At 38.3% G+C, this 67911-nt stretch overlaps 4 protein-coding genes across 6 annotated transcripts; all 4 read left to right on the plus strand.

Annotated features, from left to right (window-relative positions):
- The first annotated feature begins 6394 nt into the window (after positions 1-6394).
- LOC108674399 lies at positions 6395-16006 on the plus strand. 3 transcript variants are annotated; one of them, XM_047880951.1, is made up of 5 exons: positions 6395-6780; positions 7477-7553; positions 8740-8787; positions 11498-12514; positions 15459-16006. In XM_047880951.1, the coding sequence occupies exons 1-5, from the start codon at positions 6428-6430 to the stop codon at positions 15548-15550; spliced, it is 1587 nt and encodes a 528-aa protein (XP_047736907.1). In that variant the 5' UTR covers positions 6395-6427; the 3' UTR covers positions 15551-16006. The 3 variants fall into 3 exon arrangements, with proteins under 3 accessions (XP_047736907.1, XP_018017826.1, XP_018017827.1); XM_018162337.2 differs by lacking the exon at positions 15459-16006 and having other exon boundaries at positions 11498-15194; XM_018162338.2 differs by lacking the exons at positions 8740-8787; positions 15459-16006 and having other exon boundaries at positions 11498-15194.
- Positions 15752-21724, plus strand: LOC108674392. Its single transcript, XM_047880953.1, has 6 exons — positions 15752-15792; positions 16083-16219; positions 16347-18062; positions 18804-19036; positions 20002-20116; positions 21449-21724. The coding sequence occupies exons 1-6, from the start codon at positions 15752-15754 to the stop codon at positions 21715-21717; spliced, it is 2511 nt and encodes an 836-aa protein (XP_047736909.1). The 3' UTR covers positions 21718-21724.
- Positions 21725-23746: 2022 nt separating this feature from the next.
- LOC108674397 lies at positions 23747-39523 on the plus strand. The gene is made up of 13 exons (XM_018162336.2): positions 23747-24049; positions 25725-25877; positions 28186-28283; positions 29407-29569; positions 31901-32028; positions 32855-33005; positions 33730-33917; positions 34953-35127; positions 35689-35849; positions 36182-36355; positions 37191-37439; positions 37822-38025; positions 38497-39523. Exons 2-13 carry the CDS (start codon positions 25736-25738, stop codon positions 38713-38715), a joined length of 2052 nt encoding a protein of 683 aa, XP_018017825.1. The 5' UTR covers positions 23747-24049; positions 25725-25735; the 3' UTR covers positions 38716-39523.
- Positions 39524-47646: 8123 nt separating this feature from the next.
- On the plus strand, positions 47647-60456 carry LOC108674407 (geranylgeranyl transferase type-2 subunit alpha). The gene is made up of 12 exons (XM_018162349.2): positions 47647-47784; positions 48841-48951; positions 49304-49419; positions 50083-50334; positions 51260-51372; positions 51892-52091; positions 52890-52990; positions 54006-54171; positions 55649-55841; positions 57507-57635; positions 57943-58158; positions 58905-60456. Exons 1-12 carry the CDS (start codon positions 47782-47784, stop codon positions 59117-59119), a joined length of 1815 nt encoding a protein of 604 aa, XP_018017838.1. The 5' UTR covers positions 47647-47781; the 3' UTR covers positions 59120-60456.
- The last annotated feature ends 7455 nt before the right edge of the window (positions 60457-67911 follow it).

Raw genomic sequence — 67911 nt, forward strand, 5'->3', positions numbered from 1 at the left:
GTTGCTGTTTGTACCCCTGAAGTGTCAATGCTTTTTCTGTGAACTTTTTGGACTAAGACGAATAACAATTTGTGCGCCCTTGTATGAAGAATCTTGTAATTTGCCTGAAGATCACAAGTATTCTACGAAAAGTTCATTGTGTTCATTCCTCCTCCCTCCAACACAATGAAATTTAGAGCCGGGCCAAAGAGCGACTCTTCAGCCCTTGTGTTTAGAATCGATACGAAAGTCTCCACCAGCTGGTCGGCACGCTACCCGTAATTATTTTAACTTCGCAGTGGTGTTACACTGATAAAAGGTACCGTATAGTGCAGCTGCACATATGTCCAACGGTTCACTCACACGCTTATGTATGCCTGCTACTTTATCAGATCGACATTTCTACGGATACAAGTGCAATAGAGAATCGTTGCAAATACTTTAGAATTATGTTAGATTCTATTCAATTTCATGTTAACGTAATTTCTGTGTCATAGACGATAGATAAGTGTAAAATTTACGTATAAAAAATTATACGATATACTTATGTAATCGTGAACATTAAATATAAGATGCCATGAAATTTGTTGTTTGACTTTCAAGATCTTTTGGCCTGAAATTATTTACTACCACATTATGTCATTTAAATCATAATATCGCACCATTAGAGGACTGTTTTCCACAGTTTCATGCTGCTGCGAATTTCATGCTGCTGTGAAGCTTTCAATATTCTTCGCGGCTTTATTGACAACTGCGGTAAAGTTGGTAGCAATTATTTAGTTGGGCACAACTTTGTGAGACACCAGTCACTAACGCTTGGTAGTGTTAGATTATATATGTGTCACGTCGGTAATAACTGAATCTTGAATGGAACAAATTTACGTAGTCAGATTATTTAAAGAGTTTAATCTAGATTGATTCCTTGGAAAGGAGCTGGTTCTTTGTGTTCGAACTCGTTTACGTACAGCTTTGATTTCGATTGCCGTAGAAAGGCGAAGCTAGATAAATTAGTGACAGCATTTAATTTTTTTGCCTTGTTTACAATATTTTCCCTGTAACCTCGGGATGTACATATGTTGTAAAGTTTCTCTACCGTCAGTGTCAATCACTCGACTCAAATCAGTAATTGGTAGTCACTAGTCACTGACACTCGGCCGATACCTACCTATCGCTATCAGGTAGCCTAGTGCATTTAGGATTTAGGTAATTAGCTACCTACTACCTAGTCGTACTCGTAGCAGACTCGCAGCAACGTCGGTCGTCAAGATTCACTGAATCACTAAAGTAAACTGGAATTTGATTACCACATGAAAATGACAAAAAGTACACATCTGTTTCAAATCTTCCTGCCCTACAATGTTTAGGTTTAGACTTTAGTTCATTAGTTGTGTGTAATTAGGTAATTAGATTTTTTTTGAAAGCTCATTATACGCTCATAGACATAACAATAACATGCTAACTTAGATGGCTCAGAGCCTCTGCGGCTCTGCCATCTGGTACTGTGGACTTGCCTTATGCCTATTGAAGTTGCCTATGGACTGTGGAGCTGAGTGGAGGAATAAATAAATAAGCATACTTTTGACTTTTTATCATGAATAGAAGAGTAGGTAAATTTAAAATGTGCATTATAAAAAACTTTTTAAAGACAAAACTTCCTTAAGAGGCTAATGTCTCCTCTGTTTCTGAGAGACTGAGACAGGCATGGAATATATCTACTTGGCGAGCCGCGACTGAATTTTTTGAGCCGTGGTTCTATGGATTTGCCAGCCGTGATTCCATTTCTATGAGCCGTGATTCCATTTCACCGAGCCGTGAGTTCCATATCTCGACCATGAAAAGCCATTTTCAAGCCCGATTGGAAATTTAAGGCAATGATCAGGAGTACTGCTTTTCAAAATTCTCACGGAATTACACCGAACCGCCATTGCACGGATTTTGTAAGAGATCTTGAACATTCTATTGAAAATTTTATGAAATGACATGTTTGCAAAGTGCAAACCGCGATTTTTTAATCAAACAAAAATTTATGACATTCGAGCCGCGAGATTTCATACCTACTGAAATTATATGATATTAGAACCGCGATATTTCAGACAAAAATAGGACTTTTCCAGACTAGGACTGAGACTCTGATTCTGCTGTTACACATCAACACATGTCTCATGTACAATGAAAAATTATTTGTAAACTTTTTCTCAATATAGTATGAAGAAAAAATATTGGTAATACTTTAGATTAGGCCTAGGTGTTTTTTTTTTTATATGTTTTTTGGGCTGTAGATAAATAATCTGAAATCCGTTTTTGGCGGTTGCCGGTTGGCATCGGAAAACCAATTTTTTTCCCCGAGGCTCTAATTTGTCAAAAAAAATTGGCAAAATTGGCGGAAAAACCTAACCTAACCTAACCGTGTTTGCAATTTGCAATTTTGTGGTTGCCTGCGCCCTGCAATGTTGTGGTTACTGGTTGCAAGAGTATATAAGTCACCGAGGTCCGAGTCCGAGGCTAAGTTAAAAGCGCTATACCTATAAATACATGGATATTTGGGCCAAGATTTAACTTGCATTTTATCTTAGAAAATATATAAAAATCGGTTTTCCGATGCCGACCGCCAAAAACGGATTTCAGATTCTTTATCTACACCCCAAAAAACATATAATTAAAAAAAACTTTTTTGGGATGCACTTAATCTAAAGTAATACCGAAATATTTTTATGTAAAAATTTTGTTTGAAATGGAATCTTGCAGCCCAATTGCGCACTTTTCTAGTTTTCTTGACAAATAGATTGGAATTTTTTCATCTGGCAGAAATCTCACACTCACGGTTCCAAAAATGATGGGAAAGCTCTAATTGCGGCCCTAAAAGTAAATGTTTTCCACGCTCCAGTCTGTGAAGTAGGGCCTTTCAGCTTGAGATATTGGCCTCTTTTCAAGCTCTCCATCAGCCACCTTGACCTTGAATCGGTGTCCATGGGACCATGGCCAATCATAAACTATGGCTCGGGCAGCCATGACCGATCATAAACTATAGATTGTTCAATCAGCTCCGCTGTCACCACGCGCATCTTCAGCTTCTTTGATTGCTTGTATCTGTCACCCGATCACAATGTGCATACGTTTGGTGCGCCCAATGCTTCTGCTGAAAAAACTTGTCTCCGTTTCCATAATGTATTGTAAGCAAATGATGCCTCAATACATTTAATGCATTCTAGTGTATTCTAATCATCTAATGCAATCTCATTAGTTCTAACACAATCTATTATGTTCTAATGCAATCTAATGTGTTCTAACGCAATCTAATGTGTTCTAACGCGATCTATTGTGTTCTAATGCAATCTAATTTAACCTAATAGGCTAATACCATCTAATGCATTCAAATTCAAACTGACACTTTCTACTGCAATCTAAAGCATTCTAATGCAATCTTATGTAACCTAATGCAATGTAATGTAACCTGATGAAATCTAATGTACCCTTATTCAATTTAATGTTTCTAGTGCATTCTAATGCATTGCAATGAAATCTAGTGCAATCAAATAAAATCTCAATGCATTCTAACACATTCTAATTCAGTCTATTTAATTTTACTGAATTAGGTTGGCCTGAATTGGGCTGGAATGATTTGATTAGGGTTGAAGTTGGTTAGGTTGAATTGAGTTGGGTGTGGTTGAATCAAGTTGGAACAAGTTAAATTAGTTTTGTTTGAATATGGTTTAATTGAGTCGAGTTTAATTGATTTTGGTTGAATTGAGTTAGGTGGGATGGAATTTGAATTGGGTTGGGTTGAATTGGTTTTGGTTGAATTGGATTGGGTTGAATTGGTTTTGGTAGAATTGGATTGGGTTTGGTTAGATTGATCTTTGGGTTGGGTTAAATTTGGTTAGGATGAGTTGGGTTGGGTTGCATTGGGAAGGATTGAGATGATTTGAATTGGGATCAATTGAAATGGGTTGAATTGGCTTGAGCTGTAATGGCTTGGGTTGAATTGGTTAGGTTTACATTGGGTTGGGTTTGGCTGAATTGGATTGGGTTTGGTTGCATTGGGTTGGGTTCAGTTAGATTGAGTTGGGTTCAGTTAGATTTTGGTTGGGTTCAGTTAGATTAGGTTGTTTGACTTTGGTTGGGATGAATTAGGTTAGGTTGAAGTGGGTTGGTTTGGTTCAGGCAACTAGACTAATGATGTACCGTAGTCTGTTTATTTGAAATGATTTATCACAAGCTGCTTTGTCATTGATTTGTCAGTACCGTGAGGCTCTCTCAACGCAAGCACTCAAATATATGCACTTAGAACCACTGGAACTGCGCACTACAGCGCGTAGGTAGTTCATGTGGCTGTTAAGGCGTGTGCTTGGGTGCTCAAATGTTACTCTCACAGGCATCGGAACTGCGCGCTACAGCTACAGTTCCGTAAAGCATATGGAACTGCGCGCTATAGCACAAATTTCAGGTGGCTGTGAGCGTTTATGCTTGGGTGCTCAAATGTAGCTCTCACAGCCATCAGAACTACACGCTACGACACGTAGTTACAATTGTAACATGAAGTAATGTAGATCAATATGGTGCATCGGCCATATCAATCGTAAATTGCGATTTATGGTGAAGCCTAATTGGCAACTGGTGTCCAGTGGCATCCACCTCGGCATCTTTGGTGCATGAAATCGGGGCCCTTGACTTATGTTGTGCCATACTTTACAGTCTGTTCCATGCTTGCTCAGCATACATGTATTGCAGTAATTGAACTTACTGTGCCCATGGCAAGTCTGGGCCACAGTGCCAGATATCTCTAGAAAGCATTACGCTATGTAATATGTATTACCGGTATACTTGATGTCTAAATATCAACAGGATAAAACTCCGATTTGAAATGGTGAGCAGAATTTTTCTAAAACTGCAGGTTAAAATGATTTTTTGCTGGTGATTTGTAAAAATTGCTGCTGAAAATAGGTCATTTTTTTTCACTGAAAAAAATCAGATAAAAGCCATAGGATCAAGCAAAATTGGCCAGATTTATAGGCATTTTTATCTGATTTACTGGTAGTTTTAGACTAAATTTCCAGTTGGGACAACAGTGATACCGGTATGAAGGGTTTGAATAGTAAGGAAAACCTCTACTTCTTGAATTTTAAGCAGCATCACAAGCTTTCTTACGGTATTATTTTAGGAAGCACAAGATTCCTGCTAAACAGGCATGGAATATATTTACTTTGGCTTATGAGGCTGGTGTGGATTGTATCCACCTTTTTGGTCACAACAAGGGCTTCCCTGCCATTTTTGAAGCTGCAAGATTCCCACTAGATGAATTTCTCCTTATCTATTTGTTAACTTGAGTGCATAATTGTGCCCCAAGATTTTAAATGTACAGAAAATAGGCCACTCATGAGCTGTAAGATTTCATTCGTAAGTAAGCAAATCCCAATCCCATTTTGTGCTATAACCAGAGCTTTCACTTTAATTTTTGAAGCTGCAATATTCCTGGTAGATAGATTACCTCTAACTCCTATCATATACTTAATCAAAGTGCAGGATGTGCTGCATGATTCTAACTGTATGAAAAATGTTTCATTTTGAAGCCACAAGATTTTAGTAAAATGTGGAAAATTCCAATTGGGGGATTCAATAACCACATGATGATGACTAGCAAGCTGTTTTGATTGCACTAACTAGAAAGATGTTGTTCAGTTTTCTTTATGAAATAGATCATTTTTGTTGAATGTTGATGACTTACATGATATGATGATAGTATTGGCAGAGAATCCAGATACCAACTTAAGTCACTTGATTCGATATGACATTTAAATTATTTTTTAGAGTAATTTTGGTTCTATGTTTTTAGCTGTATTCACAATACCTAATGTTTGTACTAGCAAATCATACAAAATGTTAATAAACAACTTTGAAATAACTATTAAAAATTGTTAATGATAATTACTCTTTTAAATCAAACCTACATTAAATACAAAATACTCAGAAAATTGTTCAAACAGTAAATTTTTTTCACAAATAAGTAATGAAGTCCAGAGTGCATTGCATCTCTATCTTCTACTATGCCCAACCCATTGTGCATGGCTACTTTTTTAGAAACTCATGAAATTAGATGATTCACAGTTAAAAATTGTTTATTATTTCATAATCAAATTGAGTAACATGGGCACGTCATTTTTAGAAATGAAACATAAATTACCAGAGAATTTCCCTCACTGATTTTTAGTGGATTTATTTAATGCCCAGAGAGTCATGGTAATAAATGTAGGAAATCTTGGTTTACATTTGCTAGCATTAAGTTAAACTAAGCATGAGTTGGTTGAATTCCATTTAAAACAAGCTTATGAAACTATTGATGTTACTAGAAAAAATTAAGTGCTTGATTCTTATATTTATTCAATTTGGAAGAAAAAGCTCAGGATTTTCATCATTGTCTCGTCTAAAACAAATATTATCTTCTAGACCTAAAATGGAGGTGGCTGATGAGCACCTCTCAAAGCCTGATGACAGTAATGTCAATAGTAAGAATTTAGACAACTCACAGAGTATATCATGTAATGAAAAATCTCTCATCACTGATGAAGATGAAAGTAAAAACACCAATGGAAGTGTGATTCTCAATTGCTCAAATGGCAACAAGCTGATTGAAGAACCCTCGGCAAGCAACTCTCTATACAGCGACGGAACTGTGGTGTGGGTGAGACTTGGCCAGTCTTGGTGGCCTGGTACTGTTGTGGCTCTCCATCTCTGTCCTCAAGACTTCCTTGGAGACCTCAAGAGAACTCCACTGGCTGTCGTCAAATTCTTTGATGAAAATGAATTGTGAGTGAGATTATGATCATTTTAACTTATTATGCAATGCTTTTTTGTTCATGAATGGCAAATTTATGCTATTTATTTGCTCTTTTGAACAGAAATTTATTTGACCAGACCTAATGTTTGTATAAATACATTTTTATTTCTCTTACTTAGATGTTAATGGAGTGACATGCAAATGATTAAATATCAAAACTTAATATTAGTTATTTCTAAGTCTTGATGCTTTGTTTTTCAAAAATGTTGGCCTGAACTGAATCAAAGTACATTCCATGAAAATTCTTTGTTACAAAATGAATATACATACATCCATCATTAAAAAGTTTAAGAATTAAAGTTCAACTGTAAAATGTCAACCATGTGCTTTGCTATTACTTTGATGTATATATAATTTATTTGTTTTTACATGTTTTTTATGATAGATTTATAATGTTCAAATTGCTTCTACCTAACATTGATTTGAGTTCAATTATATACTACTACATCAGGCAGAATAGTTTTTTTGGTCCCAATTTCTGAACAATGAATGGTAGGTGGTAGGGATGGTAGGTAGTGTCATAAGATAGCCATATAATTTTTTTAATTCAATTCCAAATTCACTTTCTTGTGATTATATATATATATATTTAGTCGTGTGTGTAAATGTATCAATTGAAGTTTATTGCCCTTCATTTTCCTTGAGACATTAGTTTCTTCTTGCAGTGTGGACATCCACAAGCCCGAGCATGTCTACCCATACAACTGTGACCGCAAGAATGAATTCATCAAAAAGGGCCTCAGTAAGTTGCAGAATTGTTTGTTGTATTTATCAAAATACAACCTGTACTTGATCAATTTCTATTTTAATGAGTCTTGGTGAGGGGTTTTTTCTACTTCCTTAATTATTATATTTATTCGTACTAACGGCAATGTTTTTTATTAAATTAAGTATTAAGTGGTTACCACTTGCAGTTCAAATTCAGAAAATTAATTATTTTTATTTTCAAATTACTCTGAGTAAGTTAACTTGCTGAAAAGCTGCTTGGATTTTACATCTCTCAACACAGAGGCTGTGCTCTACAGGCTGCATGTGTGCTCTCTTGGCTAACAATTAACACAAAAATACCAAGCTTCAATTGGAAAAGTATTTGGATGCAGTAAATATAACAAAAGCTAGCTTAGACTTGTTAAAACATTCTTTTATTTCTCCCATAACAATTTTCAAGTTTTCAAAAGCCTAAATTCTAAAAATTATTATGTTGTAATTGTAGCACTTTTAAAATCCTTCTTGCAGTTCTGACTTTCTATTTGTCAATCTCAAGACATAACTTGTTTGACAAATCATGGCAATTACAATTTAAACGGCAACTCCCATTGTATTGACATGTATTTTCTCCAAGTTAAAATCACTACATTTTCAATAATAAAATAAATAAATCATGAAAAATCTTCACTCACACGTTTTGTTAGGTCATTCATTTCTTGATAAAAGTAAACCTTATTTCAATACTAGAGAGGTGATGTATAATGTTGCATTTTGATGTATCCATGGAAGCCTTTGATGTTCATTTTTCTTGTCATTTGCTTAGACCTAGAGTTGTGTCTAATATTGATGCCTGCTTGCTTATTTATTGACTTTTTCTCCAACTTGTTTATTATGTCAGTTCCTAATGATAGTTGAATCAGCTTAAAGGCTGTTATTTCCTGCATGTTGTTGCCTGATATCTTAATTATGTTCCATGCAAGCTAGTTATTTGTTTGTGAATTACTGTAGACTAGTAAAGCTTCTAGTTTGATCCAGTCCAAGACCTAACAAATTATTCATGTATGTTGACGTCTATCTGGGTTCTAATTAAGCCCTTACTTTTTTTAACAAGGTTTAAATTTGGCATTGATTTTTTGATAAGTTATGTAATAATTGCTTTCCTAATGGTTTTTATTGGGTTTTCTGCCATCTTTGCTTTGAGTTTCTTTATATTGTTACAGGTTTCCATGCCAAGAGAATGTTGCACTCCGACTACGCTGCCAAAAACAGTAATGTTTTCGATTGTTTGTGTTGTCAATCTAGCCTGTTCAGCTATTTAGGTATTGATTTGTTATTTGATATGCCCCTTTGATGCATGATATGAAATTATTCCATAAATGCTTTTATATAGCTGGTTGAACATCCATCTGTTTATGACTTTTTCTGAGCTTATCACCAAACTTCAGCAAGTTTTCTTACTATTGTTTTCCTTATCTGGAAATTCTACTTCTGCCCTTTACCATGCTAGTCTTCTCTCTTTTTGCTGCTCAGCCTAAATGTAATTTGAGAAGCATTTTGAATATTGTGTTCATGCTATTCAATATTGTGTTCAGAAATTGTGTTCTTGCTATGATGCATTCCAGATAAGAAGATCCTAGGCTCCTAGGGGAGTATCCTATTCTATTTGAATTTTTGAGCTATGATGGAGCCTGTCAAGAGATGACTTGCAAAGATGACTTTAATTGGTGAGATGACAAGAGATGACTTTAATTGGTGCTTGATTCCGGAATATTTTCCTGCAGGACCCTCTGAAATGAGTGACCTAACATGAAATTTTTCAGTCATGTTTATATTACTAGAGATATAATTACTTGAATATGGCAGGTGTACTTCTAACTACCATCTCAGCTGCTCTAGTTTCTTTGCTTAGACAGGCTAGGATTCTTGCACTTCCGAGGCATGATTCATTTGATTGTTTTCCATCTCAGCAAGCCATCTTGCTGAAATATCTTGATTAACATTGCTTAGCCAACTCTCTTCTTCAGCAGCTGATGGCTGCCTGGCTGCCATACATAAACATTAGTTCTTTATTTGATTCTGTCTATAAAGCTACTACTAATCTTCCAACTTTCTTCACAGAGAGTTGATTCTCAAAAATATTTGCTACTTTTGTTGTATAATCCTTATACTACTCATATGGACAATGTCAGTACCTATGAGAAATGATGTCTTCTTTGGTCCTTGTGCCTAGCCATCTAGCTCTCTATCCTTCTTCTTGATTCTACTCTTTCCAGACACATTGATCTTAATTTCTTGCCTGCTCAAAACATGAGTGGAAAATTTTAATATATCTTTATAGAAGCTATGCTGGACCCACATGTTTTTTCTTATGTATAAAAATAACTTACTGTTGAATTTTAATATTTTATTTATTCACTATGAAATTGACGCACCCTGTAATTATCTGCTGTTGTTGATCACGTCACATGTTTCATTCTTTGGAAACGGATTCAAATTGTGAGCAAATGTTCAATCCGTGATTTGCTTAGTTTGTGTAATCATGTGCTTTGATTTGTGATTGCACAATTTATGATTAGCTTTTATTTTGCATCTAACAAAAACTTTGTCTAACATAAATGGGTCTAAGTGTAAGTGGTGCTTGTGTTGTGTTGCTCTTAAGCTGGTAGAGTGGCAGATTAAATGAAATTTTGTATAACTGGATAATTATATTAATGCAAAAGAAATTATTGACTGGTTTTACTTTCTCTTTGTTTGATAAAGTTCCTGCCCCTACACTGAGGTTTTTATTGCTGAATAAAAATCATGCTTATAACTAACTCAGCTTTAACTGTAACTCAGTAGTACTTAATTACTGTACTCAGTAACTTACTTACTTACTTAATGCTTTTGATTAACTTTTTCACTGAGTTGTTTTGTATATTGGGTCTTGTTTCTAGACTCACTTGTTCACATTTGGAGTGAATACATTTTTATGCCTTAATAAATAATATATGTTTATTTTAACATCTCTTTAAGAGGATCATTGTAATTTTGATGCATTCATGAACCTGGTTATGGATCTATGTATGTATGGCCGGCATGGATGTATATCGCAAATACAAGTATGCAGTGGCTGGTTGATAGTGTGAGTAGTCTTGCCTGAGCACATATCTACCCATGCATATGGGTATACTTCATATTTATTGAGGTATATAATTCAATAAATACTTCATATACAGTATACTCCATACTTCATATATTCTTCATATATATACTTCAAGGTATACTTCATATTTATTGAGAAATGTGAAATTTGGCTAATATTGCTTATATCCTACTGATTAAGTGTATTTGTGGCGTTGAATATGGAATTATAGTTAAGCATTGGCAATCTGTGGTAGACCAATTGAGTAGCTAAGTTAACTATTTTGCAGTCAAGTAAACCATCTATAGTGACTCAAAATGTCTGCCCAAAAGTCACACCACACCTCCTGATTTGTTATGAGGTCACTATCAATCACCAATCATCTGTTTTTTGTTTTTTTTTTCCAGTGACCAATACACTTTCTTTTGTAACTTTTTTTTCACTGTAAGCCTCTATAAATCTACAGCGAGTGTTCCTCACTGTAGGCTTTGTGTTCTGGAGTATCTCAGTTTATTCTAATATTCTGGTCGTTACGGCCTCACTGTTTCTAATGTACACTCAGTTGCCTATAAAAAGAAATCGGTAGATAGTAATCTAAATTAATTTTACAGAACATAATCTTATTTCCCCATATAACACAATTTACATAATTTTTACCAACCAACCGTGCCGAACTAGCACCTGAAAGGATTACAATCCCTTTGATGAATCTAGGTCTATAAGGAATAATTTTCATTATTAGATGCCTCTACCTCTAGGCGTTAGTGATACAAAAGGTAAGATTTATCGTGTATCCTAATTAATCACATTTACTTGAGTTTGATAACTGTAATTCAGGGTTTATTTTCTTGCAGATTTACGCAGTATGAAGAGCAAGGAGGAACTCTTCAAGAAGTTTGAGCAGGACGTGCTGAAGGCAGAACAGCTCACTGGCGGCGGGGCTGACGTCTTCACGCGCATAGAAGAAGACTCGAACAAACGCAGGATCGACTACAGTAACCTCGGATTTGGTCCTCCTAAACCCAAGAAAAAGAAGGAGGAACGCATAGGAGACTCGGACATAAGCGAGGCTGTGCATTACAAAAAGAACTCTACTGGCGCACTGAGTCAAAGAGTCATGAAACTCGAGCACAAAGTAGTCATAATGGAGCAACCTCATGTCAAAAATATGAAAGAAGATTTGCAGAAGTCTTGCAATCATTTCAAGTGTAACTTGTGTGACTTCACATGCAGCAGGCTCGGTGTTATTATTTGGCATAACAAAGGGCATCTAAAAACTGTCATAGACTATGACAGAGGAATACGGATGCCTGGAAGAAAGAGAAGAAAACCCAAGTCGAAATCTAAAAAGGTAGAAGGCAAAGCAATTGATGGCATTGCAGTAGACCATTCAAAGGTGAACGGCCATGCTGGTGCAGGCGCCGCTGCATCAGTTGATTCCAAGCAGCTGCTGCTTGACTGGGACGACGAGGATGAGGCAGCTGGAGAGTCTGGAGGTGCAGGTGAGGGCAACCACGAGGGTGAGTCAAGTGATGAGGTGTTGGAGAGCGAGGATGAAAGTGGTGCTATGTACCGTCGGCCTCCTGCAGACCTCGCGCAGCGCCGCCCCATGCGCGCAGCAGAAGAGCTCAACTCTGCTTTTGATGCACTTTTGGCTGATTCTCAGAGTTCTGGTTCCATCAGTACCTCTATGCACAATGAGCACAGTTTCGTCAATAACGACTCTGATAGTGACGCAAGTGACTGGGAAAAGTATTATGACAAAGATTCCGACGGCGAGGAGAATGATGAACCCAAGGAAAGTGACATCAAAAGCCTCTGTGAAGCCACTGATGATTCTAACGGAGTTGTTTCGTCGACCATCACCAACGGTAAGTTACCCGACGAAAAATCTGCTGCCAATGAACCTCATATTGCAATTGTTCGTCCAAATTCGCATGTGATTGACTCAGTGTCTTCACATTCGAATTCTGCAAGTCCTGAACAGAGCAATCAAGACGACACAATGGAGGCGGGTGATGAAGATGAAGATGGTGACACACAGGAGACTGGTCGTTCTTCATCTTTGTCATCTTCTCCATCAAACAGTGGCCCAGCGTTCATGTTAGTGGCGGTTGACGCTCAAGGTAACAATGTACCCATGCCGGCACTGACAGATCGCAATCACAGCAGTAACCTAGTGGCTGTTGAAGCCAGTATGGAGGACGGCACTTCCCGAACCTTGTACATTGACCCGGCCTACTTGGAACCTAACGTTGACCTGACCAACCTGATGCTCCACATTGACTACTCAGGTCAGGAGACCGTCATCATTCCCTCCACCTCAGCTGTGGATACAACTGCCAACGCCTCGTTGCCTCAAGACAGCCTCAGCTGCGCTGAGTCATCGGCTTGTGAAGTGTCGTCTGGCCAGCCTGCAGGCAGCATCAGCAGCGCCGAGTCGACGCGTCCCCTGCCCGCAGAACACAAAGAGGAAGTTTCAAGCAGCGGCAGCGCGGCGCACGAGACATCCGCTTACAATAAGCAGCCTTGAAGAAGCAGCAGCATCAGCTGCTCTGATCAGAGGCATACTCGAGCATCCTAGCCCAGCTTTAGACTGCACTCTTTGTGTGATGTTCGAAAAATTTCAAGCTCGGGTAGACATTTTCCATTGTTTTTTTTCTTGGTTTATAAGGGAGTACGTTGAATTCTTCTATTGCCGCAGCCTTACTAGTGCTCTGTCCTAGAACAATACATGGATGACATTTTCCTCCCATTTGTTTTTGAAGGAAGTTATTGGTGACTGCATCTGTTTACTTTTTTAAGAAACGTTACCTAGGCGCTCCTTGACTATCATGTTATGACAAACATCTGTCAATCATTTAGATGATGATCCAGTTTGGTTTGAATTAGAACGTCTTGTTATTTACAAATTTTTAATTTATTAACTTTTTGGTTTAACTCAGAATTTATCAAAACGTTGACTTTGTCATGAAATGACATATTAAAGTTTTAGTTGAAATTGCGTCAAATTTGCGCCATTTGGATGCATTTGGAGTGGATGTTCCCGTCTGGATTAGCAAAAGATAAACGATTCTTGCTGCTGGAATCTTGCTTTGTACTGCGTTCAATTGCTTCTCCATTGCCTCTCCTTCTCCGTGTCCATCACATATATTACTATCAGCTACATGCGAATGTATTCCGCATTTATCTTGCTGAATGCTTGTACATGCAATTTAGTATCTCTTGGCCTATAATCTAATGCTCTGCCATTTACAAAACTTAACTTGCACTTTAAAATGTTTCTCCTGGCTTTTTGAACACTTCACTATTGACCATGTGTGAATTTGTAATGAAAATTAATTTTACTGTTGTATGGAATTTATGAAGGCATGCTGCCGCGAAGTTTATTGGCAAGATTTGTGAGAGAACTTTCTCAAGGTCTAGCGTGGGTCCGTACAAGACTGATGTTGATATGATATACTTTTTTCATTGTGATCGGAGGCGTTGGACGAATTGTTGTTATTTTGCTCAACTTACCACGAGCCTTGCCGCACTAATATGTTGACGGCATTGATTGCATATTCTTTCTATTTTGTGAATTATTATTTCCATTCTATTGATATTTTTGTAGAAATGAGAATCAAGTCTCTGTGTTTCTTAGGTTCCTCCTTTAACGTTCTGTTTGTTGGTGAATTCCATCAGACATTAACATCTCACAAGCTCAGCAGTTTCATCTAGCAATTGAATCATTATTAATAAATCTATCGGTTCAATATATTCATGAAAAATATTATCCAGAACCCTAACAAGCTTATTTTCGCCACCTATATTGTATTTCTTTTTATGAAACAACTGTTTCGAATATAATGGCATAAAATGCGTTTTCTAAGTGACGTAGGAGCCGATCGTTGTATCCGCCGTTCTAATGCCGTATAGAATCTTTATTCTAGTGAAGTGCCTCTCAGTCAACACTCCAATCTTGATACAAACACCTTCTCTAATTTTTGTTCTATGCAGGATAATGTTTTCTGTTAATTTTTTTTGTGATTCGCACTTAAAGTTGGCTACTATGTGCAGGAGGTGTCGTCAAATAAGCGAGGACTTACTTTAAACTACTAGTTTCGTTATTCTATTATTTGACATTTTAACTCTGTAACTTGTGATTTAGCAAAAAACTGTCTTGCAGCCAACAACCTGGGCTAGGGTTTCTAGAGAATTCTTTTCAACTTTTATGGAAGTAACGGAATAGAGTGCATTTTATTTAATTTACGGACATAGAAGCACCGATGGCTCCAGTGTCCCGTGAGCAAAGCTTTTGTTTGCTTATGAATAACCTGAGCATTCCTTAACTTGTTGAGATGCACTCAATAGGTCTGAAGTTATAGAGACTCTCAACATGAATAGAGCTGATGCAACAATGTACTTTTTCCCTGAGAATTTGGTATAGTTTTTTTTAGATCTACATTAATGTAGTTTACGTTTCTAGTGAAAGAATCAATTGTTCACGGATATGCTGTTCTAATATTTGTAATTCTTGCAGTACTTTCATTATTATGTGTTTATTTGAGACATGTGCTGTCGTAATTGTCAGGTAAATATTATTTTACGTTGAAGTACTTGCATTGCCGTTCACTTGGTGACTTGGAATGGGAGATTGTTCGGGTTTTGCTTGTTTAAGTCTGTTTGTGCTCATGCCTGTATTGTGCTCATGCCTGTGTTGTGCTCATGCCTGTATTGTGCTCATGCCTGCATTGTGCTCATGCCTGTATTGTGCTCATGCCTGTATTGTGCTCATGCCTGTATTGTGCTGACGCGTTTGTTCTGGTGCTGCAGTAGAGGTCGGTGCAGAGGAGGCTGGTGCGGGCACTTCTGTAGGAGCTGCGTCTCAGAAATATGCGGCGACCACCTCGGTATTGCCAAGGTAATTCACGCTGAAGCGCAGCGTTACTGTCATTTGATGTCCTTTTCTTCATCTGAATGAAGGAAGATCTTAGCCTCTGTCATTTGAAGTTGGGATTTTTTGTTAGTGTTTACAGGAACATTAATATCACGTGTGTGTTTGTCTCCTAGGAACTTCTAACTTTTATGGATTTCATCTTGGGATGAGCTTTCTTATCGTCGCAATCATGGATAACGTAGTCATTTTTTTCAAAAAAGCAGGATTACTGTTTGTTTTCTTCTACTTTGCTATGTTGTTGGAGGTTATTTTAGTCTAAAGTAAGCATTCAGGTAATTTTAGTTTGAACTATTCATGTAAAAAGTTAAATTACCGAAATTACTTCTGGTTTGAGTTATTTCACTTACTTTAATATAATGCCAGGGACGTTTTAGTTTATTATATCGTTTGTAGAAAATTTGCAGTAAAGCACGTATTTTATGAAGTACTTTTTCATTACCCATACTGACATGGGAGCTGAGTCCTGACGACGGATTCTGACAGTGTTTTCTGCATTTCAGACGGTGTGACGTGGGCGCTGTTAGCGAGACTAGCGGCGTTACGACACAAGTCTGTGATGTTGTCAACACCAGTCGTCTGACTTCTGCTCCCGTCAGTGATTCTTGTTACGCCAGTCGTCTGCCTACCGCTCCTGTTAGTGACTCTTGTTACGCCAGTCGTCTGCCTACCGCTCCTGTTAGTGATACTTATGACACCAGTCATGTGACTTCTGCTCCCGTCAGTGATACTTATGACACCAGTCATGTGACTTCTGCTCCCGTCAGTGATACNCAGTGAGGCCCTCAATACCGCTCACCCGAACGCCTCTCCTAACAGTGAGGCCCTCAATACCGCTCACCCGAACGCCTCTCCTAACAGTGAGGCCCTCAATACCGCTCACCCGAACGCCTCTCCTAACAGTGAGGCCCTCAATACCGCTCACCCGAACGCCTCTCCTAACAGTGAGGCCCTCAATACCGCTCACCCGAACGCCTCTCCTAACAGTGAGGCCCTCAATACCACTCACCCGAACGCCTCTCCTAACAGTGAGGCTCTCAATACCACTCACCCGAACGCCTCTCCTAATACTGAGGCCCTCAATACCACTGCCTTGTATGCTTCACCTTCTCCTCCGGCACCTCTTCATTTTCCACTCCGGGCCGAAGCCGTGACGCTGTTGGACGGTTCGAGCACCGACGCCTTACCGACCTTCGCCCCGCTCGATGCAGCTGATCCTGTACCTCCGTCTTCAGCCCCTCCTCCATTGCTCGCGGGTCCACAACCAGCGAGTGCCCCCATGTCCATTGTCACATCCAGAAATAGCAATTCTTCCAGTGGAAAAATCATAACCGTAACTCGCAATAGTTTTCTTCAATTCGTCAAGGATCAGCCTTTACGCTCATCTGCAAATTCTGCTTCTTCAGCTTCTATCAAAAATCTACAACCGCTCGAGAGCGCTTCTAACGAAGGGCATTTCGCAGTTGAGCGGAACAGTATTAGTTACGATGGGGATCTTGCACAAACTGATATCTTGCCCACGTCCATGAATAACCGCGAGAAAAGTAAAGGAAAAGAGAGTCCCTGTCTGGGTGAGGATGCCAACAACTCTGTTCCAAACAGTGACTCGCCCGATAGTTTTCTCTTACAGTCCAATTTGGGAGCAACTACCAGCGATGCATTCTCTGGTTTAGAACATGAATTTTCTGCTGTAGATATCAATTCTGCCTCAAGTGAGATGCCTGCCTCTTCGTTGTCTAGGGAAAAAGCTGCTCCGATGTCCATACGACCTGCGGTGTCTATTAATTCTGACCGATGTTTGGAACTGCCGCACCCTATACCGGATTCAATTATTTCCGGTCAACTGGATTCTGATGCTCAATCTCATCATAATAGATTGTGCACTTCACCGGCAACACCTGGAATGACTTTACTCCAAGAGGAGTCAGCAAGTGGAGCCCCAGCTTCTATTCCACTTCTTGGGTGCGTTCTGCGTGATGATGTTCTGGGTTCATCTGAACCTCCTCAATACTTCGATGCCAGAAATGTACCTTCACTGGCAGTTTTATCTCAGGACTTATGTGCCAAGTACTCCAATTACCAGACATATTCTGATAGCAGCCAACTAACAGCAACGAGTTCAGAAGATATTTTGCACGGGCAGTGCAGTGACGGTGAAAATCCTTCCAATTGGCCACGTCCTTCACAACCAGAAACTGACTCTGCTTCTCTTGTCGAGTTTGCTACAGAATATCGTGCTGATAAAGACGATCTAGCAGCAAGAAATTCCTCGCTTGATAACAACAAATTATGTACTTTGAGAGAAGCTGATGAGCCTTCAGGTGGATCTTGCGTGTCTCCTATTCGCCTGCTCTCGAGTCCCCCAATGGGTTGTCCAGCTCCTGCGAAGGACGGGGACAAGCTTGGCAACCTCAACAACCTCGACTCCTCTGAAGACGAGACCGAGGACGAAGACCTGCCTGATCTTGAGGAGCTTGCGGCAGGTGAGTGTTTTTGCATACAAACTCGGCCAACCCCCGAGTCCCGTTTGTGAACAAACTGTTGAAAAACTTATTTCAGCGGTAATATGATGGCATTCTGGGTAAAGACATTACATTGAGATTTACTAATTCTACTCAAATCTTATATTTAGGTGCAAGTATTCTTTGTAAATATTACACAATGAAAAGATTACCGCTTTCTGCTTCTATTTTCATTTTGCGTTTCATCCGTAATCGGAGAAGTGACTTGATGCAAAATTGTGACCAGATGTGATTTTTTTCATTTATCGAGGCTCAATAGGGAATATCTAAATAAATAATAGATATTAATAGGGCATCTTTTGTTTGTTTCCACAGCAAACTTTCTGTCAATGCTGTAGTGTAATACACTATGTGTATGAAGATGCAGGCGCTTATTTTTTTGATAACTTTTTAAATCGTATAAAATGGTCAACTGGACTCCGCTTGATTTTTCTATCGGTATTATCTTACTGTTAACATATGTAGATAGCAGCGCCGAAATGATCTATTCTGCTAGTAGGTCTTAAAACTTCTCTGTCTTGTCATATGCAACGTAGGGACAATCCAAAGGCAAGAGAATAGGAAACTCAAACAATTTACAATTTTTCCTCGTACTGTAAGCACCTCGCTAACTTTTCCATTGAATGCAATGTCGCCTGGATACCGTGTAGATCTTTATATTTAATTCAACGTTGTCCTAACTTTCTCATCGTTTGCCCACAGCTTCGAGCACTTGTCGCTACCCAGTGCACCGCCTGGTGTGGGCGGGCTTGTCTCCTGACGCAGGCGACCGTCCTGCCGAGCAGCGGGTGTGGTGGCCCGCGTACGTGACCGCCTCGGACGCCTCCTCCGTCACCGTGCGCCTCGTCCAGCCGCCCCCGGGCCTGCAGCCTCAGGCAGTCCTGCCCCTAGACTGCCTCCAGGACTTCGCTTGTGACAGACTTGACGCCTTCCTCGTGAGCCTATTCTTGCATCGTGTTTCTGGGCCTTAGTGACAATGAGTTTATTGGTATGATAGATGATTCCTTTTTATTTCATCTATAGAATATAGAATTTGGTATTGCAGACAGTTTCCGCTGTTATTTCCAGCCGTGCTATGCTCAGGAATTCCTTTTAATGCTCTCTGAATATAATTTCATTTACTCGTCCACTTCAATACATGGGCCGCGTGTGTGTATTCAGCTTCTGTCAGGGAACTAATATCGCCATTAGATCGTGTCAAGTTATACTGATTGGCAAGCAGAATTTCACAGAAGCAACTCAGATTATCGGTTTCGGTAAATTGGGATTTTGGGAGTAGTACTCAATATTGCTTCCTTAATGAGAAACATTTGCATCCGTGGTGGGTTGATTGGCTAATGGCTGCCGAAAACTGACGCAGCTATTGACCTTAATTTGTAAAGAGTGAGCTGGCAATACTGGAATAAAGTTGACTGAAACTCATAGGCTAGGGAGAGGTTGGAGTACGGTGCGAGGCAAGTTTATTGTTTACAAGTACAGGGCTGGTGATGAACTGACAAGGAGCTAAACGGGTATGACAAGGTTAATACATGAATGAACTGTTTCTTAGGACTTTTTCTGGAAATTAACCTTTAACTCATAACCCACAACACAACAAAATAATAGGTTGTAATGTAAGTGCGCTTTTATAATTGTTGCAATGTAGGTGCGCCAATGTAGGTGCGCCAATGTAGGTGCGCCAATGTAGGTGCGCTTTGTTCGTTATACCCATACGTGGTTTTCGGGATTAATTTTAGAGCTGCGTCTCAATCGATTCTACTCTGGCCCACTGATATATCTAGCTGTTCCTGCATTGATTTTTACTGCGTTCGTACTATGACTGATCTCGTCGATACTCTAACATTATTGCTTTTACTCGTCGTTCTTATGTACCTGACGTGGCATGGCTTGTTGACGACAGGAACAAGAGACGCCTGGCTTGTTCGACGCCTACATCTGCACCAACAAATTCAAGGAACTGCGCACTGTGCTCCACTCCTGCTCCCCTCAGGAGTTTTTTGAGCTCAATAATGCTGGTGAGTGCTAACTGCAATTTCAAGAGTTGTTTAAAATATTGATTCCCATAAGCTTCTTATTTGAGGCAGGTTCATTTTTAAGGAATAGAATTTCATTTCTAGGTCATTCAGTACTCATGGAGTATACTAACAAATGTTTCTCTGTTTTAGCATACTTTTCTCTTGCGTGATTCCTTGACATTAGTCCTGTAAGGTCTCACATTTCCCAAAGCATTATTCCTAAGAGCACCAAAAAGGAATCCTAGCATGTGACTACGGGTCTCACTTTTGGGAAGTTATTCCAAACAAACATATTTTGTCGTTTTATTAGTTGACCGACGCACTCTGTAAGAAACGTTTCATCTGAGTGGTTCTCTGATGACTGCTACAATGCTCTCCTCCCACTTGTAGGTGCTAAAAATATTCGATGTCACAATATTGGGCCATCGAGATCTTTTAAGTTGGTGATAAACTATTCCAGACATATATACAGTACATGCATGTGTACATGATGGACTAAGAGCAAAGCGCTTGCAAAGTTTTGAGCTCGTTTTGCAGTACGTAGTTCTGAAACTACCTAAGCATTAGCACTTGTTCATACCGGCAATTACGGAAAAATTTTGTTCATAAAAAAAATCTCATTGCCTTGTGCCTCACGCTACTGCTACCTGCAACAAATATACTAGTTTCTCTGTATCTACGTACCCGTTATTATCTCACAACTGTTTCTAGTAACATCTATAGGTGCTATTGAAGAGCTTGATACAAGAGTTAATCTACTTGTTCATTTATCTTACTTAATAAGGTCAAATTGCAACGAACGTTGTTTTTTTTTTTGGGGGGGGGGGAGGAATTTGCACGCCGTGCACCAGGGCAGACATAAACATTGGTGCACAGCGCTATGCTATTTGAGGCTGGTGAAGCTGTAACGCGTGCAGAGACCGAGTCGAGTAGTAAAGACGCTCTAACTAAGTCTGAGCCATACTTGGCCACGTCTCATCTACTCGGGGCTCAACCGCCTCTTTATGCATGGACGTGTCCAAGAAATCTCATGCCGCGGTCCGCTTAAAGATGACGAATGCCTACCTCGGACTGTAAAGGACCGCGCAAGATAGCTTAATATTGCTTACGACGCTTAGTATCCAGAACACTAAGGAAAGGCCTTATTTAAAACTAAGAAATTATTATTTACTAATTTTTATGAAACGCAAACTTCGTTCGTGCAGGTTTCTATATGGTGATAGAATAAAGTTTAAGTTTAATAAGCGTACACTCTTTGGTTACAGGTTCTTCTCATTTTCCATTATAATAATTATGATAGGCCTAATGTGAGCATTTGGTTACTGTGTGCAGAACAAGAGCGCTTGTATGCCTTCCACCTAAAGAAGACATCCACCACACACCAGTGTTCTCGCGGTCGTAAGCGCCGTAAAGTGGAGCCAGAGAGCGAGTACAGAGACCCTTTGTTAGACGAAGAGCTGAGGGCGGAGTACCCGGACTTCGAACGCTGGGACACTCCTGAACCCGTCGAGCCATCGTCCCCGCCTCTGCAGGTCAGCCGTTACATTCCCAGTGAAAGTTTACAGACGCGTCTGCTTCTGATTTGGATTACCAGAAGCTGAGGCGACTCTAAATTTTGTTAGGGTTAGCCCCCGCTCGCTCCTGCAGGCTCTGCAGGGCATGATGACTTCACGAAAATAGCAGAGACATGGATGCCTAACGAAAGGTCTTTGCCTGTGCATTGTTATTGATGACAAGCGGGGAAGGTAATAGGCTAGTTTAAACTGTACTAATTTATTCGAATAAACCTAATGTATCCACAAATAAACCATGTTATTTATGACGGTCAGTCGTACCTGAGCTAGTACTATTATATTCTCACACAGTGCAGACTTCTAGAGGGATATTAAATTAACCTTAACACGTAGCATATTGGAAAGACCATCACTCAACCAATCACAGTCTGGAGTGGATGACATCACAATCCTACCAACCAATCACAGTCTGCAGTGGATGACATCACAATCCTACCAACCAATCACAGTCTGTCTCTTATACACATCTAGATGTGTATAAGAGACAGTATAGGACAACTCAGTTGAATGAGTGTGTAGTAAACTAACTCATTTCCATTGGCTTGGCTTTTTATGAGGAGGAAGATTGGTCAGCGAAGGAAGTGCCACGAATTAATCGCTCCCATGAACTATGTTGCATGTTACATGCAGAACGCTTTGTATTCATAGCTGACGCACCCGAGTTTCCTTGTACGCTTTCTTCGACAAAATACGTCGGAAATCCGGGATACGACAGAAATAATTGAACGCAAACAGTAGACTTTTTAACATCAACTGCCGGATCATCGCACCTCAGGTTTCTTTCAATGGAGTTATTCAATTGAAAATTTGCTCACTTTCCAACCGAAATTCAACGTCTTTAAATAAGTCCCGTATAAAAATGGTTGGTGAAGAAACTATCTCGCACAATTTATTCTGAAACTGGAGACTGAGTTTAACTCAAAATTTTTGGATTACCAGGTTGATTTAAAACCACGACTTTAAAATAACGTTTTCATCGGGCTAAGCTAATTGCCCAAGTCGGAACACCACACTTCGATTCTTACAAAATCCATCACAAAATCGATTGAGGTACTGTGTTAAAAATGAATATTTTGTTCGGCATATCATTGATTAGGTTTACAAATAATCATAAACTACAATTGGTAACAAGAGAATCTGTGAACCTAGCAGACGACGCACCAGACGCGAGAGGCAGCGTCTAAATTGCCTCCCCTTCCTAGCGAGCGCCGACGCGGAGGCAGTCGCCTATCGACCGCTTGGGGTGCCGGAGGGCGGGAGCCAGGAACGTTTGACCAGAGCATCCATTCTGCTCCAGTGTTTAGCTGACTCGCGTATGGGAAATGAGTCGTTTGAGCTGTGTATTCCGGCACTCATTAAATGACTCGAGTACATTGAATGAGTCTGTAGTCATTCAATGACTCTTGCATGTGGTGTGAATCTGTCCTAATTCTGTATCGTGTGAGCTGAATGAGTCTCCGCTCATTCGCACCACGATTTGCAAGTAATTTTTGACTCTGGAACAACAAATTCCCTTAGCAGGATTCATCTCGCGCTCATGCTAGGTTCATCACCAAAGTGTCGTAGTGACGCATTGATTTGTATTCGTGATACATCCTTTGTGGTCGGTTGCTTCCTGCAAATGTTGGAAACTTGAAGTGCTCATCAATTTCCTACGAGAAAGCGACAATGACAAGATCATTGTCGTATTCACCTTTTTGTTTCTGTCTGTATAACACGAGCAAGAATTGTACGTACAGGCCGTATTTCGCTCTATCTTCATTTCATTCTATCGTCCTACATTTTAATGCGTCTCATCTTCGAGCTTTTAATTCTTGCGTTCCTGCTTCATTTGGCGACGAAACTAAATACTTTGCCATTTAAAATCGTGATGTGAAAAATTACCTATCTTGAGATATTGCAACTAAATAAACAGCATATTAATTATTCGTGTAATTGGATTGAAGCAATATTTACAGTGCCGAGAATCGAATGCCTTGAAAGTGACGGAATTTACCGATGGCAGCGTAATCAATTGCTTAAAATTTAAGTTTAAAATATCAATAATTGTCTTAATGATATGCAGTTAATGAGTTATTGTTGACCAAAAGAATCAGAGATGCCGTACATGGGCACTTAAGTGTTTAATTAACATCTTCTGAACTTATTATTTAATTATCTAATCTTTGAATCTTTGGCTTAGAGGTTTCTCGCATTTTGCATCGTGCGTTGCTCTTCTCCAAGTTAGTTGGAGGATGAACCTCCAGCAATTCAAGTCATAATAACTTTTCCCACCTGCCTCGCTCTAACTACCACCACGAGGTCGTAATAAGAACCGGACATTTAACTTCGCGAACACGTTCACCGAAGGTATTAGAAGGTTGGTATGACTTCTTATTACTAACTCCATTTTCCGCAGTTTTACGTAAACTTGACCGCTTGTTTCGGAAAATATCATAGAATTATACGTATTGCATTGTAAGTCGCGTAGGTAATTTTTCAGTCCGTTTGGATACGCTGATACGTTCATAGGTCTGAGGATCTCATTATAATTTTAAAACTAAGTGCAGAAAGATAATATTTCGTGGAAATCCACGATGGTGACTAAATTTTGTGCAAACACAAATGTCCTCACCTTTAATTAAAGAAAAATCATATATTCTGTAAGTTTTCATTTTCAGTGATGATTTTCGTGTAAAATCGTAACCATGATACGGAAGTATTCACTCTTTTGGCTAAGAGGAAAATCTTGTCGCAAACTTAATACTAATAATTGTGTCGAAAAACTCCACACTAGATTATTGCGTGCAAATAAAGTGTCTGTTCACTAGTTGACGTGCATGGTAACTTCTAATGAAATTGATAGTCTCATGCTATCATGCATTTGATGAGTGGTTTTAAAATTTTCGTTTGGTCAATATTAGGTATAGCTGCAGCATAATGCATTTTGTTCAGAATGTATTTAACTGCATTTTAGCGTAATTATGCTGCAGTGTTCTGTTTAAATAAGATATTTGATCTTCCTTTAAATTAAGATCTTACTTTCTTACTTTACAATTCTACATTCTAAAAGTTTCAAAAATGTTAACAATAATTTTTGAATGAAGTTTGTAGTTTCTTGGAGAAAGTTTTGGAGTTTGCTGCTTGTTTGTAGTATGATAATTAGCGAGTAAAATGACGTTGAACAACATAGCTAAAACAGTAATTAAAATTACCTTTTGTCATGGGAGGGGAGGTGTTTTCCAGCCAATATAAGATGATAAATACACGCTATAGCGCTAATTATTATTTTTATTTATTATTAATATTATTATTATTATTAATATAAGTATTATTATTATTATCATTATTATTACTTGCGATTATTGATGTACTAATTAAAGAAATTGCGTCTGCAATTTAATATTTATTTATGTTAGCATTGTTATGATTGGTTTTACTTGCACAATGTACATTCAGAAAGCCTATAGAATCTGCAGGCTATATAAGGATAGGGCCTAATTACTGGCCCGAAAACCTCAATAGTGAAGAGTAAACTTCATTCAGTTGACTCTACTTCTACTTCTGGAGGCCAGGATATGAGTTGGGTTCAGAGGACCACAAAGGGTCATAAATGTTCACAACCAAGACAATACTAAAGTTTACACGACCTGGACATTTCGTGTGAATTGACAGTTAGTGTGACCGCTTAGCAGGACATTTTTTAATGATGAAATGAAATTAAGCAATCCCATTGAAGCTCCGACCGCTCGTTGTCTGCGAGACGAATTCGTTTTCAGCGAGACGAGTTCGTTTTCAGCGAGAAGAATTCCTTTTCAGCGAGACGAATTCGTTTTCAGCGAGACGAATTCATTTTCAGCGAGACGAATTCGTTTTCAGCGAGACCAATTCGTTTTCAGTGAGACCAATTCGTTTTCAGCGAGACGAATTCGTTTTCAGTGAGACCAATTCGTTTTCAGTGAGACCAATTCGTTTTCAGCGAGACGAATTCGTTGTCTGCGAGACGAATTCGTTTTCAGCGAGACGAATTGTCGCAGTTTACGTTTTCCTGGCAGGTTTGGATGAGATGGCCTGCCGTGGGAGCTTCTTACAGGCGCTGGTGCTGTGCTGCCTGCTGCTGGAGAGCTGCATGGCGGTGAGGGCTCACGAGTCGCCCTCTCACCCTGCAGGGACATACCCCATCAGACAACCGACCACTCGTCCTGCAGGTCTGTACGCTTCTCAAGCCATCAATGAAGCCCTCAACCGCAGCCCTAAATCTGCACTTAGATTGCCGTTCAAAGGTGTGCATGTGAGATAAAGTTGCTTTTTACTCAGCCGAACAGCTTCGAAATCAGGAACCTCATAACGATACATTTATCTCTACTAGTCTTAGTTGGCGGCACATTGCACATGACCGAAACTAATTAAATTGTACCATATATTCACATGGGAAAGTCAACATGCTTTACGGATTAGTTTCGCAATATTTTTTTAATGATTAGACACTAATTTATGGAAAAATATGATCTACACATTTTATCCAATATAAGATATCCAAGAATGTGCTGTATATTGTCCTGTATTTCAAACTACAATCGTCCTCTGTGGTTTATCGACTCACATTCCACATAGACATGTAAGTGACGGGCTAATTTCATTTATTTAAATAAGCCAAAATTTATTCCTGAGCAGGGAAGTCGTTTCATAGTAGGAAAATGGTATTTTCGGTTGTGTATATTGTTTACGGTTTTTACGTTGACTGTGATTCTTTAAAATTTTTGTCTTTCATTTTTTTTATATTTGACGTTAGAAGATTTCCCAAAAGTATTTTATATTTTGTTTCGAGTAATAACAGTTATTTATTGATTCAGACAAATTCTGTTATAAATAACTTAGCTATATCTAACATCGCTTTCTTTTGAGCGTGTTGCCAAATATATTTTTCTTTATGTTTTTAAGTTGCCAAAGTGCATTAAGTTTTTAGTGTTGCCAAATATATTTTTCTTTGTGATTTATTCTACATATTCTATTGTTCTACTACCTTGATATTTAACCTCTTGCTATTCTTAGAAGGACTATGTCTACCATTACCAATTTTTTGCAGTTCAACTTGCATCACATTATATCGTTCAGTATAATAGTTTTTTAATAATTACCAGCTTTGCAGGTTTTCTATTTAGTGAAATTCAGGACTATTTTCCTTGGTAAATTTTTGAATGACGTTTGAAAAACATTATTATTATCATTTAGTTCGAAACTATTCATATTCTACGAACTTGATCATTTCAGACATTTGACATTTAACTCACATTATAGTTTGTAGAGATATATTTCATTCTCGTATTTAGCTCTACAACATCCAGTACGTTTTGTTCCCTTGATATTCCCGTTAAATGAGGTTTTATTAAATTTTATTTGCTCATATTGTCCCAATCATTTATATGCATATGTTAATGTAATCAATCTTGACCCTGAATAATAAACATGCAGAGACAGCGCTTCATTGAGAAATGCTTACATTGTTCATGCTACTGTCAGTTTTTAAAGAGTACTAATTTCGAATAAATTAATGCATCGCAGTTGAGTCCATCGTTTTATCAATTAGTTCTTTTCTCCACCGCGTTTTGTTGCTTATCAAACCGTCACTCATTTTTTATAAGATTTTTATTATGCAGGATATCGGAAAAACATTGCAAGCACATATTCTGAAATGTCCTAATATTGATCAATTTTTAGCGCATTTATTCATTTATGAAAAAATGCAATATTGTGCTCGCCATGTCCGTCCGTCCGTTCGTCCATCTGTCTGTCTGTCTGTCCGTCCGTCCGTGGCTTCACGTTTTCGTCGACGAGAAAATGCGCTCCCTGTCACTCACTGCAGTGAGTACTGAGTTATATTTTATTCTTATCCATCGCGATTTTGGCGCGTGAATAAATGTGATAGTTATAAACTGAACACAGTTCGAGTGGTTCAGCCGATCTTGGCAGCCCTGCCATGTATGCTCTTTATGAGCCCACCAAAATGGATCACGAACTAAGTAGCTTGTAACACAAATCAAACTATGGTTTTTTCTCATTTCAATTTTATAACAATTTCGCAACAGGAAACGATAATTACGAGATAATCTGGACAATGATGGAGATTTTTCATTTTACTATAGTTTGGTGAAATTTTGACCATAAAAAAGTTCGGCTGTAGATTAGTAGATTAGCATGATTTTAGCCTAAAAAATGGTAAAACAGGTAGTAGATTTAGGTCATCGTGCCCAGTGAAAAGATAATCTTCATAGTAATCATATTTTAATAAAATGTACGCAGAGCTCAGTATATAGTAACAGAGAGATGTGTGGTAAATATTATTTCTGCAGACCATGATAAATGCTATGCCGATTGATCCTTTTCACGTGTTAAAAATTATAATCGTGCCATTTTGAGAGCTGAATCTAATCTTACTACAACATGCTTCTCTTTTTATATGTAAATTCTACAGATGAAGTGAAAAAGTTTTACGTCATTTTGTCCCGCACGCAACAGGCGCGACAGTCTCAGCCATGCCCGGCGTCGCTATGAGGAACACCGCAGCCTTACCCGCTCCGGCCATGCCGAGCGTTGCCCTACCAACACTTCCCCCGGTAGGTTATTGTACAGGCTTTTATGTTATATTAATGCAAGTTATTGTTAAGGTATGGAATAATATAATGCTGTTATATTATTTTAATGCAAGTTATTGTTAACGTATTGAATACTATAATGCTATTATATTATTTTAATGCAAGTTTCATTGAAGATTGTTACCACTGATTCATCATTATTGAACTCTGTCACTATTGATTCATCAATGGATTATTATCGATTGTATCTTGGAAACCGGTAATTGCCCCTTTATAAGGTCGTTGAGCTCGATAACTTATTTTCTAATTCATTAACACATTTTCGAAGTTTACTGATGCACTCATTCAAGTTATTTATTCATCATCCATGCTAGCCGTACTTATAAATGCTATTCTGGATATTCAGAAAATTTCCAAAGAAAACTTTCATTTGTGAATTCGGATATTGCATTTCATTGGAGCATCACCAGCTATATATATATAATTGAGTGACGTGCCCTCAAAGTTCGTTTGAATCGGACGTCACGATAAATGCTTCGTAGAATAATAATAATAATAATAATTTTAATAATAATAATAATAATTCCGTTCAATGGAAGGATATAGCTTTGTTTTTGAATGATCACTCACACTGCCTGATTCATCTTTCATAGTTCATTTTTCCATAATTATATAAGATATAATTTCTGACGTAACTTATTTTATTACTGAAGTCGAACATCAAGTTTCTACTGAAAATAACACATTTGTTTATAGTCTTATCGGTTATCATAATAAAAAAATTATTAATGTTATACAACTCCATTGCCCCAACCAAATTTTTCACGTTTTTGAATAGAAAAATGGCATTTTAGTTGTGAGTTTATTATGGAATTATGGTAAAGTTAGTTTTCGTAATCACGCCTTTTCTAGCTAATTGTCCTATCTAGATACGTATTTCTGAGAAATTTCGCAAACGATTCAAATGATCAACAATTCGTTCTCAATCACATTCAAATAATTTTGCAACATGAATAGATCCACCAGGTGTCCAACATTGAACTAATAAAATCAACCCATAAACAATATTCTTCACCATTAACCAGGAGAGAAAAGTCATATCAATATATATTTCTTATTAAAGTCGTCATTACGTTGATCGCAGAGCTACGAGCTACGGGTGTCGGTGCACAGCGTGTTCGACAAGGAGACCTACGACGTGAGGGAGCGAGAGCGCGACGGACAGGCGCATCACAGCCTCCACAGCGAGACCGCCAGCCTCGCGTGTATCTTTGATACCTTCACCAACGAGGGCTTCACACTCGATGGTGAGAGCGTGAAATTACATAGGTTTGATCCATAGAAATACATAGGTTTGATCCATTGAAGTACGTAGGTTTGATCCATAGAAGTCCATAGGTTTGATCCATAGAAGTACGTAGGTTTGATCCACAGAAGTCTATAGGTTTGAGCCATAGAAGTACATAGGTTTGATCCATAGAAGTCCATAGGTTTGATCCATAGAAATAAATAGGTTTGATCCATTGAAGTACGTAGGTTTGATCCATAGAAGTCCATAGGTTTGAGCCATAGAAGTCCATAAATTTGTTCCATAGAAGTACGTAGGTTTGATCCATAGAAGTCCATAGGTTTGATCCATAGAAATACATAGGTTTGATCCATAGAAGTCCATAGGTTTGATCCATAGAAGTCCATAGGTTTGATCCATAGAAATCCATAGGTTTGTTCCATAAAAATTACATCAAATATGATCAAGCCGTGAATAAAGCGCAATAGAATTTTCAGAGGAGATTCTGACTGGTTTAGTTATGATTGGATACAAATTGCTACAAAGAATGTCACGAATTAAATTGTTGGTTCTACGCAGATTAAGAGGATTGTACAGATTAATATTGTAATCGCCACAAAAAATTGCTTCATTAGATCTCCTAATTTTTTATATAACCTCGATTGGAAAAGCTCATTGATACTTTGAACGCCATTAGAAGGAGGCCGATAGACATGAATAATTGAGAGGTCAAACGCAGGCAAACAAACACATACTCGTGTGTTCAGCAATTCATATTCAGTTTTTAAGTAGGCGAGTGTTTCAACTAACCTAGCACTGAATTTGTTATCGACATAGGCAGTTATACCACCCCCATGGAGATTGCGGTAAATGGTAAACTTGTAAAAACCACAAATATTGAACAATTGATCTGAGTTTGAGCAAAGCCACGTTTCCGTTACTAAAATTATTGAAATTTAAAATCTCAAGCGTTAAGAATACCATAAGTGTGTCAAAGTTTTTCTCGTACTTCTAATATTAATTCACACAAATGAAGCGGACTTCGATTTTCGAACAATTTTACTCATTCAGTCTGAAAAAGTATCACCGTCGCACAGTTTACAGCAAATTTTGGTAATATCCGAGACCAGATCATCTTTCAGAGATACTCTAGCTGATAGATTAATTCAGACATAGTGAAAACAGAAAGATTAGCATAATAGACAGGGCATTATATAGACGCTTGAAATCACCAAGGGCACCTCGAATTTAATTAACCAGGTCAGACTCACAATTGATGAATGAGCCTTGTCACTATGCTTAGTCAGCACAAACCTGACCATGCCATGCATATAACTTCACGTTAGACTCATTACATTCCTTCAGCGTTCTTAGCTTGTAAAGAAGAGCAGCTCAAGCTTTGGTCAGGTATTCGTTCACAAATAAGTAATCAGGCTTTTTCCTTTATCTCTAAAAAACATCTAAATCTTGTTCCTCGCCTCCTTGTATAACATAACATAGTGAACTCGGCGCTGAAGTGTAGGCCTGATGTGGCCTGTCGCCGATTCCTTTCCTTTTCGTGCCTTGTTCACAGAAGATCTAAAATCGTGTCATTTGACCGGGTCTTTTCATGACTGGCGATAGTTTGAAGTAGCTACTAGACTTCCACCGGGTTCGATAAGGAGCTAGGCATTTCAAATCTGAACATATATTTTTCCATAGCTTTATCTGAACATATATTTTTCCATAGCTTTATCTAGTCTGTTCTTGAACGCGTAAATAAGCAAAGGGCACTCAACGATGTTTGATGTGTGTTTGTTTACTTCTCGTTCTGTGAGGACGGGAGTATGTTTGATTGCGACTATTCCAGCGTCTAATATTTTATTGTCATTTGAAGCCTCCAATTATTAATGAAATATGTAAAAACTGCAGATGACATGTGCAATTTGTACACGGAAGATACAATTGTTGCTTCTACTTCGATCGTTGACTTGATAAATTTTGATATACTATAGGACGCATTAAAAAGAAATTTTACATTTTATACTTTCGGCATGTGCTCTGGCAGAATTGGCATGTGCTCTGTTTATTGAAATTCATGAAGCGACGGTTAATTTGGGGTTATTTTTATGTATATACATGTATTTTTTGTAATTATACGTTGTGAAGACTCGAATGGGTCCGACTTACTAGTGCCGTTGATATTGATATATTATACATCATTGGCTCATGGCATCGCCCTACAATTGGAATGGCTGACGTACATTACACATGATAGGCTTATGGTACTGTCGTACGACTGGTATTGCTGAAAATATTACATAATAATATTACATAATATTGACATTACTCTCATGTGTTATTGCTGCAGGTATGAAGTGCGGGCGTCAGAAGGACCTGCCGCAGCGCTGCTTCTCCTCTGACCACAAGCGGCGCCCGTACGTTTCGGTCGCGGCGCTCATGAGCTTCCTGAGCCGCCACAACGCTTCGGTTCATCAGGTATCTCCCGTCAACTAAAGTAACAATTAATGATTGAGTAAATTTTTTATGCTTAATTTCAACACCCTTAACACTCGCACTTGATTATTTATACAACATAAATGCCTTCATTATTGCGCGCAAAACCTCATTCAATAAAGCTTTTTCGGCACCAATACAAAATTAACAAGTCGACTACCGAGGCTTAGGACCAACAGTCAAGACATTTAGTTTTTCATTATCGTCTTTAATGTATGCAAATACTGTAACACTGTCCTATTATTAACCTTGGAAAGGATATTTTCCAGGTTGCTACAGTAATTTTTCATGGCATGCAACGACCTTAAAATAGCACTCTTATATGCTTGTTAGTTTCGTAGAGAGACCATCAAAATAAAAGGCTTAGATTAAGTGTGTTTTTTGTTGAAAATGTTTTGATTGGCCTAAACTGGAGTATAAATGCATACTCAGTGAACTTGGCGTCCAATACTGGAAATTTTTTGGCAGCGTAAATTCCTATTACTGATAGCTCCTATTATTACGATGGTGTGATGAAATTTTGAGACACTGACGCCATAAATTACTCTGCTGTCGATGGAGCCGAAACTTGTGTAGCACCACGCACTAGACATCTTGTGGTCTAATAGAGTCCAATTAAAAGCGAGTGAAAAGAAATGACCTTGTGAAAGCCGCATGTTTCTTGATGCAGCATTGAGTTCCTTTCAAAGATTTCTTGCGAGCAGATAGAAACTCATTTAGGAACTGGGCACGTATTTCTCTGCCTAGCCTCGAATACTCCGATCTAAGATTTTGGTTCACTGTAAAGAAGTCTCTTAATGGATTCCAGGAAAGCTTGGGTGCGGTTGAGGTAAGCGTTTGGAGCGCCGCTCACGCCAACATGAGCGTCGAGGCGGCCTTCTCCAACATCAGCCTCCCTGATGACGCTCCTGGCGCCGAGTCTTGGCTCACGCCTCTCTACTTCTCTCTCGCCGGCGACGGTAAGTTTGAAATAAATAGTTGCAGGAGCTGGAACAAAAAATTTCTATAGAAATTGATAGGAATGGACCTGAATGTTCCCGTAATCTGCAATTTTATTTGTTTGTAATACTTCTTGAGCGAATTGGATTTTATTTTCTTAATTAACTGAAGCTGACGTATTAGCATTATTTCGCGAACGTAGACTTTCATGACGCATCTAAGTCAATTTGAACACATATTAGTTAAAGTAGAATGCGGTTGGACGAGTCATAAAGCTGTGTCGCCGTGTCATAACGTAGTTGTTTTATCGATATGTACTTCAAGATTTTAGAATGTAGAATAGACGAGGATAATAATAGAAAATATATTCATCGTTATAGGAAAATCTAAATGTGCATCGACTTCAGCAGCAATACGCAGTTACACACATTAGTATTTGCACGAGCATAAGTAATTATTATTGGTTTTAGCAAATGCAACAGCAGATTAAGAGGCGAAAGTAAACTCTGACTTTTCTACAACTGCGTGTACGTCACTGGTGTAATGCAGAGCATCATTGATATTCACACGAACCAAACACTCCTCCGTTTGACCTAGAAAAACATTCCGTTCAACATAACCTCCATCCTGTTCAAATTCTCTTCGATTTAGACCAGACATACTATATATGTAAAATACTTAGGTATATTAATCAGTGCACTTAACACTACAACATTTCGAAGTAATACCTGTAGTGCTGTCCAGGTTCCGTGTTCCTCGCCGAGGCGGGCAACATCGAGCTGCAGTACCGCGTGCTGGCCGCTCTGCCTCTGCAAGACTCTGTCGCCGACCTCACAATTACACCACCTGGAGTTCTCTGCCCTATTGATGAGAGAAAATATCTACCTAAGTTGGCAAACCAATTCACTCTTACCATGGAGACCGTCATTGAGGTAAGGACCTAAAGTGTTATATGCTGTCAGAAATTGTATCAGAGCAAATTTTATGTTCATCACTATAAACCTCTTCTGAAATCCCTTCGCAATGCATGAAGTGGATTGTTTATTTAAATTGTCGATTCATAATTATTCCATAGATTGAGAGTGTAAAGCAGATGCTGTCAGTTTTAGGTCAATAATCAGATATCATAGGCCGTTCGTCAGATAATCCCGCACTCCGTTCTATCCGACCATTTCTTCTCTCTTCATGAGGTAAAAAATCTTTGCTGGGAGCGCAGAAGCGTGGTGCTAAACACGTTTCGGCTCCAAGTTTTTCATGAAGTTCGCCTCACGGATGACAGCAATTCTGCCTTTGTATGCTTTAAATCCTATCCTAGCTCCCCAACAACCATCTCCTGCTCGCCATCAACTCCAGTAGTCGCGAGGCTGCATGCATAAAGTATTTGTGAGGCAGTAGTCGCCAGGCAGTAACCAGTCGTGAGACATCAATTGCGAAGCAGTAGTCGCCAGGCAGCAATCGCGAGACAGTAGTGGCGAGGCAGAAGTCTCGAAGCAGTAGTCACACTGCAGGAGGTGAAACCCGCGTAATCCCTGCGTCTTGGAAAGAACCGGTGCCGCACGTGCATTTCGATTAACGCCTAAGATTAATTAAGAGAGTGCGTAATGAAAACATGAACTTGCACTCAGAAATTAATGGAACCTTGTCCAAATAATGTTTGTCTGCCCTTATGTGGGTCATCTCAACATAATTTGGCCCGAAAAATAGACGTATCAGTTCTACCCGCAGCAAATGTTTCACTATCTGCACGATATGAACCACACATTTTCCGAGCGTGTAAACGTAACAGGAACCAAAAGGTTTGATTGCGAAGCGAAAAATCAAATAAAAATTTTATGATTTCGCAATCCATAACTTTAACTGAATGTGTGAATTAAAATACAATTTTTGTTAAATGAGTAGTGATAAGATTTTGTTGAATAGTTCACTCAAGCTATTGAAAATTGGTTTCAACATCTCATTAATAACAGAATTTGGGAACAATTGCGTACGAGCATCAGAGCTACGACTCAGAAGAGAAGTTTGTGTCGTACACGTACCGACCTCACCTCCACGCACAAGATATGATGTTTGTCCACAATGTGCCCCGACGGGAGAACTTCACCGCTGACCGCACCTACAGAGTCGTGCACGACTTCAGGACCGGTGAGATGTGAGCTCCCGATGATAAACTGGGAGCATGAGTAATTGGATCGATCACTAGAACAGCATTCATTCATCAATTATCATGCAGTTTGTTTTTAGTAACACTATGAAATTTATTAATTTTTTTTGCGATGACAGGGCTTCACCGTGGATCGACTTGAATAATAGTAATGTTCACTTAATAAGACGATAGATTTTGCGCAGCATAGACAATCAACGCTTAATTTTAGGCCGTCATATAGGCAATAAATATTTACATTTTCAGTCAATATTTCAATTTGTATTTGAACCAGCTTCAGCAATCACGGCAGAAATTTAATACCTTTGGCAAGGAAATCTGTAATCTTGCTGAATCAAACGCTTAAAGCGGTGTGCGCTTCTCTCATATGTTATTAAAGTATGCGCAACTGAGTAATTTATTACCGAGTACTTGCATTTTAAATTTTTCTTTACTCTGCAATTTCATTATTTTTATTGAATCCTAGAATTTTTTCGAAAATTGCAATGATATCATACAAATATTGATTACTCAGCAATTCCGTTATTGCATCCTCGCGCCAGGTGTGCAGTACATTATCGACGAGACGAGCAGCAACTGCAGCATCGAGTACATCCCTCTGACGGCCCTAGACGCCACCCTCGTCGACAACCAAACCATCCGCCTGCGCCACGCATCCGAGCTCATCTCCCTCGACCCCAACTCTTTTATTTACAAAGGAACGGTGAGTTAGTTGAACGACTTGGCGAACCATTCGACTCCCAGTGTGATAGTGCATTAGAAAAAATAAATTATGCCTTTCGAATTTAATTCATATATAAAAATTGTAAGGACAAATTCAATCGTCAAGTTTAAACCCTCTCAAACCCAACCCTGGACCTATCTCCGTTTTCAATACCTCACGGTTCTCCCGTCAAAAACAAAATTTCATATCCAGGTTATGTATGATACGAAAAAAGTGAAAACACGCTCGAATATCTCTTATATATTTCAGGTAAAAAAATAAGATTCACAAACATATCAGTGATTATGTATTTTCTACCATTTTTGAAACAGAGAAAGATTCGAGGCATCCTCTGTGATGTGTGGATCGCAGACCGCGGCACTCGCAAGGGTCAGTACTCGACAGTGGAGATTTACTTCACGCACGACAGCTGGTCGGTCGAGTTTGAAGTGCTCAACAGCCGCCAGCGAGTGCCTGTTGGCCTGTCTTCGTACGTCGCAGACGTTGTGAGTCTCGTATTACTTTTTATTGTATTATTGTATGAAATGTTTTAGAATAACGGAACGCGATAATTGAATGAAAAATATAACTCAGTACTCACTGGAGTGAGTGACAGAGAGCGCATTTTCTCAAAGTCGACGAAAACGTGAAGTCGTGGATAGACGGACGAACGGACGGACGGACATAAAGGGCGTTTTTTCATAAATGAGAAAAATGCGCTAAAGAGAAGCTTAAATATTGGGGCCTCTAGTCCGAGAAAATTATGTTTATTACTTGGAGGTCATTATGCTATTTCTTGAGGCGAGTAAAATTTTAAAGTCTCTTCAAGCATTCATTCTGCCCACTTTCTTGCTGCTTAAACCTGTTGCGGAACGGTTCTTCTATACTCATCACCACATCTCCACTCATAAATGTTAACTTCAATCATACGTAAAACACTCACCCTCACCGCATTTTTTTGCGATTTTTTGGTTACTTTAGGTTATTTATTTTTATACTTTTTTCTTTACATGAATTCATTATGCTTCAATTATTCATTACGGTCACCTTACTCCACTGTTGTCAAGACAGGGCTTGTGATGACGTCACTGCCAGCACATCATACGCGAACCAAGGATCTGTTCTAATTTTGCAAGCCTTCGTGTTCAATTAATATGCATTTTGAAATACCGTTGTTATTAAATTGCTTATTACCTTCACGTGAGTGTGATGTGGATTTTAAGTAGAGATAGGCTTAGGAATAAACATAGAGCTAAGTTGACATCTTCACACGAAAATAACACCCCATTGTGGTCCAACCTTAAAACAGATATTTGGTTAACACATTTGATTTGTTTGCAGCGCAATATGAAGGAATGGAGCTCAGTGGTGCACACATTCTTCTACGAGTACAGCGACAATCACCCGTCGTGGGACGAGTTCGACGTCTCGCCATGCCTGAAGCGAATCAACAGCCTCTTCCTGCTTCTCACCCTGAACGTTCCCTACAGTGAACTAGCTTACTACAACCTCGAAATTGTTAAGAACTCCATCAGGAACGCCATAGCAAGCATCGCCGGCGTCTCGCCACTTAGAATCACCGATTTATTTGTGAGTAAATTATCTGGTCGCATGAGAGAAGTTAAATATTATGAACAATATTGAAAAGCTCAACCTATGCTTGAAAAGGAAATGATGGGGAAATGACTTTTATAAAGTGGATTACATTTCAACATAGCCGAATATCCGATGATGAACAAAAAATATTCAAATTCATAATGAGTAGCTAAATTTAAAAATCCGCAATATAACTAACGGTAATCTCAATATGGTGGTCGCAATGGGTGCGTGAAGTATAGGCAACACCCGCTGCACTGCATAGTACATGTGTTCAAAAAAAAGAATAATATGCAACGAAGTTAGTCACCTAAATTTATTCAGTGACACAAATGAAATAATACTCCAGCACTCACTCTGTGTTATATAAATGCAGTTGAGTAGTCGTCCCGGCGCCGCGGAGCTTGACGTAGTCTTCGTGCTGCTGGAGAAGCCCAACGTGGTGGACGAAGCTCGCCGCGCGCGAGTGCTCAAGCTGCGGCCACAGCTCCTCATGGCGGACGCTTACAAGCTCCTGCACGACGTCAACCTGAAGCACAACGTCTCCATTAAGCTCGATTTGTCGCCTCACAAGAAGCTTGTAAGTTTAGAAGTCTATGAATATTTTCCGCTAATGTGGATCTCTGCAAATTTTCTTTCCTTCCAAGTCGTGCTGTGACGATGGTGGAGTTTTTCATATCCCCATTTTTTTGGCGGGCGAGAATCTGTTTGAATCGTACAACTTGAAATCTCACTGCATAAGTGAACATAATATATTCAAGGGTACCATTATTGAACAAATTAATTAGTATGATTACAAAATTATTATAACATTATTTCGAATTAAATATAATTAAATATTATAACTGTATATCACCGAATAATATTACGTTCTTTATATATCATTACATTAGCAAATGTATACATGAATGATCGATTATGAAGGATTTATACCTTATGGGCATATCGAACGAATCAAATTTGCCTATTTGATTTGCATGCTCAAGGGCAACCATTATAGATAGGCGTGTAAGCTACTTCTCACGATCAATGAACCTTCCTCATTGTTCAGATCGTAACGATCAAGTGCGGATCGCTGGAGACCACGTCTGGTGTACTTCACCCCTCGAAGCGCCACAAGTCACTGAGGTTCGTACAAGCGGGCTACACGGCTGGCAGCATGGCGGGGCTCGGCTTCTCCATGGCCATACTAGGCACCTGCGTCGGTATCTTCATCGGCTTCTTGTTGTGGAAACATTCTAGCGCAATACCGTACCAGGTGACGGACTGACATAGTGGCGCGCCCGCTGTCGTACATCTGCTTCGCTGAATTGACAGGATACCACAAAAAATTCATCATTAGACAGATACATGCAATAATACTCGTCCGTAACATTATTTATTATTGATGAATGGCAACTCTTCGTGGATTTTATATATCGAGATAACTGATGAGTTTAAATACGAGGGAACGGTTTTAAATCGTCTTCGGTGAGACATTAAAGGAACTCGATGTTGTATTGAATTCCGATAATTATAACGTCTTGTCCAACTAAATTTCTTGTAATTGTTATCTTAAAAATTTAGTATAGAATTGTCATAAGTGCCAAGTGAAAATCAAAAATGTACTCAATAATCATAATTTCAAAATATATGCGTGTTATCATGGGTAAATATGTTTCTTGTTTTAAAGGTTTGGAACACCTCCCGTTACATATGCTTCTATTTACCTATATTTATTTTCGATGTATACAATTCAAGTTTTCGCATCCATTCAAACAAGTTAATGGCTCGTTTGCATGCCTAATCTCAAGCGATTCACTTGAATTAAATCCTTGTCCATTACGTGGAAATTTGTATTAATGGTAGTTGGAGCAATGATGCACCAAAATACAAGTCAATCAATGTTAATATACGACGAAAATTTGCTTACTAAAAATTCCTTTTATTAAGACGTCGAAGCTTTTACAGAGGAATGTTTCCGACACTGGAATGCCCCGAATGTTTCCGACACTGGAAGCAACCATCCATAAACGTCCAGTAACTTTATATACATTTACTAAATTAGAATTTGACCAATAAAATATTTTTTTTTAAGTTATGTCGTTTCAAAATAACCAACATGCATATTTTTAAAAAAGTTACCTATTGACTTTAAAAATATAACTCAGTACTCCTGCAGTGAGTGACAGAGAGCGCATTTTCTCGTCGACGAAAACTTGAAGTCACTAACGGACAGACAGACGGACAGACAGACGGACAGGCATGACGAGCACAGTAGTGCATTTTTTCCATAAATGAGAAAATGCGCTAAAAAGTAAACAAATTTTGTTATTCCATATAATTTTCATGTATCACTTTTCCACGGCATAAAACGTCTCTTTATTAGAAGATGTGTTCGATTTTTACGTGAATTTCGCCCTCATTATGGCTCTTCTAATCAACAGCCAATAGGAACGAATCTAGTTCGCTGAATATATAAGTATTCAGTATATAAGAGATCCCGCTGTAGAATTATATTTACTTCATAGGGAGTTGGATGTTCTTACGTGTACAAATAAAACATCAAATTAGAAAAAAACACTGGGTGCTCTGTACTGTCTATTGATGATCATGATTCATTATTGTAACGACGGCTAAATTTAATGTATATACATATTAAAAAATGAAAAAAATACGACGAGTCTAACTCATAAAGAGAGAGCTTAAGCTGAGAGTGAGGATAAAAGAAAAACAATTGTAAGATAATACAGAAAACATAAATATATACCTGAATACGAAAAAATCAATATCCGTTCGCAACACATTTTATCACAATTGTCAGAGTTGTATTATAAGCAGCGTTTAAAGTGCATATATTCCAGAGAAAATTAGCAGGCAATCCCGTATAGAATAAATGAAAATATAAATAAATGACGCAAGTGGTCCTAAAAAATACAACGACATGCGGAACATCATCTTGTGAATTAATCCGAGGATAAATTTAAGCACACATCTGTTCATAAAATTGCTCGAAAAATAATAATATGGCTATAAAAATTATCCATCTAAATTCTAATATATAGCGGTTTCAGCATATATTAGGTCGTTGGCCTGTCGCCGACTCTAAACCTCACATGCAGAACATTCACAGCTTGTTGCGGTCTCAAACTATTAACTCACTGCTCATATTCTGCTGTGCTTAACCGCCCGGCCTCCTTGCCGATTCTGCCAGAAACTGGCGCACATAGCTGGGATCGAACCTGCGCCTCTCTGCTCTAATCCTGGTGGTGCTCTGAACTTTAACCTCTGGGGCACCCATCTCGAGGATCTTCTCTGTAAATTGATGATCTAAATTAGAAATTAATAATCGATTAACTCTGACGATTAAAATGTTGTACATTTCCGTTTTTGTATGAACTACCCACTGATTTTTGTGCACATGGCTGTACGGTGCTCTATTCGCATGCATACAACAATTCGAGTAAATAGAAATAAATAATCACGTCATGGTTGGGTGTGACTGTGTGAGTGTCATAAACAAGATTCTTTTTAACCTCACGACTCGCGTATCACCATTAATTTAGTGAGGTGCTGCAGCTTTCAATTAAATAACTACTAATTTTATGATAGTAAAAAGTTGATCAGTGTTTATTCAAGAAAGTCTTTACTCATATTCCTATAAGAGTTAGAAAAAGCATTTGTTGACTGTACTTATGTTTTGACGTATACATTGACATTGTGTTCGATATATATATTTTTCTCTCCATCGCGGGCCTAGTATGTTTGAAACAGGAGAACCAAGCCTATTGGATGCCCTAGCTTGGGATGAGCCTGTTGAGCTAGACGACATTAGTTTGCCAATAAGGTGCTTGTACACGGGGACAGTGCAGGCTGCAAATAGATCTGGCAAATGTCTGCCGCTTGGTGACTATCCGGCAAGTAAGCCTGTACATGAGGACAGTATAAGGTGCCGATATCTTCTCGTTCGCGCCCGCCAGTGCGTCGTTAGAAGCGTCGAGTGAGGTCTGTGAACAGGGAAAGTGAGATCAATTTCATCAACTCGAGTCTGTACGTTGTTTTTATACTCTGTAATCTTGCCCTTAAAAAAGGCAACGTCGGGTACAACTGAACCCTGACTAATGAAGTATTCGCTCGGTTTCGAAATAGTCGTTTCTCTCTTTATTTCATTGGAGTAACCAGCATGGCGAACGTTCCATATTTATTAATTTTTTTGGAATATCTGCAAAAACAATTAAATATCTTCTGGACTCCACTTTGTTAGGTTCTTCTTAGAACCATTCTCGTTTTTGAAATTGCAAATAACGCGACGGTTTAAGAGGTTCAACGCTTACATCTCAGAAAATATTCAACCCAGAGAATGCGAAGTGATGAAGTAAGGCGAATCAATCGCTCATTTAATGTAAATCACCACTCCGAACTCGGCAGTAACATTTAGCAATCGCCAATAGTGCTTTAGAACAAAACCACCGCGTACGACTTGAAGGGTTCAACGCTTAAAACTCAGAAATTATTCAACCCAGAGAGTGCAGAGCGGTGAAATTGAGAGAATAAATCACTTATTAAATGTAACTCACTACTGCCTTTTCTATGGGTTCAATAGAAATCTGATATATGAGCGCTGCACCTTATAAACCGTATTTAATACTATTGCCGTGTACGGATTGGTGATTTACTTATAAGTATAAGTGCTTGATTATTCTTATTTCACCACTCCGCACTCGCTGGGTTGAATATATCTGAGATACAAGCGTTGAAGCTGTGGAACATGAAGCGATCTTCAGGTTTCACTAGAAATGGCAGGAGAAGAAAGTTGAACATGTTTAAGCAGACAACGGGTAGATCTGTCTGAAACGCTATGGTTCAAGTTTCATTTTATATAATATGAAAAGTTGGTGTTTTTTGAAACCAGTGATTTCATGGTTGAATTAATTAATTCAATCATGAGTGCTTTCAAGTGACATTATTTTAAAGCGTTTGCTCCTAAAATTATGGAATCAGCTGATTCTCCGCCAAATTCGATCGATCCATTGTTCGCCACGTGTTCGGCACTTCAGCGGGGAGCGCAGCCGTGCACCAATAAGCCCTGAATCGAACGCCTTGGATCTCTCCGGACCTACACCAATCAGCCGTGCACCACTCGGCTTTGTCCTCTTCCGGCCTTGACCACCACCTGCCGTGCACCACCAGGCCGCGGATCGAATATGACTTCCAGGCATCGTCAAATTACGTAATTTTACGTTCACCGCATCTGAGGTTAGGTTTCAGATAGCATAGTTCTGTTCCAAAATTTATCGTCCTTCGACAAGTGGCCGTTCGATCGAGGGCTGGTTCGACCCACTGCCTAGATACGGACGGCTTGAAGTGTTGAAGGCTACGTCCCGGAAGGCAGGAATCATGATGGTCCATTACATCCAGGGCAGCGGTGGTCTTCGGCAGGCGACCCTTGACTTATAGTCAATACTCAGCGTATTCAGACGATTCAGCGACCATCACCTTCAGCATCTAAGTGACTAAGTGTGACTCCCACACCACTGACACCAGTCGTAGCTCGATTAGTCATTAGTGATTAGTGTGATGCTTCTTGCTTGTGTATCTTGTCGTTTGCATTATGATTTGTTTTGATCAGGGCAAACAGCCCATGGACTGATGGACACTTTAGTTCTTTTAATATGAGAAGAAAATTGGGAACGTCGAAGCGGTTTATAGCTAGGCTAAGTACCTAACTGGGACGAGTGGGGATTGAATGTTAATAATTGCTACTTGGGACCTTATCAATTATCTAAATTGGTAGGTACTTGGTACTTGGTAGTAGCCTATATCAATGTATCATTTCATTCATTTGTGTGAAAAAATGTTTGATAATTATTATCATAAATATGATAGTGATACTTTTATATCATTTGTATCTATAATTTCTCTACTTTATTTGCCTTACTTGCCATTATGGCATTATTTAGGCGGTATTATTGCAGATTAACTACATCCAAAAAAAAGGGTGTTTTTTTTTTAATTATATGTTTTTTGGGGTGTAGATTACAAATCTGAAATCCATTTTTGGCGGTCGGCATCGGAAAACCGATTTTTTTCGCGACTTACTAACATGGGGGTTACGTAACTTACGTTACCCACTCACCTTTATTTACTAACATGGGAAAATGGAATCACGGCTGGCAAATCCATAAAACCACGGCTCGAAAAATTCAGTCGCGGCTCGCCAAGTAGATATATTCCATACTTGAGCCGCTAGCCTAACTAGTGTGCTTTTTAATGTAGCGGCCAAATGATACAAATCAAATTCTGTATAGCCTAAATAATAAAAAGCGATTGTTCTTTGCTCATTGGTCACTGGGGAGTGGGGGCAAATAGTGACAAACCAGTGAATATTTAGAATCAGATCATTTTTAATTTTATCATTTACACAAGATTTAAACCAATATCTTATGTAAGATGATGCTGGTATCCATGATACTTTGCTGGTCTACTTATAAGACTTAAAATTTAACTTGAATGAGAGGCTAAAGATCTCCCTGCTTTGCCACTATCATACTATGCTGGCTGCTGGGGCATTTGCTTTTGAGCAAAAATTGATAGGTAGTTGAAATTGCTTCCTTGCTCCCATGCCACGCATGATGCCTCTAATGAAACTAAATTTCAAAATTTTAATTGCACCACAAATTTTTAATTTGTTGTAGTGTATTTGATTGGAATTTGGAACAACCATTACAACATTTTTATCATCCATATAATTTGCCACACAAATGTATAATATAGGGTAAACGCGGTATATTCCGACACATTAAGGACGCATCGAGAAATGAAAAACTATAATAAAAAACCGCATGCGTTACGTAAGTTCTGTTGGCTTCACGTGACTCTCAAAACACCTCACTACGCGTCAGCAATGATGAAACGTCACAAAATGTTGCCATATTTATAAAAAAGCCTTTAGAATGGAAACCTACTAAATCCCTATATTCCGTCACTGTGTGTGGCAATATCTGACACGTGGTGAGTCATATTGCGTCAGCGCTTCAAATTTAACTGATACGTAATGCCGACATCCACGTGTTCGAATTCCGTTTGCTGTGTGAGCTGTATTGGGATACAACACGGCTTTGAATTAGAACACTAATGAATATTGAACACTACTTAGTTACGTTTTAATTAACAGCTATTAGGCTTTTAATTAAGCAAATTTCAATTTTTGTACAAAGCTTGGAACGATCTGTGTGTGTCCAATTCAAGTTGTGTCGGAATTAGTTTTGATGGGTCTAAATCCAACACTCAACTTAATCATCTATTAATTTATTTACGACTTAAAATCAGCGAATACAAGTTCACTTAAAGGATTCCTAATATATTCACAGACGTATTTAAAAGTCTCAAACCATAATATTCTTCCTATAAAAACAGTTATTCACTATTTGGTAGAGCAAGGTCAACTGTCAAATTTGACACATTTTTCGATGATCTCACCAGGTGGCATGCATTGTCTCTCTTTGGATCTCAATATTTTCCCACTAGATGGCCAAGACCTAGTGTTTTTGCAGTATTTCGACACGCAAATGTATGACGTCACCATTTCAACCATCAACGAACGCATGGAACTAAAACAAAGCTTAATATAAAGGAAAAACTAGAGAGGTGACGGAATTACCTACAATGTCGGAATATACCGCGTTTACCCTATGCACAAATTGTAGCTATGTGTCCTTGCACATACAAATGTGCCTGAGATATAGAATTCAAGGCTCAAAAAAAAATTAAATCACAGCTTGATGAAATATAATCACGGCTGGTGAATCCATAAAACCATGGCACGAAAAATTCATTTGCGGCTCATGAAGTAGATATATTCCATGCCTGCTGAGTGCTGACAGTTACTGTTTTGAATAATTACTTTTGTAATTGAGTATTAAGTGAAACAATGAACTGATGGCAAATTGATATTTTTGATTGCATCATATTTGAACATTAGCAGGAAGCAAGCTCTGCATATCTATAGATAGGGCAGTCAACTATTGGCTACTAGAATTACTGCAATACAAGCTCACTTAACTCCTTTGTTCATATTTTAAGCTTCTTGCTTTGTGTCATCTGTGCTAAAGATGTTAAAACTGCCGGCCAACTGCGTAGACTCAAGACATCAGAACTGCCTGCAATGTATCAGAATCAAAAATATTCATATCACAATGATAAATATTTATAATATCCAAGAAACAGGATGTGTGGCCGTGTTTGCATAGGCTCAAACCCAACTTAAGAGTTATAGGCAGAGCTTGCAGTGACAGCACTTGGGATGCATATTGCATGTGATGTCACATGCAATACATCATACAGCAATTATTTTTAGAAAAATTTTGTGGGCCATTTTTGAATTGAAATATGCTTCACATCTTATTTTCATAGAATCAAATAATTAATACTTGTTATTATTGTTGAATATCAACAAATAATATTGTGGAGCAGTAATTTCACTTGATAATAATTTTCTCTTATGGCTTTCACCCATATAAAACTTATCTCAGATAGACTAATTACAGACTAGTAATGGAGAAATTCACATGACATAAGTTTGACATTTTACTTGAAAATTCTTTATTCAGGTGATGAATTTCACTTGTAAGGAAGCATGAAAATATGGAGATACAACTCATATGATAAATTAGTAGCATAAGTGATGATTATGCAGTTATGAGTGATGATTATAGCCAAATTATAATTTATTTAACAAGTAACTAGTATATATAATAAAATAGATATTTTAAAATTTTTTAACAGTAATAGCATTGAAATCTATGTGGAAACATAAGTTTATTTTCATTTTTTTAGGAATTGAATGGCTTAAAACCCATTTCAATAAGTACTTTTTGTGGATTGGTCCATAAACATTGACATACTATAATACAGTACTATATCAATGTTGAACTATAAAATTGCATCATGTTGATAGCTTGCATGGCTACTTCAACACTGACTGGATAAGGAAAGGATATAGTGATGGGAGCTCTTAGAAGAAAGCAGATATAAATAAATGCCCAAATGCAGAGTCTACATTAAACACCCTGTGCCAGATCCAGAACCAGCTCCCTGAGTCTTCAGTGACTAGTGTGGCACACGATTTGCCTCCTATTGATGTGCAAACCAGTGGCAATGCACAGGTAATATGCATCAATCCTGCTGATGAAGCCTGAAAGAAAATGCTGACAGCACCAGAACCAGGATGAGATTCTGGAAATGATTGTTAATAATATATTTTCAATCAACCTTGGCAGTTTTTCTGTCCAAAAATTTTAGTTGGAAGGAGAGAAGACAAGATAAGAGAAGGAAGAAAAATAGGAGAGAAGATCAAGAAGCCTCATCTGACAATTTCTTTGATTGCAGTTGTTATGAAATAAAATGTATGTTTTAAATAATGTTTACCATATATTCAGTTGTATGGCCATGCTTACTTTGAGCAAGCTCAAGTTGTTGCTGTGGACACTTGACTTGACTACAACCAGCACTTGACTTCATCAGCTGTTAGGACCTCTAGCATTTTTACCCATGAAATGGAATATGAACTAAGTGTGAAATTTGGAAAAGCTAACCTTTGGCATGCATCCCCCTGAATTAGCCCTCTGCCCACAGATGGGGGCTTAGGCGGGGCAGTCCTAAAACTATTCTTATGTTACATACTCTTCTTATGTTACATACAAATGAATTATGACCAGTATATTGCACACACAATTAGTGAAATATATCTGTAAATACACATCAAAGCCTGCTGAGAATTTTGTTAATTTTTGTAATTATCAGCACATATTAACTCTCTCTCTGTGTCTCAATGCCTCCAACAATTGTTAGGACCAGCCCACTAGGAATTAGGAACTGAGGAAAATGTCTCTAAGCTCATGTATCCAAAAATTGTCCTGAATGCATAGTGACAAAACAAGCATTTTCTGGAATCTGTTTATTTTTAATTTTCTTGCCCACTCGAGATTTTTGTCAATATTTTGTGTATGATATAATGATAATGTTGGTATCCATGATGATGATAATACTTTATAAGTCAAGGGTTACTTAGAGGAAATAAAAGTAACCTTGAGGAAGAGTATCTGAAGAAAAAAAAAGTCTTGGAGAAGAAAAAAGTTTCTGCTCTGCCACTACTATGTAGCTGAATGGATAACTACCATATTTAACTTCTTTTATGAACATTTATGTTGTATACATTTGATACTTTTCAGTTGATTATGTGATTGCGAATACTAAATTGTTTTTGAATTTGAGCCTGTAGCACTAAACCCATAATTTCGTCTACATCTGGCATATGTTACTCATTAAAAAATTGTTGAAATAGACTAAATAGGTAAAAATGGTGAGTTTCTTGTATGATTATCTTGATTTGCACAATACTCTTGATAATACTCATTTCATATGTTGAAACTTTGAACATTATCACAATTCTCTTTTATGTTCTCAAGATGCCATTTGATTTTAAAGCATAACATTTTTCCTTAATATTATACCTGAAAAATTGCACTATGTTTATTTGTGTTATTTCTTTCCAAGAAATAATTTATCAATTCATACGTATAATTTGAGGTACCAGTAATTGATATGTTTATACTATACCTCTTCATTCCTGTTCCTATGCCATACTTGTATTTCATATCCCTGTTTTGCTTATTATCATGAATTATGTACCTATAGTAGATAAAAACTATATAATTTTTAATTAGGTTGACTGACTGTAAAGTGTGGCACAACATAGGTCAAGGAGGCCTGATTCATTACCTCAAAGAACTCATTTCCTATGGTAAACTCATTTCCATCCTATGTTTTCATAGGAACTAGTTTATGCAGAAGTGCTATTTTCTAAAAACATAGATCAATGTAACATGCTTATTCAAGAACATGTAACAGCTTCATTTATGCATGTGTTTTGTAAAAGCAAACCTAAATTTTTCATCTCATTCATCCATTTCATGCTTGTAGAGTTGGCACAACTCTAAATTTAATGGTCTCCCTACAGCATAGTTGAGAATCTTGTGTATGGAAAATGTAAATTTCTTGCCTAGTTTTCACTCTGCTGGTTGCCCAAGTTAATTTAGGTATTGAAATAATTTTAGTGATGACAACTGCTATTGAATCATCTATGTAAACAAGAGCTTGGGAGAAAATTATATCTGCTACATGGTTTAAATCCTGTGCATGAAAAAAAGCAATTTTATCTGTGCATTAATTAATTTATTTGAATTGTTTCTATTGTATTTACTATAATTTATGAGTTCAAATTCTCATTTTAATTGTAGTGATGAGATTAATATGAAATAATGATCACTCTGAGTCTATTTTGATTAAAACTCATGCTTTGTATTGGCTCATCTGTGGATTTTTATGAACCTAAGGCAAAAATATTGATCTTTTGCAGCATGGTCGTTTGAAGGTGAAAGATTCTTCTGAAAAAGCTGCCGAAAAGGCTATTGAAAGAGAAAAGAAGAGAGTTAAATATGTGGCTGGGATTCAATTTCTCTTTGAAATGGTGAGATATTATTCATTACTATGAATAGAAGAAGACTTGCTTATACAAAGTTCTTTCTGCATATCCTAACCTAAATGTGGAAAGTAACATAAAAAATGACAAAAGTTGATGTTTTCAAGTGAATTAGAATAGTCTCCCAGATCTTTTTAAAAAACTGCTTGTTTCTATACTTTGTAGAAATTTTGACTGTCCAATTTCTGGCTTATTTTTCCAGAAGAATATCTTGAACTATGCAAGCATAATAAGAGGGTGTTCTATGATCAGGCTCAGAGATCCTGTTCTGTAAAATAAGTATATAGAGTATATATAGTAGATTATTGTTTCTGTATATAGTAGATTATTGTTTCTGCAGCGGGAGCGTGGTAGCTACAATGCCGAGGCCTTCAAGAGTAGTGCGCTCTTACTCCAAGTCAACCCAGACGCTCTTACTCTATGGTGTATTAGAAGAGAAATACTCCTTTATTTAAGGTAATTGTGCCTAATTGCTGAAATATGTTTCACTTTAATAGAGTACTATAATTAGCTGAAATTCTGCTATGATTTCATGTTCAGCAGTTTTTTGAGACTCATGTGGCTTCAATTTATGGAAAGATGTACTGTAGAAGATTTGTTGTTGCAAGTATTTTTCATATTGTAAATTATACTTCTCTCAGCATTCTTCACTCTATATATACTACGTATATCAAAATTTGTTATAAATTGTTTGGATCCTGCCATAAAATATAAATTCATTCTAGAATGATAGCTAAAAGTATAAATTCATTTGGCTTATCTATCACTGATATCAAATACATCCTATGGCTAGAATGATCCTGACTTCTAAGATATGTTGTGCAAATGCAATGAGGCATCAGTTGTTTATACAATTTTATCAACCATCAACAGCACTGATACCTTGAAGTTGTCTTTGTATGAGCCAAACCATTTATAGATTCCTCCTGCTAGTAATGCAAAAAAGTAAATGTACAAAGTGAACTCACAGCCAGAAACTAATATGTTATTGCCTGCATAGTTACCACTAGCCTATCACTTTTCCATAATATTTTTTCAATTGAGCATTTGCTATATTTTGTTAACTTAAAATTTTAACTCAAATTTTATGAATGATTTCATATTAAAAATTTGTTTCAGGAAAAGACATTATGAAAATAAATTATTAAGGTCAGAAGATGATGGAAACAAGACTGAGAAAACAACTGAGACTGCTGATGAACAAGATGGAGAAGTAGCTGATGAAAAGGATGCATCATCTACTAATCATGTTGAACATTCTGATTGGAAAGGTTTACCTCAAACCTGGAAAGAATTGGCATCATCTGAGCTTTCAGTGGTTGCTTCTTGTCTGCAAGCCAACCCTAAGAGCTATGGCGCCTGGCATCACAGGTCAGAATATTTACCTTCTCCTGAACCCATAAATAGAAAACTAGGTACTTTAAACATCAATCATTCCAAATATCTCCTAAAGTAAGCTGAACTTTTTTTCAGCTGATTATTCTTTTGCCTCCAGTAAGCTAGCAAACTTTATAGGTTCTCAATAATTTCTTTTAATTGATTGCATTGAAAGGCAAGCTGATAAAAAATGTCTATATATTAATAGCTTTTGAGGACCAGTATTTGATCCAGTCATTTATTTACAGTAAAAATATTACATGAAAAATATCCTACTGTTTTCTAATCCTAGGTGATTGATAATGGTTCAAAACATGAAAATTCAATTTGAAAATTTGACAACTCCGAGTTAGTGTTGGAATTTTAGCCCGCAATCAGTGTTGAATGTGCATTAATTTATCAAATTGTGAAGAGTGTGTGTCCGGGGTCTATTTCTGGGACCCCTGATAGATTAGTAACTGAGAGTCAGGACTCTAGTAGTTCCAAGTATGACTATGGCAGGATCAGTGAAACGAACGGTTAACACTAGATCTATTATTATTATAATAAAGTGGCTCGGTGAGTACAGAAGTAAGGGGATTGACAGGCACAGCACAAGTACGTGCTGGAGGAGCGGCTAGCAAGGTGATAGCTAGGCAGTACCGCTACAACTGACGAGCGGTGCACAGATCGAGTTATATATAGGCCTTAACAGGGATGACGTCACTGAGTGTGACTCTACCATGTGGGTACAGAACATGTTATAAGAGGGTGACGTATGATAACCTAGAGGGTGATAGAAGATACCCTGACATGTGTGAAGGAGGGCAGTGAGGTTATTATGTTCACAATGGGAAGAGTTATAAATATTATTAGACAAGAAACAAATGAACTTTCTAAATGGGTTCTTGAAAATTGAAATGGCAATTCATTTGTTCAGATTTTGGGTGCTGCAGCAGCTGTGCAATGATATTTCTGAAGAAGATCAGCAGAAAGTATGGAAGGAGGAGCTAGAGTTATGCAACCTTTTTCTCTCCAAGGACGAACGAAACTGTAAGTTATCAAATTTCTTATGCTTGAAATGCCTCTCTTCTTTAAGAAAAATAAAAAGATAATTCATATTATAGTTATTTGCTGAAATTTCATGGCCATTAAAATTGTTGACATTTTTATGTGTTAATTAACATTTAACAGCCACATTTGTGGCATCTTCATCAAGTCTCTTCATTAGGAAGATTCTGTATGAATGGATCCTGTGGGTAAATTTCTTCACTTTTACTACTCATTTACTACTCAGACTACTTTTGTTAAGAAAAGTGTTCCAATTTCCCTCAGAGGTGTTTTGTTTTGATGATTGTGATAAACCAGCATTCAAATCTCCCATTTTCGTTCATTTATCCAGAAATAATTGTCAGAGAACATGAATCTGGTGCTTGTGGCAGCTAGAGCTGCCTAACTTATCTCACAATACCGTCTGCGGAATTATTGATAAGTAAAATTCTATTAAAATTAAAAAAATATGCATATAATTACAGATGGTTTCATGTGTAAGAGTATGTTTGCGTGGTGCAGTTCACTGCTGGGACCACCGCCGCGCCGTGACTGCCTGTGGTGCCGTGCCAGCTGAGCGCGAGCTGCGTTTCTCCCTGGACCTCATCGAGCGCAACTTCAGCAACTACTCGGCCTGGCACTACCGCTCCAAGCTCCTGCCTCTTGTACACGCGCCGCCACCCGACTCCTGCTACCCTATTCACGAGAATACATTTCACAAGGTTCACATTTTTAATTATACCGTATGCAGAATGACATTTTTGCAGCTATCTGCTCATGCTGCTCATTTATGATACACTAATTAGCCATTTCTGTGCTGCTGCACTGTGCAATAGCGGGGAAACCTCCCAATCCTGTAAATGTCGTGCACCTCATTTCGCGTTATTCTGCTTACAGCTTCCTACAGTAGCTCGATGTACGTAAAGATTTAAGCGATTTGACACGTTCGTCAGCAAGCTAATGAAGCAAAAATGGCATAAACAACCAGACATAAACGTCAGTACGTACTGAGGCGACAGTGACATCTATAAACAACCAGACAACTGTCAGTAATGATGCGATAAAGACTTAAGCCAACAGACGCAATTGTCATTAAATAATCAGGCGGAGATTAACTTCAGCAAAACTTTATCAACAGTTGAGGCATTCAGAATTGTGATGCAAGCAAAAAATGACCGCTATGTTGATGCTTGAAGCCAGCTGTGTGCGTTTAAAGGAATGTTCGACGTTCAAAATTTAAACAATAGATTCTTTTCATGAATCATACGAGTTCCAGCTTAGTACGCATATTACTTAAAATTATTAATTTTAGTATTTAAAAAATTTGAATTGCAGAATGACAAGTTTGATTTATCATACCTGTAATGTGCGTAACATAAAGATGAATTAGATTCATTCAAATTTGATGAATTGGAATGATAATTAGGTAAGATTCAAATGTTTCATCTACAACAACTTGAAATAAATCCTGTTTGGTCACACCTCCTTGCTTGGGCATCAATGTAACGTCTCGTGGCCAGGAGCTGGAGCGCGTCGTGAACGCCGTTTTCACCGACCCTGGCGATCAAAGTCCCTGGTTCTTCTTGCGATGGCTGCTGCAGAAGCAAGCGTCGAAACCGCAGTAAGCTATTTTGCCTATCTTGTGCAGTGTAATATCTCCTCTACTATAATCTCGATTTAAAACTACAAATGATATTATTTCATCAACTTGTTTTTGAAGATGTATGTAGCAATTCAATTGTGAAGCACATTTCCGTAGCTGTGCCACACGGATTTTGTTAAGTTCACAGCCCGCTTGATATTTCAACGATTTTCCTCCATTAATTGAGTTTTAAAACCCAATTGCCTTCTTTAGAGAAGCGTGATTACATTTTACATTTTAGCGTGAGACAAAACGTTGTCAATCTTCGAAAAATGTATGTTTATAGATAAAGTGCCAATTTAATTCAAACTTGTCATAGAATTCTTACTTTTTAGATAAGTGAAAAAATAGCTAGTTGAGGTTTATTTTTGAAATAAATGTTTTCCTACTAAACACCCTCACGTATAGTCACCCTGATAAATAATGATGCGATTTTAGTTTTTAAAGGTATTGTAGGCGCAGGCCGCAGTTCCTTCCAGTAAATAATCCAGGCTGATCAAGTCTTGAGGTAGTGCTGCAGTGAGCTTATAAAATGAACTCTCTTCTAGTGCGCGATGACCACATCTGCTCTAACGTGAATATCTGTAATAAGCTATAACATTTTCCAGATTTTTTTTGTTGTGTGAATGTTTCTATACTTGTCATGTCAATTTATACTGGCTTTGTGAATTCAGAATTGTTTTGACAGATGCTCCTTGCTCATTGATTACTGCAAACTCCACTCTCCTTTTTCGATTGGTGATCTGAGTTGGATTTGGCTGACTTTCCTGCTCTACTCGCTCCTGTGTAAACTTTTTGGCTCAAATTCTTACTAATATTCTTCAAAATCGTCAAATTTAGTGCTAGCTTCTCGCCAGTTTTAAAAATTGTGCCTTATAGTTGAAAGTTCGCCTCAACATCTATTACAACTCTAGTGATTGTAAGACGGTGAATGCCTCGCCTTGTAATTTGAAATGGAATTTACTCATCATTGTAATGTGTCTCACTTTTTCAGATTAGTTCATATGACGGTTAGCCGGAAGGAAGATGGTTCAGCAGAAGTAGTTAGCAGTTTCTCTAGAGTAGTTGATGAGGCAGCAGTGAGCGCCATGTCTCCTCTACACCTCGCCACCCACGTCACCTGGACCAGCGCGTCAGGGCGGCCGCTCGACTCGGTTTGGGTGAGACTTGATGGCCGTGAGCTGCGTTATGTACTGGCAGCCTACAGGTATTTTACGTTCAAACAGCGTTTATTAAATGCCTTTCAACTAAATCTCCTGGTAATCAAAGTGGATTTCAAAGTCATTTGCCTGGAGGTTGGGCAGTGATGCCCGATGTAGTTGAGACGCTATTCGGTTACTTTATAAATGCTGTTTTTTTTCAGCCTGTTTTTGGTATATGTGTGGCACAAGCTATTCTACGAGTTAGTTGACGAAATTCTTTGATATTTAGCTATACAAATGGATTTAGTATTTTTGAATTGAGCCTATAAATTTTTTAATTCGAGTACTTAACTATATTAGGTCAAAAGATGCGTGATTTCCACCGAAATTCACAACTTCCGCAAGTTTGGAATTTGCAACTCCTCAAATGAGAATGGGCGTGAAGAACCGTGTATTTTCGGGACTTGCTAAAACACCCATTATTTGTCAAAATGTTGCTATGATTTGTGTTGTGCCACTTGTAAATTTTTTTTTTTTTGTTCGATACACTAATTAGCCTGAACCTGCTGATCCGTGAAACGAAACTTGTATTAAAAGTTGATAAATTAGAACCTTTATTATCGGTTCCAGGGAATGTAGTTGGCAGAACGTTGTATTGAAAACGTAACTTCAAAAGGCTTCATGTAAAACGATTCTGCATTCAAGAGTTCATTCAGTCATATTTTTTAAGTAACATTGCTCAGAGCATTCGAGTTGTTCGTTGACACTCTCGTGTGCACCTCCGATGGAAAAATAAAAAGTGCGTTCTTAGTACGATGGATGTAAAATATTAGGCTGAAGAACATAGTAGAGCATATATGACAGACAGAACCTGCCTATTATGCTAGAATTTGTATTTTTTGGATGACTCGAAAATAAACTCATTTTATGAGTAAAGTAGATGATTTTTTCTGGTCACTGAAAACATTGGCGTCAATATTATTCTTGATTTTTGTTCAACCTAACGTTTGACTATCAAATATTGAACATAATGACAAATTTATCAATCGGGAAAATCGAATAAGGAAGTAAGACGTGATTAGCCACATTCTAATCAGGGCTTACGAACAGCTGCTACAACAGTGCCCTGATACCATAATTACGAGCACCTGCTACAACACTAGTGCCCTGATACCATAATTACGAGCACCTGCTACAACACTAGTGCCCTGATACATGCCCTGATACCATGATTACGAGCACCTGCTACAACACTAGTGCCCTGATACCATGATTACGAGCAGCTGCTACAACACTAGTGCCTGGAGCCATACTTTCAAAACTCGCTAAGTGAACGTAAGTACTTACACTCTATTTTCTTGTCTATGATTGGTGGATTTTGCTCGAAAGGCCGTCAATTATTGGCTGATGAACTTGCGATCTCTTAACTTTTTTTGAAAGTATAGGCCCTGATAATTACGAGCAGCTGCTACAACACGTCTTTTATTTTCGTCAGTTATGTGAGGTGGCGGGCGACGCGGCAGGCGATGTGGTGGTGGCGGGCGGTGAGCGCGTGCCGCTGAGCGCCGTGGACGTGTCGCTGCGCGTGACGGGCGCCGCGGTCGCCTGCCCTGCCGCCGCCCGCGCTGTGCTGCACACGCTCCTGCACGACTGCCGTCTCCTGCACCAGCTCGATGCTGACAACAAGTGTGAGATTATCTTGCCTTGTCAGAGCTACTACATTATCTTTACTTGTCAGAGCTACTACATTATCTTTACTTGTCATAGCGGCTACATTATTTTTACTTGTTATAGCTGCTACATTATCTTTACTTGTCATAGCTGCTACATTATCTTTACTTGTCATAGCTGCTACATTATCTTTACTTGTCATAGCTNTAATATGAATGCCTTGCCTTGTGATGTCTGCTAATATGAATGCCTTGCCTTGTGATGTCTGCTAATATGAATGCCTTGCCTTGTGATGTCTGCTAATATGAATGCCTTGCCTTGTGATGTCTGCTAATATGAATGCCTTGCCTTGTGATGTCTGCTAATATGAATGCCTTGCCTTGTGATGTCTGCTAATATGAATGCCTTGCCTTGTGATGTCTGCTAATATGAATGCCTTGCCTTGTGATGTCTGCTAATATGAATGCCTTGCCTTGTGATGTCTGCTAATATGAATGCCTTGCCTTGTGATGTCTGCTAATATGAATGCCTTGCCTTGTGATGTCTGCTAATATGAATGCCTTGCCTTGTGATGTCTGCTAATATGAATGCCTTGCCTTGTGATGTCTGCTAATATGAATGCCTTGCCTTGTGATGTCTGCTAATATGAATGCCTTGCCTTGTGATGTCTGCTAATATGAATGCCTTGCCTTGTGATGTCTGCTAATATGAATGCCTTGCCTTGTGATGTCTGCTAATATGAATGCCTTGCCTTGTGATGTCTGCTAATATGAATGCCTTGCCTTGTGATGTCTGCTAATATGAATGCCTTGCCTTGTGATGTCTGCTAATATGAATGCCTTGCCTTGTGATGTCTGCTAATATGAATGCCTTGCCTTGTGATGTCTGCTAATATGAATGCCTTGCCTTGTGATGTCTGCTAATATGAATGCCTTGCCTTGTGATGTCTGCTAATATGAATGCCTTGCCTTGTGATGTCTGCTAATATGAATGCCTTGCCTTGTGATGTCTGCTAATATGAATGCCTTGCCTTGTGATGTCTGCTAATATGAATGCCTTGCCTTGTGATGTCTGCTAATATGAATGCCTTGCCTTGTGATGTCTGCTAATATGAATGCCTTGCCTTGTGATGTCTGCTAATATGAATGCCTTGCCTTGTGATGTCTGCTAATATGAATGCCTTGCCTTGTGATGTCTGCTAATATGAATGCCTTGCCTTGTGATGTCTGCTAATATGAATGCCTTGCCTTGTGATGTCTGCTAATATGAATGCCTTGCCTTGTGATGTCTGCTAATATGAATGCCTTGCCTTGTGATGTCTGCTAATATGAATGCCTTGCCTTGTGATGTCTTATAATGGAGCGGTTTTGCTCAGCTTTCTACCAGAACTATCAATTTAACAAAGAATAAGACTACTACGTTCAAGATGGTATGTACAGTAGTTGTATGTGATATTATAGGGTGTATAGTCATGATGATGTAAGTTCGAGGATTCGTGGCACTAAAAGTTTCTTAGTACCCTCATAGCTTATTGTGGTTTATCTGCCTATCACAATGTTTCTTTTAATATTTGTAGCCCATCAACAATAAGAAATTGAAATGGAATCGGCTCATATGTCCTACACTTTGTATATCAAGTATTTATCGCTCATTTTCCATGTTTAACTAACCCTTTCTTGCAGGGGTGCTGATGTCGCTTGCGGAGGTTCTGTGTTTCCTTGGCAGCACAGACAACGTTACGGAAGCCTGCGACCTCCTACAGCGCCTCAGCTCTGTTGACCCCTTGCGGGCTGGCTACTACACTGACCGCCGTGAGTACACTGACTGGCTACTACAACCGCCGTGAGTACACTGACTGACTACTACACTTTTAATGATAATAGCATATATGACTAACTAAGGATTGATTTTTGCCAGCTATCAGCTCGCATTTAAATCCATACCGATCGAAAATTTTTCTTTTCAGACTTTTAATGAAATTACCGCTAATGCAGCAGTGCTTCATGAGGTGGTATTCTGCACGATTGGCTCTTTGAATTGATGAATTCTGAGGCTTGATTAAGTTCTGAAGTTTTTTAGGTGAGATCGTCAGGTCTGATGATGAACTGATCATGGCAGGGAGCTCGCTGAAGCTACAGGAGGCTGTGGCCGTTCAGATCACTGACTCGACCACAGGCCAAGAGACCAAGTTTAACGGTCGCTCCCTGGGTCTGCCTCGTCTGCTGCTGCCTCACCTGCTCGCCTGCTGTACACACGTCGACCTCGCCAACAACAACATCACTGATCTCGCCGGCGCCTGCAAGCTCGTCTCGTGCACACATCTCGTCCTTGATGGTCTGTATTCTAGTCTTCAATCCTGCGTCTTCGTTTGTTATAACAGAAAAGATTGCGGTGAAGACTGGTGAACTGAATAAAAACTTCTTCAGAATGACGATTGTTCATACTTTTTTTTGGTAATGTTTGCAAGCCTTTTACCTTTGAAGCATCAAACAGCAGTTAACAACTGAAGGCAGATAGGGAGAGAAAATTTCCGGGAAAAAAATGAAGTATTTATTGATAGGCTATGACATAAATACCGTACAGTTCCTTCGGGATGGGCTCATCTGATGATAGTTTTCATCTGCCCGAGGATAAGTTCGTTTGACGAACTATAATATTTGTCATTCTACACCGTCTTACATTCCTAATATTGGTCATTCCATACCTTTATTTCAGCCGTCTAGCTCTAATAGTTGCCGATTTAGACTTACCTTGTCTGAAGGGTAGTGTATGTAAACTCAAACAAAATGCCATTTATGGGGCCTCATGAAAGTAAGAATGATATATACGAATTGCTTGAAAGATGAGATCCTGCAATGATAATTCCAGCAACTTTTAACCAATTTCTATTATCTTTTGCGATGTTTATGTCTGCAGGAACGCTGCATGCTCACGGCCTGATTCTCTATTGTCAAAAATTCTTTTCATATGAAATATATGCATTGGAAAACGATAATGTCTGTTAGGACCAGTTACTTCTTGATATGCAGCCTTCAAGCTGGATATTAATTAATATGAATGATATATTTTGTTGTGTGCAGGCAATCCTCTTACGTGTCTGCAGCCGCTGTCACGCCTGCGTCGTCTGCGCGAGGTGTCGCTGGCGTCGTGTGGGCTGCAGAGCGGCGCGCAGCTCGCACCCTTATCTGCACTCAGCAGCTTACGCAGCCTCGTTTTATTGAACAACGAATTCCCGCCTAGCGAAATTCCTGTGATTAGAAACTCATTCCAAGACGTTGTTAGCCTTAAGGTATAAGGTTTTCTTTTTATAAGAGGTTTGAATTGCCGTCATTTTTACTTTGCGAAGTTTACTGTTTATTCAAGAAGTCATTTTGAACTTGAACTAAGTGAAACAGAATTATTAAAAGTACCGGTATCCTATTGAAAATGACAGAAAAATGGCTGCGCCAGCCATCCAGTCGATATAAAAAATTTCAAGTCCAAGTGTTATAAAACTGTTAAATATTAAATACAAATAAATTCTTTATTACTCAAGTAGCTATTTGTGTTATCTTTATTTAACAGAAGTTATTACTTTTTATGAAGACAACAATTTTGCTTATTTTTCGTGCAATTGTCTTTACTTTCTACTACGTGAATTTTTCAAGTGTCCTTTTTACTCTCATTCCTTTCCGGCATATATATACAGATTATTTTCATCATTTGGAGAGTAAATTTAGATGTGCCAGAATGCGTTCACCTTTTATATATTGTAATATGTTCGAAATAAATATTAGATGGATTGAGATTTTTGTGACGAAGATTGAAGGTAACCCGATTGATGTGCCTAGTCTAACTGTTAATGCATCTGGAATGTCAACTCTATTAACTAGACTTGTTTCACTTAAATTCATTGCTATTTCACTCGACCATTTTCACTTAAATTCATTGCTATTTGGAATATCTTACCTCTGAATTATCCTCCTTCTCTTACGAGCTCTTCGCGAGTTACACACACTTCTAAATATTCGTTAGTAATACAACTGATTCTTCAAGATATTTTTTTTAACTAAAATAGCAAAGAACTATGTCGATATTAACTCGAAATACATATTTCTCTATTGTAGTTGAATGGAATAAGACAGGATATCTGTCAGTAACATCGGTTGTTGATCGTCATTCCCTTACTGTGTGCATAGAAGTTTGAGAACCGATTTTTTTGTAGAATTTGGTTTCAGTTCGTACGTCTGTGTAAACCAAATCTCGCATTGAGACCATCGAAAACGATTAAGCCAGTTTTGTGCGTTCGTAATTGTATACATTTCATTTAATTATTTATCGCTGTGATGATATGATCGAATTTATGGTCCAAAATCCAGACGCAGGATTAAAATTTAAATCGAGACCAATTGGCTCATCTGTCCAACTATCACTAGTTTCGACGCTTGCATTAAGCGGCGAATGGCGAATGAAAATATCGAGGTTGATTTTCTTCAATGTCAGTTGAAGGTATTGTGATTTGCATTTCACCGATTACCTCTCCGTTTAATGTAGGTTATAACATTGAAACTTATTATATTAATCCCTGGAATACCGCATTGAAATAATCTTTGCAGACAATATTCATAGTGAAAATCACATTGTAATACATTCTTCGGGACTTTTCTGACACAACCTTGCATTTTTCTGTCAATGGGAAACACTTCTGTATTCATGTAGAACCTTTGAGCACAGTAACGGCTAGATCGTATTAATGCTTACGAAGACAGAACACTTTCCAGCCATTGAAAAGAATTTGATTGCTTCTGACTCCTATCATGTTGGTATAGCAGTGGGCAACACATTTATGGACGCTCGGCCTCCACTATGAGCACTGATCGCGTCGCGAACATGTGCAAATAAGCTGCAGCTGGTCCTTATAAGGGCCAACAGATGTCCAAATACACACGTCATAGTGTCAATCTGAAAATCGTGATAGGAAGAGGCTGCTTCTCACGTACATGATCTAAACCCATTTTCTGTCTTGGTGAATGTATTGAACAGGATTCATATACATTCTGGACAACTTGGTAGCCATTTCGCTGCTGGCTTTATTGCGAAATGTCGTAGTGCGCAATGTTTAGTGAACAAAATGTTTAAATTCAGTACGAATTTCTATTTCGGGCATACTCCAACCACATCTTAGAATTGTTTTTTACTTCCTTACGTAAATGAATATATGTCATGCGTTTGAAGTGTGGGGGCGTATAAATTGCCAAGCACCACCTTCTGATTGGTTATATACAAATTTTTGTTCTTCGCTTCAATTATGTTTCATCAAAAATGATAGGCTCTTATAAGGATTTAAATAAAACCTTACATAAGCCAAACGTACAGCATGATACTGGGAACTTCTAGTAGATTACATCCAGATACAAGATTTATCATCTTATAGGTGAAGCTTTATTCCTCGAAATCTGCGCGAAACGAAGAATTCGTGTACCGCTTATTATATTCAGCGTACAAAGCCAGCTACTACAACCTTAGCATCAAAGGTATGGTAAATTAACGAGGAGTCACTACAATTCTGGCTTATGTTATAGTATAAGCTCGCCATCGCAGCAGCCATTTGTAAATCGCCTAGATCACAAGACAGTTCATACTTGTCCAATATCTTTTCTAGACACACCAACAGCCTCTTGGAAGGAAACAAAGTACTCTTATTCTTCGCAAGTCATCTCACGGCCGTCCTGGCATTTCTTTCTGCTCGAGCGGCAGCCTAATTGTATATATGCTCGTTGAAATTCACTTGTGGTGTCAATTAACAATTCCATTTTCAGTACAGCACATAGAGCTGTGTTTCTATCCTGGCGAAGCTGATTTATGACTCAATGTAGTTAAATGAAGATAATAGATAATTAATAACACTCAGTTATGATTGAAGTATGACGCCAACGTACATAAGTTTTTGTGCGGATATTTAACCGTTGTAACAGTTGGCTAAAATAATTAATACAGCGTTTCAGGTTCACGTCGTGTATTCAATTTTCTATAAGTTACATTAGTTTTGAATGATTTATTACAGTTGTTCGAAGTATTAACTGAAACGAAAAAAAATAGACATTCAACTCATTAATGAGTAGAAATGCGCAGCGGCATAGTCAAAATTTATTCTATGCTGTAGGTCATTCATTCGCATTAGAAGTAATTTGTATTTTCCTGGGAGTTGCGAATAAATAAAAAAATGAATCATGATTGAATAGGGATTTAGCTACATTCTCTATCGCACAATCAAAATGTGAATATATTTGGAACTGTTCAATTGAATATGAAGAGAGGCAATGGCATGAAAGAATGGATTGACTTGTTCATGTCAGGCAAATACGAGAAATACATGCATCCTAACATTCAAAAATCTATTTGCGACGAATTTTTCCATTTTTTCATGAAAACCCTAGAGAGTTCTTGAACATTAGCATCGTCTACGTAGAGCAGTAGGAAGTGAGTAATCTGAATTCAGGTCCAAAAGAATTTTATTTAATATCAAATTGATTGAATGGATGGCAGTCATCAAGAGGAATCGTTGTATACATTGTTTAAACGCCCAATTAGAGAATTTCGCCCGTGCTCATTTTTAAAGCCTGCCAATCTTGATCAAGCTTCCATGAAGCGAGGGAGGCACTTGGCAACAGCGCACTGAGCTTCATGTGTCTCGCAAGAGATACGATACCTGCAGTCAGCGCTCAGCTGTGTTGTTATTCAGTCAGAACTTGGAACCAGTTCAGTGTGGTAGTGCAAGTAAGCTGTCCTAAAAACTTCAAGATGTCAGAAGCACACTTAGATGAGTATGATCACTACAATTTTGATGAAAAAGTCAGCCATTCGCGTGGTTCTGGCAAGCATAGATCGAAACAAGAAGCAGAACAGAATAAAAATCTCTCTAAAGAAGGACCAGGACATACACGCAAGGTCGTCAGCAACATGCAGAATAACGAAGCGAACAACAAAGCTGAGAGAGCGAGTGCTTTAAAGCACTGACAAGCCCACATCTACCTATGTGATACAGTAAGTTTACAGAAATTTATTCCATATTGGTGACATTTCGCGGTGCATTTATCATGTTAATAATTTTTTCATATTTAATTTGGTTACAACTGTACGAAAGTCGGAACACGACTCTAGTAGGTATATGTTTTAGTCAGTTTGACGAATCGACGTTTCAATCGTCGACTCGTCGTCCTTCATAATTTTGCATTCAGAATAAGTTGATTATCTGCAACGTACGCTGAATTTCATGCTATTTAAAGAGCGTCTTTATTGATTAGCCTTTCAAACGATCGCAATAAAGAGAAGGAATCACAATCAGGCTCTTAGCCTCTTGTGAATTTTATAGTAGTAGTAGTTGTAGCTTGTAGGTAGATGGATACATGGTTAAATTAATATATTTTATTAATTCAACCATGGATGAATGAGCTACTACGCAGTTGATCTGCCTGCTAGTGCATAGCAAACATTTTGCCGGGATTCCTGCAACTTTCACATCGGAATTATGTATGTATAAGTATTCATTCAAAATTTGTATTGTTGGATCATCGAACAGAATAGTAAATCAATCCAGTTCATCGAGCGATATTATTGAACACATTGGTGTTGACACGAGGAAAGCCGTGGTTTGACGATTGTTGCACAGAAAACCTGATGCAACCCGCAGGCTCGCAGCACTGACTGACTAACCGCTAACGTAGTTTACGTAAGTTGTACTCGCGACTCCGTGAAATCTCGAAACCAAATTCGCCATAAGATAAATAATATGTATGAGACTTGAACGCTCACATAAGATGCTAAACTCACAGTAAATTGGTGTCCGTGCTCACCTAATTTCCTATAAATTCATTTAGATTCATATTATATCGAACAAATAGATTCTAGATGCATTTATGACGACGCTTCAGAGGTGTGGTGGTGTTCAAATGCCGAGTTTGTGAGGCTGCCATATGGCCTCGGTGATTAAATATTTGTGTTAAACCTCAATTTGTAGGACCACTTTAATGAAACTAAGTTTAATAGTGTGTGAATAGTAGAGTCATAAAAATTCAAATCAAAATAAATCAATTAAAGTTGTAAATTGTATTACTAATACCAAGTCTCAACCTAACGCAATCTAATGAACCACACGTATCTTGTCAGCAAAATTTTAATCTGTAGAAGTCCCAGACTATTTTGATTCTGTCGTGTATAGTTGGTTTAGAGTTCGAATTTGGGATGAAACATAGCTCATGGTAGTGTTCTTCTTTATGAAGGTGAAATACAATAATGGGTTGGCGAAAAGATTACAATTTTCATAGATGATTTGATTAGTATTTCTATGAGAACGGATTGTTTGTCATAACCTAGTTATTGGGCTGGCTACATTATATACTGGGTTAAGATAATCTGGCGAATAAATGAATGCTTGTTGAACTGGCGATTTCATGTATTAACTGGCATGACCCGTGGTACTACGATAGATTTGGCTTGTCCTGGTTTTCTAGTATAGTGACGAGCGCATGTGTTAGCATGGTCCAGTGGTGCAAGTGTTGAAAACTGCGCAGTTGTGAGCTGGTGTGAGAGTGGCAGCTGTGAGCGAGGTCACGACGATTGCTCCCTTATCTTTCCTTGGTTACTATTGCGCCAGTGCCGACTACTTTAATGTTCATCCTATGAATATCAAGTGGAAAATACGACGTTTCCTCGGGTAAATTGAGCCCGAAAATTATTTGTAGATAGTTCGGTAGTGAAATAAACCTTTGATTTCTTTTCGTTTTGCATTGTAAATTAAAGTAGTAGTTAGGTTAATTCAAGCAGATTACATCTGCTGACTTGATTATTTTGCGCTGATGCTTAGGAAAATTTGGTATTGGAGTAAAAAATATAATCCGCAAAAAATATTTTAAAATGCTAGTGCGTGTGCGTGATAGTGCTAGTGTACAATTGTCCCAAACAGTTTTTACCCATTGAATGTATTAGCTATTTTTATGCAGAATTCGTTCATTTTTATGCTGACGCATCAAGTCTATGAATAACTACGGTAGGTACGTTTAAAAACGGTTCCAAAGCTATGCGAAAAAAAAAAATAATTTTCTCAAAATATATGGGAAGAAATTATGAAAATTAGAAGAACCTAGGTGGAAATGGTTATAAGATCAGGATAGGTTTTTCTCCATTTGGTATGTTTCTGTAATATTTTTACTTTAAAAAGTACAGTAATATGAGAATACATTGTTTTTTTTTTTTTGTCATTTAGGGCCTTTCTGGTGTAGGTACTTCTGGTGTAGTTGTGTACTCACTTATATTTTTATGAAGTAAAAATATGCCAAATGGGACAAGACTCACTGAGCCGAGAAGGCGCAGATTTTCGGCTTTGTGAAATGCAGTAGAAGCCAACGGGACATCGCAATGGGAATAAAACGCTCAAAACCCATTGCACAATCATTTTGCTAATCCGGACGGCTACGGGTGAAAAAAGCACACTGAACCAACCCCAAAATTAACCGACAGGGATCTTAGGAGACTGTTTTCTGAGGCCTCTAAAACTTGCGCTACCTCTACTTCTATAAAATTGGCCACTGGAGTTGATGTGACAACACGACGCATCCGTTAGACCTTGCATGACTCGAAGAAATTCATATACATGACGAGAAAAAATGCCCCTGTGCTCGAACAAAAGCATATTATCAACCGACAAAAATTTGCTTATTGGTAAGGGATGGCACAAGATTATCTTCAGTGATGAAAAAAGTTCAATCTCTATGGTCCAGATAGATGGTAATTCTATTGGCACCACAGAACAGTGAGCCTGAATTTTTTACCAAGCGGCAATCTTGTGGCGGTTCGGTCATGGTTAGGAGGGCGTGGCTTACAAGACAAGATTCCGGAGACAAGATTCCGTGAGTTGGACGATTGACGCCTCAAAAGACGAGACGAGTCGTCGAGACGCAGAGTTTCGCTAGACACAAAATCAACATGGTTCGCATGCCTTTTGGAGCCTATTTTTTCTCGTCGCCACGCCGTCTCTTATTCTGTTGGCAACATATTCAACCCTGAGGGCAGTAAACCGAAAATGCCGACCCACTTGGTTTGCATGATGTCAACTTACATCGTGAACAAGCTAATGAGATCAACCTCTATTTTAGAAGCTTTATATGTCTAATTGCTCATGGACTGGGGTCATTTAACGTATAGGAATGGCTGCGAACTTGCTTCCATGCTTTTAATATTTCATTTCCTAATCTTTTACACAATAACCACGGCAATTGGCGCGGTCTTCGTAATTATGTGATTCCATTAAGAGTGTCCAGCCGTACTCAACATGTGGTTAAACATTAACGTTCATCTGATAACTAGATTAATTTAAATGGAATTTTTGTTAAGTGTCGCATTCAAAAAGAACTTCATGGTTTTTGGTTTCTCTTAGTTACGTTTACGTTCGGAACATATATTTTCACACGCATTTTGTCTGGATTAAACTCTCATACAGCATTTAAAGAAATGAATATCATTAGAGGTAAAGGTTTTTTTGTTTCAGATGCTGGTAACATGGAAGTGAGGCTCCAGCCGACGTCCAATCAACCCTTCAGTTTGGCCAGGAGAGCTGAATTTATCTTCATCTTGACTGAAGATGTTGCATGTGGAGGAGAAGCTTCATTTAAAAAATATCACTTCTCAAATCATCCACTTTTTAAATTGAGTTACAGATTTTAATCCCGAGCAGCAGGCTACATTAAATTTCATGAAATATTAGTTATTACGTCACTTTTGTTTTCTTGCTATTGAGTTTAAAATTAGTGGTCAGTTCGAATAAGTTTTACTGGCAATAAATACGTTGAAATTTTACGTCGGTAAAAAATATTCAATTTTTCATTATTTTGGTAAATGTCGTGGTGTGCTGTGTTGTTATATAACTGGATAGTAGATTTTGTACTGCCTTGCAATGAATCCTTTCTCCTTATTTTGGTCATAACTCGTTAGAATTTGAACCTATGAGTTTAATAAACTTTGCTTGAAGACTTGTGTTATTGCCCTCTTAAACTTCTCTCTTGGCTCTCGCTAAACCCTCTGGCCACCTGACATGAGTAGCCGGAGCAATAATGTCACAAGCCTACTTCCCAAAAATGATGCGTTCTATTGAGCGCAAAATGACGCACTGATGGTTGCCGCCGCGTACAACTAAAATGTTCTCTGTTGCGTACAAACGTCCTCAGGTTGCTACACTCAATAGTTTACGTATAATTTATGTTGAAAGTTACTTTAAAATGTTCTCTGTTGCGTACAAACGTCCTCAGGTTGCTACACTGAATAGTTTTGCGTAAAATGTAAGTTGGAAGTTATGTTCTTGGAGAGTGACATAGTACGGCGGTAGAGGGTTAAAATAAATATTCAAGTTTACAGTCGACATAATGGTGTTAGACGATTTTAAAGATTTACCTGCTCTAACCTGGTGGATACAGCTCAGGCTCGTATCCAAATTACTTTCCTGCGTAACGTAAAATGTTTCCCACACTTATTTTGCGACGGAACTCTTCACAGAATTTCGCTGAAACAATAAAGCGCGCCACACACTTTCGAGTCTTATCTGGCTCGCATCCAAAGCTACCGAATCCGCCAGTGAATGTGAATGTGATCTAACGAGCCCATACACCATAGAGTCCGACTCGCGAGTCTAACTCGTCTGACCGGAAATGTGGCGCCAAACGAGCCGAGGTGGGCAAAAACATGCGAGCCGTGCCAGGGCTTCCACTGCTTGCTGTGGGGCTCGGCTCGAGTTCAGTTGCTATGCAGACGTGCGAATTCGTGTGCGATTTTCTGCCATTCCTCGCACGATGATGGAAACTGAAACGAAACACAATAGAATTTAGATTATTTTAAAAGTATTACTTGGAGTGCATAGTGCATTCTTCAACAGTATTGCAGTAGCGAATATAACAATACCTATCTATTTATATTTTCATTTATTCTACAGGCCGAGCCAAACGAAGATGGGAACAACGCCGACAATGAAGAATTATTGTGCAGTGAATCACAGACTTCGTCCACAAAGCGGAAAAGAATTTCACCAAAGCGAACAAAAAATTTTAGTGCTGAAGAGGAAGT

The sequence above is a fragment of the Hyalella azteca genome, unplaced genomic scaffold, assembly GCF_000764305.2.
Source record: "Hyalella azteca isolate HAZT.00-mixed unplaced genomic scaffold, Hazt_2.0.2 contig6663, whole genome shotgun sequence".
Taxonomy (NCBI): Eukaryota; Metazoa; Arthropoda; class Malacostraca; order Amphipoda; family Hyalellidae; genus Hyalella; species Hyalella azteca.

Excerpts from the sequence above, each read along its gene's own strand:
- LOC108674399 (XM_018162337.2), top strand. The coding sequence starts at position 6,428 with ATGGAGGTGGCTGATGAGCACCTCTCAAAGCCTGATGACAGTAATGTC. Across the intron at positions 6,781-7,476 it reads TTCTTTGATGAAAATGAATT|TGTGGACATCCACAAGCCCG; the intron begins GTGAGTGAGATT and ends TTCTTCTTGCAG. Across the intron at positions 8,788-11,497 it reads CGACTACGCTGCCAAAAACA|ATTTACGCAGTATGAAGAGC; the intron begins GTAATGTTTTCG and ends ATTTTCTTGCAG.
- LOC108674397 (XM_018162336.2), top strand. The coding sequence starts at position 25,736 with ATGGCCTGCCGTGGGAGCTTCTTACAGGCGCTGGTGCTGTGCTGCCTG. Across the intron at positions 25,878-28,185 it reads ACCGACCACTCGTCCTGCAG|GCGCGACAGTCTCAGCCATG; the intron begins GTCTGTACGCTT and ends CGCACGCAACAG. Across the intron at positions 29,570-31,900 it reads CGAGGGCTTCACACTCGATG|GTATGAAGTGCGGGCGTCAG; the intron begins GTGAGAGCGTGA and ends TTATTGCTGCAG.
- LOC108674407 (XM_018162349.2), top strand. Across the intron at positions 51,373-51,891 it reads CTCCAAGGACGAACGAAACT|TTCACTGCTGGGACCACCGC; the intron begins GTAAGTTATCAA and ends TGCGTGGTGCAG. Across the intron at positions 52,092-52,889 it reads ACGAGAATACATTTCACAAG|GAGCTGGAGCGCGTCGTGAA; the intron begins GTTCACATTTTT and ends TCTCGTGGCCAG.